At 43.9% G+C, this 60,948-nt stretch overlaps 4 non-coding genes and 1 pseudogene across 4 annotated transcripts; all 5 read right to left on the bottom strand.

Annotated features, from left to right (window-relative positions):
• Window positions 1-5,104: 5,104 nt before the first annotated feature.
• Window positions 5,105-5,307, bottom strand: LOC141150554 (U2 spliceosomal RNA; annotated as a pseudogene).
• A 10,549-nt stretch (window positions 5,308-15,856) lies between these two features.
• Window positions 15,857-16,052, bottom strand: LOC141150580 (U2 spliceosomal RNA). Its single transcript, XR_012246744.1, has one exon. It is a non-coding gene; the product is annotated as a U2 spliceosomal RNA (small nuclear RNA).
• A 6,456-nt stretch (window positions 16,053-22,508) lies between these two features.
• Window positions 22,509-22,702, bottom strand: LOC141150594 (U2 spliceosomal RNA). Its single transcript, XR_012246752.1, has one exon. It is a non-coding gene; the product is annotated as a U2 spliceosomal RNA (small nuclear RNA).
• A 12,342-nt stretch (window positions 22,703-35,044) lies between these two features.
• On the bottom strand, window positions 35,045-35,229 carry LOC141150584 (U2 spliceosomal RNA). The gene has a single exon (XR_012246746.1). It is a non-coding gene; the product is annotated as a U2 spliceosomal RNA (small nuclear RNA).
• Window positions 35,230-52,563: 17,334 nt separating this feature from the next.
• LOC141150737 (U2 spliceosomal RNA) lies at window positions 52,564-52,745 on the bottom strand. Its single transcript, XR_012246860.1, has one exon. It is a non-coding gene; the product is annotated as a U2 spliceosomal RNA (small nuclear RNA).
• Between the last annotated feature and the right edge of the window lie 8,203 nt (window positions 52,746-60,948).

Below are 60,948 nucleotides of genomic sequence, written 5' to 3'. Positions count from 1 at the left end.
TTAAAATACAGCTTTTGTTAAAATTTACTTTAAAACCAGATCCACCACAGAAGTATTCCACTTGCCGTAGTGTTTTCCGGATAGACAGGGCATCTTTACATGTTATGGCTACATCATCCATATATCCAGTAACTTTTGCTTCTAGCCCTCCCCCACCTGGCAATGGGACACCTCGGATTTGCTTGTCTCTCCTTAAGACACTGAGTAGGGGTTCAAGGGCACAAATAAATAACAAGGGGGACAGAGGGCAACCTTGTTTTACACCAGAATTTAAAAACACATCACTTGTCTTAAAACCATTTACTAAAACCTTACTAGTGCAACCATGATAAAATGCTTTGAGAGAGCATAAAAAACCTTCTGGTATACCCATTTTAGCTAAAACATTAAAAAGGAATTGGTGTGACACTCTATCAAATGCTTTTTCAAAGTCGAGAGACAGGACCACCAGCTTACTTCCCCTCGACTTTGTGTCATCTATTACATCTTTGATTAGATTCAAATTTTCCCAAACACTCCTTCCTGGTATGCCACACACTTGGTTTGGGTGGATTATGTTACCTATTACCTTTTTAAGTCTATTTGCACAAATTTTTGCCATTATTTTGTAATCACAATTTAGAAGGGTGATAGGTCTCCAATTTCTTAGTTGCGTTTTGTCTTCCTTTTTGTATATAAGGGAGACCTCACCTTTCTTCCAGGAGTTCGGTAGGGTTTTTGTATTAAAAACCTCGCTAAAAACATAAAATAAATCCTCCTGTAAAATATCATAAAAAACCTTATAAAATTCTATGGGTATACCATCAGGCCCCGGTACTTTACCAGACTTAAAGCTTCTTATGGTCTCAGATATCTCATCTTCAGTTAGACTCTGTAATAAAACATCTTGTGAGACAGGGTCTAAAACAGTTGTAATTTCATCCAAAGTACTTTTCATAAAATGGTCATCAACAGATTTTGTGTTAAAAAGCTCGGAATAAAATTCATGCACTTTAGCTAAAATACCCTCTATGTCTTGTTTACCTTCCATTGATTCAATAAAAACACGATTTTTCACCATACATTTAAAAAAATATCGTGAACAGGTTTCATTATTTTCAACATGTTGGACCTTTGCATGGAAAATTAACTCTTTACCTCTCTGTTCTAAGGTATGCTGAATTTCACTTTTTAAGTCACTAATTTCTTTATCTACTTCAATCTCATGGCTCTTCAATTTATATAAGGTCTCCAATCTAGTGTTGAGTTGCCAATAAAATTCTCTTTTCTCTCTAGCTTTCTGGACCCCAACCTTCATAAAAAAATCTCTTATGTTCTTTTTCATCTTTTCCCACCACCTACTTATAGGGATATGGGGGTCTCTTATTCTTTTAAAATGTAAATAAAATTCAGTAAAATCAGATAAAACTTGGGGGTCTTCTAAAAGGGAAATGTTTAACTTCCAGGTACCTTTTCCTTTTTTCTTAAAATCATTACACTTCACATAAAAGGATAAAAGTTTGTGATCAGAAAAAACATTAGATAAAAGCTCACATTTAAAAGGCAATACATTTTTAGAGCAGAAAATAAAATCAATCCTGGAGCTACAGTTCACGTTGCTCCAGGTTACCCATTCCTCTGCAGGCAAGTCTTTATTACACTCCTTAAAAACATCTGTTAAATTAAAATCTTGTATGACATTTTTTAACATAAAAGACGTTTTATCATAATTCCTACTTGTGGAGCTTGAGAACCTTTTTTCTCCACCTAAAATGCAATTAAAATCTCCTGATAAAATAAGAGGGACAGAATCATTAATAAATAAGGGTAACATATTCAACATATCAGCTCTTTCTTGCTTATCTGTGGCTCCATAAAAGTTTAAAAATTGCTATTTAAAACCATCAATAAAAGCTTTTACTAATAAAATTCTACCTGGTAAAGCCTCTTGAACAGAGTCAATAAAAACATTCCCTTTAAAAAGAATGGCGACCCCTGCTGACCTGGACCCGTTTGATCCTGACCATACTGAGGGTCCATGTGCCCAATCAGTCTCATATTCTGTATAATTTAAACTGTGTGGGATGCAGCATTCCTGTAAAAAGAAAACTGTAGCTGTTAGAGAGGATAAAAAATCAAAGAGAGCAACTCTTCTGGTCTTAGTTTTCAACCCTCTAGCGTTAAGAGAAAAACCGCTAATCCCTGCCATAAGAGAAAAAAAGGAAATTTAGCATTCTTTCAAACTCTTACCTCAGCTGGTTTATTTTTCTACTCCAGGAGATGAGGGATCATTGATCGTCAACAGAGAGCCCGTCACGGAGGACTCCTCATCTGTTAGTGTCCCAGACCGTAGACCTCCCAGGATATACTCTTGTTCCATTCTGTCCAACTCTGCTTGGTCGTATTGCCTGCCTCTTTGCTCACGAACCCCCATTTGGACCCCTATCGAGGCACCATCTGGGGGAATCGTATCGAGCACATGCGTCTCAGACGTTGACCACTTATTTTCATTAGTTTCCAGGATCACTGAGTCAGCCATCTCCATCTCCCCCTCCATTTCTGAAGGGGGTGGGACATTGGCAACCTCCTCACCCTGTAAAGGCACCGTTTGAGGTTTCCCACTTCCATCCGGGGGTTCCGGTGGGGGTACTTCCTCAGGTGCCCTATCCACTCCGTGCAACCTGCGTTTTTTTGGCCCAGACTGTTCGCGCCCTTGAGTATTCCCAGGAGGATTCGAAGGTGAGGATTGGCCTGTAGCACCCACCCTCGGTCCCTCCGCAGGGATTTCTGTTTGTGGGTTACCACGCCGTTCCCTCTTTTGCTTCGAGTTTCCAACAGTACACCATGGCTCACCATCCTCGGTCGGTATTTCCATACTCTCCCCCTCATTCTCCTCCGCGGGCTTGTCCGAACCAGCCGAGGGTTGGTCAGGGGGTGAGGGCTTTTCTGGTTCAGGGGGTGAAGGTCTCTCTGTTTGCCCAGCTTGAGCTCTCTTTGAGGTATTCCTAAAAGGACAATGAGAAAAAGCATGACCTCTGGAAACACAGTTGCTACAAAAAATTCCAGTTGTACAATTTTCAGTTTTATGGTCTTTGCTCCCACAGGCTACACAAGTAATGTCACAGTTAGAATGGCCGTATTTTTTGCATTTCCTACAGAATACTGGCATCCCATTAAAAAAGAGGTCACCATTCGTGTTTCCAATTCTAAAACGTGCTGGGGGAAGTCTTATGCCCCCCGGGCTTGAAGGGTCCTTAATACATGTCACCGTAAATTTCCACTTACACGCCCAAACTCCGCACTCATTCATAACTTTTCCATGGCTTACCACTTTGTTGAAATAATTGGATAAAAATGAAACAACATCGCTTTCTTTTGTATAAGGAGAGTAAATTTTAACAATTACAGTTTTTATCACATCTAATTCATGTTCGACAATTTTAACACCTTTAAAGATTGGCTTTCTCTGGTAAATTATATCAGGATCATTCATTTTACGGCAAAAATCTTGGTGGATACCTTTTTCAGTGAATGTGACATCATATACACCACGCTTCGGGTAGTCTTGGATTGCCAGGATCTCGGATTTCTGGATTGAAAAAAATTTGACAAGAAGATCATCCACAATAAAACGTAAACCTCTGTTATCTTTACCTCCCTCATGGAAGTAAAACCGCACCGTATGCCGTAACCGGGCATAGGTCGGAATTTCACCTGGATCTGAATCCATGGTGAAACAAGGATTTCCGCAACAGGAAAATGGGGATTTCCGCAACCAATAATGGGGGATTTCCGCAACTAAGGAGTCGCTGAACAATCCTAGGACTGTACAGCTGGGATCGCAACCCGTTGCCCAGGGACTAAGCCCACCTCCTTATAGCAGCAAGGGCCTAAGCCCCACTACAAGAGTGGGACCCGAACCCAAGGCCAAGAGGCGGGGTACCCCAGGCACCTTCCAACTACAACCAATGCCAGTAAAAACCAACACTAGATCGCAGCCAAAAGGCCGAGAAGCGATAACCAGAATTGGTTTCGGACTACGGTGCCACCCAAGGATCCTGAAAAGTCCATTTGTGGAGATGGGCACCTGGACTCCCGTTAAGAAGACATGTTGTCAACCTCTAGATCCCTTACATGCCTGCACTTTTCGGCTTGCTGCTGCTGCAATCCACGCGTTTTAGATCTGCATAACTCCACCTCTTTTAGCACAGCACCCTCACCCCCTGCTGTTCCCACCCGCCTCAACACCGTTGGAAGGGAGGAGAAACAATTCAGGCGGGGGGGGGGACGAGCAGCTGTCTACCCTTAGCAGGAGGGTTGCTGATTACTTACCTTTCCTGCTGCTGCTGCTGGCTGTCCAGCAGCAGACTGAAGGTGGCTGCTGCTGTGCGCAGGTATATAAAGGCTCAGAGCCTATTATGACACGCGCAGCCAGCGTTCCATTGCCACATTCCATCTACTGCAGGCAGGATACCTGGCTGGCTGAATGTCACTGAGAAGCTCACAGAGACCGCCATAAGCAACAGTTTAAAAGAATGCCACAGACTAATCAACCAAACTTTTTGGGTTGGGTTCTCTTTTATAGTCTGCAGGCATTAAATGAAAGAAGTCAGTGTTCCAGCAGAGGGAGACAACGTTTCAGAAAAGGCATTGTAGCAAACCAAAAAAGAAATTTTAAGCGCAGCAGAGTAACCAGCGCACATACCTGTTAGCTCAGGTGAGTTTAAAAGGCTGCTGTTGATAACAAGGGCATTTGCTAAATAGATGGTGTGTGTGCAACAATATACTGAAAGGTCAATTATATTGTGCAGCTTATCTCACCACCTGTAGATATTTAGGTGAAAGCTCCAAAATGCTTGCCTAATATGTCTGTTTATCCAAAAGGAAGTAAAGAGGGAGAGCTAGATAGATAGCATTGCATTACAGTACATGGCAATGCAATGCACAGTTGCTGAAGTTGAACCAAAATGAGCTTGTCATCTGGCTTCTGCAACTTTGAACATGAAAAATCCAATGAGGAGAAGAAAAGCAAAGCCAAAGAGTCCATCCCAAAATCCGACAAACAAGCAAAATGAACAAAAAACATTGAATTCAATTCTTTCTGATTTTAGAAACTGCATTAAAGAAGGGGTGCACCGGTCCTGGAGATACTGCAATACCAGGTCAATGCGTGGAGTGGACAGAGCAAGCTCTTTTTCCATCTCCCTGTTCTAAAAATCCATTTAATATATGGTCCCCAGATAGGGGACGTATCAGATATTAAACTGATAAGAACAGATTTTTTTTTTTTTTTTAAACCATTCAGTTTAGTTTTTTAGCAAACAGTATGAATTTCTCCAAAATTTGCTACTTAAAACTTCTCATCATCATGGTTCTATTTATTTAGCAGTAGTATAAGACGAAATATAATCACAAGGGAACATCCTTTACATAACACAAATGCAGAAACTTCAAGGAATCACAAAGAAAAAAATCACTGGTATTTGATAAGGTAATGCCACTTTTTAAATTTCCAAATCCCTTCGGCATCTGTGCCACCACCGCCTCTGCTGTCCAACTTATATATCAGGTATAGTCTTGAAAGAATAAGTCTAACACATTCATTCACTGATAAAGATTTCCTCTTGAAAAGTCCAAGGTTCCTTGCATCCCACAAACTCTCCATCACACAAGCCATTATCAACCATAAAATTCTATCTTTAGACCGACTACACGCACCAATTCCAAACATCGCCACACGCCAATCCACAATATTCACGCCTGCTAAACCCTTACACAATCCACCTACACACTTCCACACACTGTACGCGTACTCACAATCCCACATAACATGCCTCACAGTCTCACAACCACCACATCCCACTCTCGGACACACATCTGTTCTTATCAACTCTCTTTTCTTCTGCACTTCTCTCACAGGTAAAATATTATGTAAAGTCATCCACACCACATCCTTCTGTTTGTTTGACATCCCATACGTATCTAACTTCTTCCATGCATCTGAAACCTCATTCCCTCTCAGCCCAACAATATTACACTCTACCTCATTTGCACTCATTCTTTTCACCACATTCTTGGTCATTCTAAAATCATTCATTCCCACACTCAACAAATCATGCTTTCTCACAAATTTCTCAATCACCTCATACCAAACAGGACACTTAAAGGCCACAGGCACACTCGCATCTCTCTTCCTCCAGCATAACCCATACAACATCCATCCAGCAGAATAATTAGCCATAAAAGCACCTTTATTGCCTTTACCCAGCAAAATAACCACAGTCTTAATATAATTAAGACCTAAAAAAACTTCAATATTGGGAAAGGCCAGCCCACCATGCTGACAAGCCTTAAAAAGGCTCTCCCGCTTCAACTTCTCCATCTTACTACACCACAGGAATGTGAATACCAACTTCTCTATTCTCTTAATTTTCCTGTAAGGAGAAGGAAAAACAGTCGCCACATAAAGCAGGATAGGGAGAATCACTGCTTTGATAATTAATACCTTACCACGCAGAGTCAATTCTCTCAATCGCCAAAAATTCAATTTACGTTCAACCCGCATACTACACTCTTCCCAACTTTCATTCCCTTTTAAGTCATCATTAAATAATACGCCCAAAATCTTGATTGCACCCACTTCACACTTTACACCATCCATACGAATACTACTATCTCCAAAACATTTAAAACTACATTTATTCCAATTTACCCTAAAACCAGACGCACCAACAAAAAAATCCAAAAGCAATTTAATTCTACTCAAAGAAGCCATACTTTCACTCACAACCACAACATCATCCATATAACCTAACACTTTCACATGCTTACCACCACTACCAGGCACCAACAAACCTCTCATCATTTTATCCCGTCTAGTCAAACATAACAATGGTTCTATTACACATACAAATAAGACGGGGGACATAGGACACCCCTGCCTTACTCCTGACCTAATCTTCACTTTGTCACACAGCCACCCATTAACCAAGAACTCACTTGACACACAATCATACAATGATTTTACACAATTCACAAATTCTCTAGGAAACCCCATTCTTTCCAGTACTTTAAACAAAAACACATGCGAAACCCTGTCAAACGCCTTCTCAAATCAATAGCTAAAGTCATACATTTCTGCTTTCTATCCTTGCAATCCCCAATCATATCTCTCAACAATAACAAGTTATCACTCATACTTCTTCCAGGCACTGCACATACTTGGTCCTCCTCCACAACACTACCAATCACTTCACGCATACGATTTGCCAGTAACTTACTGTAGACCTTATAATCCGAATTCAGCAGTGTTATTGGTCTCCAGTTTTCCAAACGTTTCCTCTCACCCTTTTTATACACAAGCACAACCACTCCTTCTTTCATTGATTCACACAACCTAACATTCACCCACATATACTTACATACCTCAGTCAAATCTGTTCCCAAAACTTCCCATGCTTTCACATACAACTCTACAGGTATACCATCTTTCCCAGGAGTCTTACTCTTTTTAGCACTCCACACCACATTCTTCACTTCATCCAGAACTACATCCTCACACAACAGATCACGCTCCTCAGAATCAAGTTTTTTCTCCACACCATTCAGAACATATGACACAAACCCAGAGTCAATCCATTTCTCATCATACAACTTGCTATAAAACCTATTCACTTCTTTCAGCACATCCTCACCCATACAGTTGGTTCCACTTTCATTCACAACTTCATTCATATCAGTCTTCCTACCATTCATTTTTTTAAAAAAGAACCTCGTACACTTCTCATTTTTCTCCAGGTGCTCAATTTTAGTACGATATATAATTTCCTTTCCTTTCTCATCCAACACACGCTTCAATTCATTCTTAGCCTCAGTAAGTTGATCAGACATCTCCAAACCACTTGCAACACACTTTCTCAACCAGTCAATCCGTCTATTAAGGTCATTAAACCTATTCCTATATCTGGCAGCTTTTCTATAGCCCCACTTTTTGAAGAAAGTTTTAAATTGCACTTTCACCCAGTCCCACCAGTCAAGAACACACACAAAATCCTTCTTACGCATTCTCCATCTTTCATACTTTACATTAAACTCATTCATCACCTCATCATCCTCTAACAGCCTTGCATTCAACTTCCATACCCCACCGCCATACACTTGGTCACCATTCGCACAAAACACGCCTCTCAAACATTCATGGTCCAAAAAAGGTACCTTTTGTTGAGAAAAATCCAAACATACCATATTTTTAGAAAATAACATTAAATCAATTCTGGAATGAATCTCACCACGGTCAGCATGGTATGTCGGCGGTGGTGGCATGCCAAGAACAGCAACTGCTGCATCTAAAAAGGAAAAATCACAAATTAAATGGGCCAATTTCTTTCCTGTTATGTCACACTTTCCTTCTGTGACACAATTAACGTCCCCAGCAAAAATAGTGGGAGATTTCCCTGGAAGAAAAAAACTTAATTTTTCAAGAAGAGCAAGCCGCTCTTCCTTCCCTGTAGGGCAATATAAATTAATAATTCTGACCCGCCACCCTCTATAACTCAAAAATGCAATTAAACATCGACCCACCTCCACCACAATATAACTATCAATAGAGATTTCTTTATTCCCAACTAATATCCCCACCCCATCATTTTTATTATGATTAGACCCTGACCAGATATGCTGTCCGTAAGGCCAGTCTTTGTCACAAGGAGCATCCTGAATCCCACACTCCTGAAGGCAAAAAACATCAGCACCTAAATGTTTCAGGTAGTCCAGAACAGTTGTTCTTCTGATTTTAGATCTGATCTGCCTTACATTTAGGGACACTACATCCCAACCAGATTGGCAAGACATTAATTAATGAAAAGAAATACATGACTCAATGTTGATCACACCATACTCATCCATTATCATCAGACTGGGAAAGCACCCCAAAGGTGTTGATGCTCTCAGGGATGCCAAGGTAAGGAGCATCAGGGGAGAAGACATCCTGCGGGTAAATGCGGTCACTTGCAGGACTGTCGCACCCTCCGCTGGCAGGTGAGTACTCTCGTCTGGGTTTTTTATTGGCCAGTTCAGGAGTATCATCATCAACATAGTTAACATAGTTTGTAAAGCCGAATAAAGACTTGCGTCCATCAAGTTCGACCTGTTAGTTCTGTAATTGCTAAAGTTGATCCAGAGGAGGGCAAAAACCCCAAATGATTTGGCCAATCTTCACCTGAGGAAAAATTCCCTCCCGACTCTGAAACCAGCAGTCAGAATAAATCCCTGTATCAACCTACTATTTTATTTTATTTTTAAGTATATGCTGAAATCTGCCTGGTATCTAGAAATGCATCCAGTCCCCGCTTGAACTGGTGTAGTGAATCCGACATTACCGTCTCCTCACTCAGTGAATTCCATATTCTCACTGCTCTTACCGTAAAGAATCCCTTCCTATGCTGGTGCTGAAACCTTTTCTCTTCCAGTCTTAGTGAATGCCCTCTTGTTACCGTAATATCCCTCCTTTTGAACAAATCCCGGGCAAGATCTCTATACTGTCCCCTAACATATTTGTACACATTTATTATGTCCCCCCTCAACCTTCTCTTTTCCAGGCTGAATAGTCCTAGTTTTGACAACCTCTCTGGGTATTGCAGTCCCTCCATTCCCTTTATTAATTTTGTTGCCCTCCTTTGTACCTTTTCAAGCTCATTTATATCCTTTCTATATATTGGGGCCCATAACTGAGCACAGTATTCCAAGTGTGGTCTGACCAGTGCTTTGTACAGTGGAAGAACAATGTTCTCATCCTTTGCAGCTATACCTCTTCTGATACATCCCATTACCCTGTTTGCCCTTACAGCAGCGGCCTGACTTTGGGCACTCCAATTTAGTTTGCTATCAATCAAGATGCCCAAGTCCTTCTCCATCTCTGAATTCCCCAATGATTTCCCATTCAGTGAGTACTGGTGACTTCCATTTTTTCTTCCCATATGTATGACCTTACATTTCTCCTCGTTAAACCTCATTTGCCATTTAATGCTCCACCTACCCAGCTTATCCAAATTCCTCTGTAGGTCTGCACTGTCCTCTTTTGTATTAATTGTTTTACATAACTTTGTGTCATCTGCAAATATTGATATTTTACTATTTATCCCGTTGACTATGTCGTTAATAAAGATATTAAATAACATTGGGCCTAGTACAGACCCCTGTGGTACCCCACTAGTGACGCTTACCCAATCTGAGTATATTCCATTTATAACCACCCTCTGCCTTCTATCCTTTAGCCAGTTAGCTACCCACTTGCAGACATTTTCCCCCAGCCCCATCATTCTCATTTTGTATACCAACCTATTATGTGGCACGCTATCGAACGCTTTTGAGAAGTCGAGATACACGACATCCACTGGTTCCCCCTGATCTACTCGAGAGCTAACCTCCTCGTAGAAGTCAATCAGGTTTGTTTGGCAGGAGCGATTCCTCATGAATCCATGTTGGTTCGGGATTAAAAGATTATTAGCATCAAGATGCTCCGTAATTGCCTCTTTAATGAAGCTTTCAAAAATTTTGCCCACAACGGACGTCAGACTCACCGGCCGATAGTTTCCGGCGTCACTTTTCGCTCCCTTTTTGAATATTGGCACTACATTCGCCTGTCGCCAATCAAGTGGCACAGACCCAGTCTCAACAGAGTCCTTAAATATAAGATATAACGGTCTGTCTATCACATTACTTAGTTCCCTTAGTACCCGTGGGTGTATGCCATCAGGTCCTGGTGATTTGTTTATTTTAATGTTACTGAGGCGTTTCTGTACCCCAGCTTGGGTTAGATTTGTCATACTTAGTGGAGGATTAAGCTTGTCACTTCTCATTTCTCCTGTTAGTTCTATTTCCTTTGTGAAAGTTGTCGAAAAAAAATTATTTAATAGATTAGCTTTATCCTCATCTTTCTCTATGATTTTGCCTTCCTCACTTTTTATCGGTCCAATATTATCCGATTTAATCCTTTTACTATTTATATACGTAAAGAACAGTTTGGGATTTGATCTACTTTCCCTAGCAATACGTCTCTCTGTTTCCTCCTTCGTTATTTTTATTTGTTTTTTACAGGTTCTCGTTTTTTCCTTGTAACACATTAGTGCCTCCTTACTGTTTTCCTGTTTTAATCTCTTGAATGCCTCTTTTTTGCTATTTAGCGCCCCTTTTACGTTCTTGTTCAACCATATTGGTTTCCTCTTATTTCTGGCCCTTTTATTCCCATACGGTATATATCTCTCGCACTGAGTATTCAGAATTCTTTTGAAGGTTTACCATTTACTATTCGTATTCCTTTGATTAAGAACTTTGTCCCAGTCAATAAGTTGAAGGCTTTCTTTAAGCTGATCAAACTTCGCCCTCCTAAAGTTTAATGTTTTTGTTGTTCCCTTATTGATAACCCTACTGAAGGGCATTTTGAAGTCGATAATATTATGGTCGCTATTACCTAGGTGCCCCCCTATCTGTACCTCAGTTATTCTATCAGGCCTATTAGTCAGTATTAAGTCCAACACGGCCTTCCCTCTCGTTGGTTCCTGCACTAGTTGGGAGAGATAATTATCCTTAATATTTGTCAAGAACCTTTTTCCTTTCTGAGATCTACAGGTTTCTGTTTCCCAGTCAATATCCGGGTAGTTGAAATCCCCCATTACAATAACTTCATTATGTTTTGCTACTTTGTCTATTTGTCCTAATAGCAGATTCTCATTCTCCTCTGTTATATTTGGTGGCTTATAGCAGACCCCCAGTAATATTTTATTATTTTTAGTTCCCTCTATCTCTACCCACATGGACTACCCCCTCTTCTCCCTCTCCTATATCTTCCCTTAGTCTGGGTTTTAGACATGACTTTACATATAAGCAGACTCCTCCGCCTTTCCCCTGTTTCCGGTCCCTTCTAAATAAACTATAATCTAATAAATTTACCGCCCAGTCGTAGCTATCGTCTAGCCAAGTCTCTGTTATACCTACGATGTCATACCTCTCCTCCGATATAAGCGCCTGCAGCTCATCCGCCTTATTCGTCAGGCTTCTTGCGTTGGTCAGCATGCAAGATAAAACTTTGGGGTTATTTAGCATCCTATTCTTCTCTAACGATCTAACTGTACTATCCCCACCCCCCTCTCCACCCTCATTATATTCACTTCTCCCCTTCCCCCTTGCTTGCCTCACATCCCACCTCTTTCCTTGGTCCCCCCCGTCTCTAGTTTAAAAACTCCTCCAACCTATTAGCCATCTTCTTCCCCAGCACCGCTGCACCCTCCCCATTGAGGTGCAGCCCGTCCCTACGGTAGAGCCTGTAGCCGACCGCGAAGTCGGCCCAGTTCTCCATGAACCCAAACCCTTCTGCCTTGCACCAACTCTTTAGCCACTTATTCACCTCCCTAACTTCCCGTTGGCGCTCCTGTGTGGCTCGCGGGATTGGTAGTATTTCTGAGAAAACTACCTTGGAGGTCCTTGCCCTAAGCTTCCTACCTAGGTCCCTGAAATCATTTTTAAGGACCCTCCATCTACCACTCACTTTGTCATTGGTGCCGATGTGGACCATGACTGCTGGGTCTTCGCCAGCCCCACCCAGTAACCTGTCAACCCGATCCGCGATGTGCCGGACTCGAGCGCCAGGGAGGCAGCACACCGTTCGGCGATCCCGGTCTTTGTGACAGATTGCCCTGTCTGTCCCCCTAATAATAGAGTCACCCACTACCAGAACCTGTCTTGCCTGCCCTACACTTCCCCCCTCCCCCTCATTACTGGAGCATACACTCCCCCGGCGGTCAGAGGATCTGTCGTGCTCCAATAATGCCGGTTCTGAACCAGCCTTCCTATACTTCTTCCCTCTATCCCTCCTAACTGTTATCCAGCTCCCTGCCTGTTCAGCCTGCACTTCCCCTCTATGCTCCACCCCCAGTATTGACCCATTGAGTGTCTGCTCGGTGAGCAGCAAACTCCGTTCCATGTTGTCGATGCTCCTCAGTACCGCTATCTGAGCACTTAGATCCAGAATTTGGGCTTCCAAGTGCATGATATGCTCACATCTCTCGCAGCAGTATGGATCCTTGAGCGGTTGCTCACGGAATGCATACATTGCGCAAGATGTACACTGCACGGCTTCGGCCAAAATGGACGTCATTCTAAATATGGGGATACAGTCAGTATATATATACAAGTACAAAACACAATTATTTATATATAGGTGTATGGACGGGGATCAATTAGGGATGTGCAAGTGTATCAATTAGATATCGGCAGGGGATCAGTTAAGTATCAAGTATGGACGGGGGAATCAGATAAGTAGGTCAGGTGAATTAATTAAGTAAAAGGTAAAGTAAAGAAAGAATGAAATACAGTCAGCAATTCAGTCCTAAGTCCTCCCTTCCAAACTCCCTGAATCCAAAGTCACTGAAAAACAAGTCCCACACTTACTTTCGTTCGCACTTACGCTCCGGACACACGCAGCTCGTTCACACTCGCAAACTAAGAGATTTAAAGAGGTTTTTTTTTTTTTTTCTTCCTTTTCCATCATCAAAAGACCTCCCAGAAGTAAAGTCTCCTTGGCCACCATCCCTGGCCACCTCTTCGTCTGTAGCACCCCAGGACAATGCAGGGGTTCGAGCTAGAGACAAATCCATGTCACCCTCACCACATATTTCGGACTGATGAGGGAGGTCCACATCCAACTCGGAGATCTCCATACTTGGCCCAGCAGGGGCTGGAGGGTCCAACAGGGTCTGGGCCTCACCCACCAGATCTTCAACCTCAGGGGGCTCCGTCTCCTCATTGATCTCTGCAGTAGTCACCTGTGGGGTAACAGCAGGGACAGTAGGCTTACCTTTGGTCACTTCGGAGAAGGACCTAGGCTTGACTTTAGCCTTACAATCCCGAATCACATGTCCTTCCTCCCCGCAGGCATCACATACCACCGGGTTGGAACAATCCTTCGCCAGATGACCGTACTTGTTGCACTTTCTACAGTTTGGCAATTGCTTGCAGAAATCCTGGATATGCCCGAACATGTTGCATCTCCTGCAGAACAATGGCGCCTCGGGAAAAAACAGATATCCAGAGTCTCTTCCAATTGTAAAGTTCAGGGGAGGATAGTGAATACCTCCAGGACCATGAGGGTCTATCCCAAACCTCACAAAGTATTTATACTTCCCAGTCCACAGCCCTTCTCCATTTAAGATTTTATGGGAGAATTGCACAAAAATGCAGTGTCTTCTCAGGAATGCAGTGATATCATCCCGGGAGATAAAGGGGTTGTGCATGAATACTACCACCGGGATATCCCCCTTAGAGTAGAGTACAGTGAAGATAAGTCCATCCAGCTGAGGGTGCTCTGAAAGGACTTGAAGAGTTTTGAAAAGGTTTTGGCAAGCCGCCATAGAAGAAAGCACCAAGACGTACCTATGCTCCCTTCTGAACTCCTGCAAACAGATGATCTCCGACTTCTGGATCTTCAGGATTTCATAGAAAATGGCGTTGACCAGGTATGACAACGAGAAATGGTCCTTCTTCTCCTCAGAGACCTCGATACGGAAAGCATTCTTGACCCGGGGATCCCCGGTCTCAGCAAAGCGAAGCTTGACACCCATGGTCGCTTCAGGAATCGCCTTCTCGTTTCCTCCTCACTCTCCCCCTATAGCAGCATCCAGCTTAAGCCACCGAAGTGGCGATGCTGGAAGGCCGAGGGCTAGTACACAAGGAACCTCTTGTCCAAACACTAGGTCTGAGCCAAAAGGCCGAGAAGCGATAACCAGAATTGGTTTCTGACTACGGTGCCACCCAAGGATCCTGAAAAGTCCATTTGTGGAGATGGGCTCCTGGACTCCCGTTAAGAAGACATGTTGTCAACCTCTAGATCCCTTACATGCCTGCACTTTTCGGCTTGCTGCTGCTGCAATCCACGCGTTTTAGATCTGCATAACTCCACCTCTTTAAACACAGCACCCTCACCCCTGCTGTTCCCACCCGCCTCAACACCGTTGGAAGGGAGGAGAACCAATTAAGGGGGGGGGGGGGACGAGCAGCTGTCTACCCTTAGCAGGAGGGTTGCTGATTACTTACCTTTCCTGCTGCTGCTGCTGGCTGTCCAGCAGCAGACTGAAGGTGGCTGCTGCTGTGCGCAGGTATATAAAGGCTCAGAGCCTATTATGACACGCGCAGCCAGCGTTCCATTGCCACATTCCATCTACTGCAGGCAGGATACCTGGCTGGCTGAATGTCACTGAGAAGCTCACAGAGACCACCATAAGCAACAGTTTAAAAGAATGCCACAGACTAATCAACCAAACTTTTTGGGTTGGGTTCTCTTTTATAGTCTGCAGGCATTAAATGAAAGAAGTCAGTGTTCCAGCAGAGGGAGACAACGTTTCAGAAAAGGCATTGTAGCAAACCAAAAAAGAAATTTTAAGCGCAGCAGAGTAACCAGCGCACATACCTGTTAGCTCAGGTGAGTTTAAAAGGCTGCTGTTGATAACATGGGCATTTGCTAAATAGATGGTGTGTGTGCAACAATATAATGAAAGGTCAATTATATTGTGCAGCTTATCTCACCACCTGTAGTTATTTAGGTGAAAGCTCCAAAATGCTTGCCTAATATGTCTGTTTATCCAAAAGGAAGTAAAGAGGGAGAGCTAGATAGATAGCATTGCATTACATTACATGGCAATGCAATGCACAGTTGCTGAAGTTGAACCAAAATGAGCTTGTCATCTGGCTTCTGCAACTTTTAACATGAAAAATCCAATGAGGAGAAGAAAAGCAAAGCCAAAGAGTCCATCCCAAAATCCGACAAACAAGCAAAATGAACAAAAAGCATTGAATTCAATTCTTTCTGATTTTAGAAACTGCATTAAAGAAGGGGTGCACCGGTCCTGGAGATACTGCAATACCAGGTCAATGCGTGGAGTGGACAGAGCAAGCTCTTTTTCCATCTCCCTGTTCTAAAAATCCATTTAATATATGGTCCCCAGATAGGGGACGTATCAGATATTAAACTGATAAGAACAGATTTTTTTTTTTTTTTTTTAATTTGGCTATCCCCTCACAGGGATAAAACCAGTTTTATTTAAAAATTACACAGATGTACAGAAATAAAAGCAACATTTTACATCATTACAAATTTTTATACATTGTCTCGAAACATACGAGACTTAAAAACATAAATTATTCAAATAGGATAAAAATTTGCATATATTCAAATTAATAAAATGTTACAAAAATTCAAAATGTGTTCCATACATTGACATCCCATTTTAGGGAGATATTTGGATTATTTTTTTTATCTAATAAAAAATATACATACATTTCACTTAAACAAAAACTAAAAACATCATTTAAAGACAATTCATCATGATTAAAAATTAAAATATTTCGGGCTTTCCAGAGAGCTATTTTGGCACAATTTATTGTCTTCCATGCCATAATTTTTTGGTCTTTTGTTGGGCATTCCATAAGTCCATAAAGTATTGTGGCGTAGTTAAAGTCTTTGAGGTCTGCCACTTTTTCCATCAGAGGGAGCAATTTTCTCCAGAACGCTTTTGCAAAAGGACAAGTCCATAGTAGATGTTTCACTGATTCCTCCTCTTGACATCCGCTTCTTGGGCAAATGGCAGACCTCACGAGTCCTTTTCTATGTTGGAATGCCCGGCACGGAAGACATTGGTGTGCGCAGCTCCAAGCCAAATCTTTCTGTATATTAAAAGATATTTTGCATTAATGACTTTCCATATATTCAATATTTGTTCATCATCATAGCGCTCAATGTTACATAACTCTTCATTTTTACAAAGACTTTTAATTAATTTCTTACTATTTTGTAGATCTCCCGCTTCTTTACCCCCTAAATTAAAATGAATCACTATTTTTTCTAAAATTAAATAATGCGTTGGCAGTTTAAAAGCATATGGAGATGATAAAACCGTTTCAAACCACCCAAACTTTCTCATAAAAAAAACAGTGTTATAACGCATAAAAAAGGACCAATAGTGATTTTTAAAAAGGGCATTAAAACAGAAGCAAAAAAATGTAATTTAAAGGAATCTACTAAAATCTGGAAAGTCTTTCCCACCTTTGAGCTTTGGTTTTGTTACAATTTCTCTTTTTAATTTCTCCATCTTAGAACTCCAGAAAAAAGTAAAACATGCTTTAGTGATCTTTTTTAAAATATTTACAGGGGGAGGGAAAACCAAACTCAAATACAATAAAAGAGGCAAAATGACCATTTTTATAATTAATACTTTACCCTCCATCGTTAATTTTCTCATATTCCACATACATATTTTCGTATTCACTTTCTGAGCTACCGCCTCCCAGTTATTTAGACCATTATTGGATTCACAGAAAGAAATACCTAAAATATTAATAGATTCAGTTATTGGAATAAAAACATTGTGTAAAATCATCTCCCCAATATTTAAAATACTACTCTTATTAAAATTAACCTTAAAACCAGAAGCTGTACAAAAGGATTGGATCTGTTTGAGTGAGTTTTGTAGTGATGGTGCATCTCGGCAAAGGACCGCCACATCGTCCATGTAACCCACCACTTTTGCTTCTGTTCCTTTGCTTCCAGGTAGAGGGATACCACATATTTGTCTATCTCTACGGATTGCACATAAAAGTGGCTCAAGAGCACAAATAAAAAGTAGTGGGGACAGGGGGCACCCCTGTTTTACCCCTGATTTTAAAAAAACATCTTGTGTCTTAAAACCATTTACTAAAATCTTACTTGTGCAGTCCTTATAAAACGCTTTAAGAGATAATAAAAACCTTTCTGGTATGCCCATTTTTTCTAAAACCTTAAAAAGATAAAAATGAGAAATCTGATCAAAAGCTTTTTCGAAGTCAATTGATAAAATTGCCATCTTCCCTTTTCTGTTTTTAATGTCTTCAATACAGTCTTTAACAAGGTTTAGATTGTCCCAGATACTGCGCTCAGGCACACCACATACTTGGTTTGAGTGGATTATTTTTCCTATAATTTTTTTAAGGCGGTTTGCACAAATTTTTGCCATTATTTTATAGTCACAGTTTAGTAGGGTTATAGGTCTCCAGTTTTTTAAGTCTGTCTTATCACCTTTCTTATATAATAATGAGACCTCCCCTTTTTTCCAGGATTTTAATAAAACCTTATCATTAAAAACTTCAGTAAAAACATAAAACAGATCCTCTTTTAAAATATCATCAAATTTTACATAAAACTCTATAGGAATACCGTCTGATCCAGGGACTTTTCCAATTTTAAAACTTTTTATGGTTTGTAAAATTTCTTCTTCTGTTATGTTTTGTGATAAAAACTCTTGGGAGGCGGTATCTAAAACAGATGTTATTTCTTCTAGGGAATTTTTCATTATATTTTCATCTATTGTTTTATCATTAAAAAGATTAAAATAGTAACCATGTACCTGTTCCAAAATTTTTCCCATATTTTTCTCTCCATCTATATCTTCAATTACTGTTTTTTTTTCTCTAATTTTTTTAAACAAATATCTAGAACATTTTTCGTCTTCCTCCACGTGTTTTATTCTGGAGCGGAAAATGAGCTCTTTCCCTTTTTGTTCTAGTGATTTTGTTATTTCTTCTTTCAGTATTTTAATATCTTTTTCTACTTCTAGACCATTTTCTCTAAGTTTATATAAGGTCTGTAACCGGGTATTTAAATTATTATATAATTCTAGCTTTTCTTTTGCTTTATATATGCTTTTCTTAATAAAAAAATCTTTTATTTTTTTTTTCATTTTATCCCACCAGGCACTTATAGGGACATTTACATCTTTCTTCCTCCTGCAGTTTTTATAAAATTCAATAAAATCTGATAAAATCTTAGAATCATTTAAAAGGGATACATTCATTTTCCAAGTTTTTTTCCCACATTTTTTATTAGCATTAATTTTTACACTAAAAGATAAAAATTTATGATCTGAGAAGATATTATCGTGGGTTTCACATTTATCAGGTAAAATTTGTTCTGAACCGAATATAAAATCTATTCTTGAACTGCAATTTAAATTGCTCCAGGTAAAGCCGGCCTCTACTGAACTAGTCTTGTTGCATTCTTTATAAATATCAACAAGTCTAAAATCACTTAAAATATTACTTAACATACCGGAAGTTTTGTCATAGTTTCTACTTACGGCTGTAGAGCGCCGACTTTCACCCTTTAAAATACAATTAAAATCACCTGCCAAGATAAAAGGTTCAGAGGTATTAATAAATAATGGTAAAATCTCTAACATGTCAGCTCTTTCATTTTTATCTGGGGACCCATAAAAATTTAAAAATTGCCATTTTACACCATTAATAAAAGCTTTAACTAATAACATGCGACCTGGTAAAATCTCTTGGATAAAATCAATTTGAACGTTTCCCTTAAAAAGTATAGCTATCCCTGCTGATCCGGTAACATTTGACCCGGACCACACTGATGGGCCACATTTCCAATCCTCTTTGTATTTTTTGTAGGATACTGTGTGCGGGATATTGCATTCCTGTAAAAAGAAGACGGAAGCCGTAAGACAAGTTAAAAAATTAAATAATGTTACTCTTCTGGTTTTTGATTTTAGACCCCTCACATTGAGGGAAATGCCCTTAAGTTCTGCCATTGGAGGAAAGTAAAAAAATTATATAAAACAGAAATACGGAACTTACTTCCTATCCGCTGAACCAGCCAGACCACTTACGCTCGAGCTACTTCCCTCGTCCGAATTTATCGTAAGTAAGGACTCCATGGAGGAGGAACTTGACTCACCAAGACAATGACCCAACGCTACATGTGAGTAGCTTGGGAGACAACTAAGAGGAACAGCACCCTGGGTCTCCATGGGCTGGCCATTCAGATCCTTATCAGGTGGGTCCCCAGGTGGCTCCCCTGCACCCAGGGGAGGCCGACACACAGGGGAAGGTTGTGCACAAGGCAATGTACCCGAGCTCACGGAGCTGGCAAGGCCCGGCCCGGCTCCCCACCGGGGTCAGCAGGGTCCGGGACCTTTGGGGGACCAACGTCCACCGCCCCACCAGGAGATGTGTCCATCTGATCCCCATCAGCCGCTCCATTCGAACCATCTTTCTTCCCTCTTTTCTTTTTATGGGGACCCACCGTAGTCCAGTTAGCCTCAGACTCAGGCCCAGGAAACCCAGTTTTTGCCTCAGGCTCAGTGTCAACCTTCTGCCGGTCTCTTTTGGTTTTACCGATCATGCCCTTTTGTTCCTTTTCTGCCTTTCTTTTAGCCTCCCTGTTGTCTTGGTGCCAACTTTTCCTCACTGCTTGGGAGTTACCCTTCATTACCTCTGAGCTTTCCTCATCACTCGAATCGCCCTCTTTGCTCGCTGAGGCTCCAGGTTGTTGTTCCTCCTCCTGAGGGGTGGTCTGACCTGTTGGTTCATTTTCGGATGTCCTGGCCTTTTCCTTCCGTCTCTGTTCGGCCTCCCAGAACCTATGTGGGCATGAAAAATAAAAATGACCAGGTTTTTGGCAGAAATTACATTTTTTATCATGAGGACATTCTTTGGTGTCATGTTCTGTACTAGCACAGTTTCTACAGGTTGCCTCACAGTCATCCTTAAAATGGCCATATTTTCCACAGTTTCTACAAAAGGGTGGCATACCAGAAAAAAAGAAATCTCCATTTGAGGAACCTATTTTAAAATGTGCAGGAGGGAGTTTCACACCGCCTGGGAAATTAGGGTCTCTTTCACATGTTACTAGAAATTTCCATTTGGACATCCATATGTGAAACTCATTAAGTACTTTCCCTATACATTTTACACTTTTAAAGTACATTGCAAGAAAACATGTTAGTTCCACTGAAGTAACGAAAGGAGAAAATACTTTAAGGATTACCATTTTTACCTCATCCAGGACGTGCTCGATAACTTGTATTCCTTTTAGAATAGGATTGTTTTTTGCCTTTCTGGCTCTTACCAGGACATCCTGAAAAATGCCTTCCCCGGTGAAGGTGATGTCATAATCGCCACGCCTCGGATAATCCTGGATAGAGAGAATCTCGTTCTTCTGCACATGAAAGAGCCCTTAAAGCACGTCCTGGACTACGTTCCTTTCATCACTTCCGCCCTCTGTGAAATGAATACGGATAGTGTTTTTAAGCCTCGCATAGTGAGGCACGAGGTTGGGGTCAACCTCCATGGTAGCGCAACAAGAAAAAGCAAATCGCAAACCGCTTGCAATCTGCGCCTTTCAGAGTTCTGTAAACAAAAACACCTGAGAGGCTGGGGGGGATCGCAACCCGTTACCCTGGGACTAAGCCCTCTCCCAATAGCAGCAGGCAGGGGAGCCCACCGAAGTGGGTCACCCTGCAAGGCCGAGGAGAGGGGTACCCGAGTACCTTCTGGACCACAGTCGCCTGTACAAGACACTTGACCGCAGCCAAAAGGCCGAGAAGCGATAACCAGAATTGGTTTCGGACTACGGTGCCACCCAAGGATCCTGAAAAGTCCATTTGTGGAGATGGGCACCTGGACTCCCGTTAAGAAGACATGTTGTCAACCTCTAGATCCCTTACATGCCTGCACTTTTCGGCTTGCTGCTGCTGCAATCCACGCGTTTTAGATCTGCATAACTCCACCTCTTTTAGCACAGCACCCTCACCCCCTGCTGTTCCCACCCGCCTCAACACTGTTGGAAGGGAGGAGAACCAATTAAGGCGGGGGGGGGGGAACGAGCAGCTGCCTACCCTTAGCAGGAGGGCTGCTGATTACTTACCTTTCCTGCTGCTGCTGGATGTCCAGCAGCAGACTGAAGGTGGCTGCTGCTCTGCGCAGGTATATAAAGGCTCAGAGCCTATTATGACACGCGCAGCCTGCGTTCCATTGCCACATTCCATCTACTGCAGGCAGGATACCTGGCTGGCTGAATGTCACTGAGAAGCTCACAGAGACCGCCATAAGCAACAGTTTAAAAGAATGCCACAGACTAATCAACCAAACTTTTTGGGTTGGGTTCTCTTTTATAGTCTGCAGGCATTAAATGAAAGAAGTCAGTGTTCCAGCAGAGGGAGACAACGTTTCAGAAAAGTCATTGTAGCAAACCAAAAAAGAAATTTTAAGCGCAGCAGAGTAACCAGCGCACATACCTGTTAGCTCAGGTGAGTTTAAAAGGGTGCTGTTGATAACATGGGCATTTGCTAAATAGATGGTGTGTGTGCAACAATATACTGAAAGGTCAATTATATTGTGCAGCTTATCTCACCACCTGTAGTTATTTAGGTGAAAGCTCCAAAATGCTTGCCTAATATGTCTGTTTATCCAAAAGGAAGTAAAGAGGGAGAGCTAGATAGATAGCATTGCATTACAGTACATGGCAATGCAATGCACAGTTGCTGAAGTTGAACCAAAATGAGCTTGTCATCTGGCTTCTGCAACTTTTAACATGAAAAATCCAATGAGGAGAAGAAAAGCAAAGCCAAAGAGTCCATCCAAAAATCCGACAAACAAGCAAAATGAACAAAAAGCATTGAATTCAATTCTTTCTGATTTTAGAAACTGCATTAAAGAAGGGGTGCACCGGTCCTGGAGATACTGCAATACCAGGTCAATGCGTGGAGTGGACAGAGCAAGCTCTTTTTCCATCTCCCTGTTCTAAAAATCCATTTAATATATGGTCCCCAGATAGGGGACGTATCAGATATTAAACTGATAAGAACAGATTTTTTTTTTTTTTTGACTTGGAATGTACCCAAACATAGGTACACCCGTTTATTGGATAAAACTTAATTACAATACATTAGATATGAACATAAAATCATTACATTTTAAAATGCATTCGTACATAAATTGATTTCAGTTTAATAAGGCAGTAAAATTACATTAAAATACAGACAATGTGTTTAGATTGCTGTGTTCCATTCTTTTACCAGCCATTGTTTTGATAAAATTACATTTCTCTTTTTATCCAATAAATAATACATATACATTTCACTAAAAGCCAACTCTAAAACATCTTTCACAGATAAAACATCGTGTTTAAAAAGAAGGATGTTCCTGGCCTTCCATAGAGCTTCTTTGATGGTACTGATTGTCTTCCATGCGATGATCCTCTTGCTGGCGTTGGGGCACTCCACACGACCAAATAAGACAGTTTCAAAAGTAAGATCCTTAATGTTTGTCATTTTTTGAAGCAAAGGAAATATTGTAGTCCATGTTTGTCGTGCAAAGTGACAAGTCCATAAAACATGTAAAACAGTCTCATCTCCGAGGCATCTTTGTCTTGGACATCTGGCAGTTCTCACGAGTCCTCTTCGGTGTTGGAATGCCCGACATGGAAGACAATCATGCACACATCTCCAGGCCAGGTCCTTCTGGGAATTAAAAAGATAGGGTTCATTAATAATAAATGTACTGACATATGGAAAGTTATCATTAAAATTCCCAATCTGTACAATTAATTCCTTTTGTTTGAAACCATTTGAAATCATCTTGCTATCTCTTAAGTAGTGTTGAGCCACCCCCGTAGTGTTCGGGTTCGGTTCGGTTCGTCGAACACCGGGATGTTCGAGGAACTGTTCGTCGAACTGTTCGTCGAACACCTTAGAACACCGTCGAACACCGTTAAAACCAATGGCAGGCAAACAAAAACACATAGAAACACATAGAAAACACCTGCAAAGGTGTCCAAAAGCTGACAAACTGCTCAGAAGACACTCTCTTTAAAAAAGCCGGCCGGCAAATTCAGCAGCGGCATACACCGGTACCCGACAATTTAGACAAGAAGGAATAGAGCATCACACATAGATTAGATAGATAGAAACATGTCAGTCACACATATAAGAAGCACAGTGACAGTGTTGGTTACTGCACTTGTCATTTAGTGTAAAGGATTTATTAAAAAAAATATTAGCGTTTTCATGCACCGTCTCTTTAAAAAAGCCGGCCGGCAATTCAGCATCTGTACCCGACAATTTAGAACAGAAAGAATAGAGCTTCACACATAGATTAGATAGATAGAAACATGTCAGTCACATATATAATAAGTACAGTGATAGTGTTGCTTACTGTACTTGTCATTTAGTGTAAAGGATTTATTTAAAAAAATAATAGTGTTTTCATGCACTGTCTCTTTAAAAAAGCCGGCCGGCAATTCAGCAGCGGTACCCGACAATTTAGAACAGAAAGATAGAGCATCACACATAGATTAGATAGATAGAAACATGTCAGTCACATATATATGAAGTACAGTGATAGTGATGGTTACTGTACTTGTCATTTAGTATTAAAATAAAGGATTTATTATTAAAAAAATTGGCGTGGGGTTCCCCTTAATTTTAGGCTCTAGCGGAGGTTAAGCAGACGGCTGGGGCAGATGTTTGAAGCCTGGGAAGGGGGTAATACCCACGGAGCTTCCCAGGCTACTAATATCAGCCCCCAGCTGAATACATAGCCTTTACTAGCTATTAAAATGGGGGACCCCCCCCAAAAAAATGACGTGGGGTCCCCCCTAATTTAATAGCTAGCAAAGGCTAGGCAGACAGCTGGGGGCTGATATTAATAGCCCAGGAAGGGAGCCATGAATATTGGCCCCCTCCCAGGCTAGAAACACCAGCCGTCAGCCGCCCCAGAAATGGCGCATTCATAGGATGCGCCAATTCTGGCACTTAGCCTCGCTCTTCCACGCTGCCCTGGTGCGGTGGCAGGGGGTAATAGGGTTGGGGTTGATGTCAGCTTATAATGCCAGCTGACATCAAGCCCAGGTTAGTAATGGAGAGGCGTCTATAAGACACCCCCATTACTAACCCCATAGTCAAAGTTAAAAAAAACACAAACACCCAGAATAAAGTCCTTTAATTGAAATAAAGACACAATCCTTTATTGTTCTAAATTAAACCATACTTACCATCACGCCCATTCCAGCTGAAGCCAACGATCTCCTGCAATAAAAGAAAAATAATAAAGCAACCTCATCCTTACCTTTCCATGGTTCCCACGACAGCTTCAGCTCTGCTACATCGAGATGACAGGCTGGACCTCAGCAGAACGCTGCAATCCAGCCTGTCATCCCGCAGACACTGAGAAGCGCAGGCTTGCTTGCGCTGCTCAGCGTCTCTCTGTGACGACATCCAGATGAGCCGAGTTCATGTCCAATGAACTCGGCTCACCTCATGCACGTCACTGACAGCGTGGGAAAATTCTCACGCTGAAGCGCTGATTGCAGGAGAATTTTCCCACGCTGTCAGTGACGTGCAGGAGGTGAGCTGAGTTCATTGGACATGAGCTCACCTCATGCACATCACTGACAGCGTGGGAGAATTCTCCTGCACTCAGCACTTCAGCGTGAGAATTTTCCCACGCTGTCAGTGACGTGCATGAGGTGAGCCGAGTTCATTGGACATGACCTCGGCTCATCTGGATGCCGTCACAGCGAGACAGTGAGGAGCGCAAGCATGCCTGCGCTTCTCAGTGTCTGCGGGATGACAGACTGGATGGCAGCGTTCTGCTGCGGTCCAGCCAGTCATCTCGATGTAGCAGAGCTGAAGCTGTCGTGGGAACCATGGAAAGGTAAGGATGAGGTTGGTTTATTATTTTTCTTTTATTGCAGGAGATCGTTGGCTTCAGCTGGAATGGGTGTGATGGTAAGTATGGTTTAATTTAGAACAATAAAGATTTGTGTCTTTATTTCAATTAAAGGACTTTATTCTGGGTGTTGTGTTTTTTTTAAATACTTTACTAGAAATTCATGGCGGTCATGTCTAATACTGGCGTGACCCCATGAATTTTGGGCTTGGGGCCAGCTGATAATACCAAGCTGGCCCTAACCCCTTTATTACCCAGTGAGCCACCGCACCAGGGCCCTGGATGAGTTGGGTACAGCGCCAGAAGATGGCGCTTCTATGAACGCGCCATTTTCTGGGGTGGCTGCGGACTGCAATTTGTAGCGGGGGGGGGGGCCCAGAAAGCTTGGGCCTCCCTGCGCTGCAGATTCCAGCCCCCAGCTGCCTAGTTGTACCTGGCTGGACACAAAAATAGGGCGAAGCCCCACGTACTTTTTTTTTAATTATTTCATGAAATTCATGAAATAATTAAGAAAAAAAGGGCTTCCCTATATTGTTGTGTCCGGCCAGGTACAAATAGGCAGCTGGTGGATGGGGGCAACCCGTTCCTGCCTGCTGTACCTGGCTGGACACAAATATAGTGCGAAGCCCCACTTCAATTTTTTTTAATTATTTCATGAAATTCATGAAATAATTAAGAAAAAAAGGGCTTCCCTATATTGTTGTGTCCGGCCAGGTACAAATAGGCAGCTGGTGGATGGGGGCAGCCCGTTCCTGCCTGCTGTACCTGGCTGGACACAAATATAGTGCGAAGCCCCACTTCAATTTTTTTTAATTATTTCATGAAATTCATGAAATAATTAAGAAAAAAAGGGCTTCCCTATATTGTTGTGTCCGGCCAGGTACAAATAGGCAGCTGGTGGATGGGGGCAGCCCATTCCTGCCTGCTGTACCTGGCTGGACACAAATATAGTGCGAAGCCCCACTTCAATTTTTTTAAATTATTTCAGGAAATTCATGAAATAATTTAAAAAAAATTGACGTGGGGCTTCGCACTATATTTGTGTCCAGCCAGGTACAGCAGGCAGGAACGGGCTGCCCCCAACCACCAGCTGCCTATTTGTACCTGCCCGGACACAACAATATAGGGAAGCCCTTTTTTTCTTAATTATTTCATGAAATAATTTAAAGAAAATTGACGTGGGGCTTCGCCCTGTTTTTGTGTCCAGCCAGGTACAACTAGGCAGCTGGGGGCTGGAATCCGCAGCGCAGGGAGGCCCAAGCTTTCTGGGCCACCCCCGCTGCAAATTGCAGTCCGCAGCCACCCCGGAAAATGGCGCGTTCATAGAAGCGCCATCTTCTGGCGCTGTACCCAACTCATCCAGGGCCCTGATGCGGTGGCTCACTGGGTAATAAAGGGGTTAGGGCCAGCTTGGCATTATCATCTGGCCCTAAGCCCGAAATTCATGGGGTCACGCCAATATTAGACATGACCACCATGAATTTCTAGTAAAGTATTTAAAAAAAACACAACACCCAGAAAAAAGTCCTTTAATTGAAATAAACACACAATTCTTTATTGTTCTAAATTAAACCATACTTACCATCACGCCCATTCCAGCTGAAGCCAACGATCTCCTGAAATAAAAGAAAAATAATAAAGCAACATCATCCTTACCTTTCCATGGTTCCCATGACAGCTTCAGCTCTGCTACATCGAGATGACAGGCTGGACCGCAGCAGAACGCTGCCATCCAGCCTGTCATCCCGCAGACACTGAGAAGCGCAGGCTTGCTTGCGCTCCACAGTGTCTCTCTGTGAGGGCATCCAAATGAGCCGAGTTAATGTCCAATGAACTCGGCTCACCTCATGCACGTCACTGACAGCGTGGGAAAATTCTCCTGCACTCAGCGCTTCAGCGTGGGAGAATTCTCACACTGAAGCGCTGAGTGCAGGAGAATTCTCCCACGCTGTCAGTGACGTGCAGGAGGTGAGCTGAGTTCATTGGACATGAGCTCACCTTATGCACGTCACTGACAGCGTGGGAGAATTCTCCTGCACTCACCGCTTCAGCGTGAGAATTTTCCCACGCTGTCAGTGACGTGCATGAGGTGAGCCGAGTTCATTGGACATGAACTCGGCTCATCTGGATGTCGTCACAGAGAGACGCTGAGCAGCGCAAGCAAGCCTGCGCTTCTCAGTGTCTGCGGGATGAGAGGCTGGATGGCAGCGTTCTGCTGCGGTCCAGCCTGTCATCTCGATGTAGCAGAGCTGAAGCTGTCGTGGGAACCATGGAAAGGTAAGGATGAGGTTGCTTTATTATTTTTCTTTTATTGCAGGAGATAGTTGGCTTCAGCTGGAATGGGCGTGACGGTAAGTATGGTTTAATTTAGAACAATAAAGGATTGTGTCTTTATTTCAATTAAAGGACTTTATTCTGGGTGTTTGTGTTTTTTTTAACTTTGACTATGGGGTTAGTAATGGGGGTGTCTTATAGACGCCTCTCCATTACTAACCTGGGCTTGATGTCAGCTGGCATTATAAGCTGACATCAACCCCAACCCTATTACCCCCTGCCACCGCACCAGGGCAGCGTGGAAGAGCGAGGCTAAGTGCCAGAATTGGCGCATCCTATGAATGCGCCATTTCTGGGGCGGCTGACGGCTGGTGTTTCTAGCCTGGGAGGGGGCCAATATTCATGGCTCCCTTCCTGGGCTATTAATATCAGCCCCCAGCTGTCTGCCTAGCCTTTGCTAGCTATTAAATTAGGGGGGACCCCACGTCATTTTTTTGGGGGGGTCCCCCATTTTAATAGCTAGTAAAGGCTATGTATTCAGCTGGGGGCTGATATTAGTAGCCTGGGAAGCTCCGTGGGTATTACCCCCTTCCCAGGCTTCAAACATCTGCCCCAGCCGTCTGCTTAACCTCTGCTAGAGCCTAAAATTAAGGGGAACCCCACGCCAATTTTTTTAATAATAAATCCTTTATTTTAATACTAAATGACAAGTACAGTAACCAACACTATCACTGTACTTCATATATATGTGACTGACATGTTTCTATCTATCTAATCTATGTGTGAAGCTCTATTCTGTCTGTTATAAATTGTCGGGTACCGCTGCTGAATTGCCGGCCGGCTTTTTTAAAGAGACGGTGCATGAAAACACTATTATTTTTTTTGATAAATCCTTTACGCTAAATGACAAGTACAGTAAGCAACACTGTCACTGTACTTCGTATATATGTGGCTGACATGTTTCTATCTATCTAATCTATGTTTGAAGCTCTATTCTGTCTGTTATAAATTGTCGGGTACCGCTGCTGAATTGCCGGCCGGCTTTTTTAAAGAGACGGTGCACGAAAACACTAATATTTTTTTTGATAAATCCTTTACGCTAAATGACAAGTACAGTAAGCAGCACTTTCACTGTACTTCGTATATATGTGGCTGACATGTTTATATCTATCTAATCTATGTGTGAAGCTCTATTCTTTCGGTTCTAAATTGTCGGGTACAGGTGTATGCCGCTGCTGAATTGCCGGCTTTTCATGTTTCACTGTTGGCACTGTTCCCATCGATTTGGGCAATCACTGTAATTCCACAACCACCATGGCTGTGGCATTACAGTGAGTGGCAGACAATCCCTGCATGATTGGTGCTCTAAATAGCGCCAGACATGCAGGACACGCTTTTGGTGCACGAACAGTTATCGAACATAACCTCGAACAGCCGAATTTTTTGCAAATCGTTCGGGTTCGTGGAACAACTCGAACACCGCCCAAAACAGCTCGAATTTGAGATTGGCGAACAGTTCTAGTCGAATACCGCTCATCTCTACTCTTAAGTCTTCTGCACTTTTCCCTTTTAAGTCATACGTGTTTACAATAGTTCCTAAAATCTTATAGCTTTCTGGTGTATTAAGAGCATATGGGGAACCTAAAACTGTTTCAAACCATCCATGACGTTTCATAAAATAACCTGTGTTAAAACGGATAAAATATGACCAATAACTATTTTTCGACAGTGCATTAAAACATAAAACAAAAAATCTTATTAAAACAAAAGCTCTAAAATCGAGGAAATCTTTACCGCCTTTCTCTTTAGGCTTGACCACTAACTCTCTTCTCAATTTCTCCATCTTGGAGCTCCAGAAAAAAGTGAAACAAGCTTTGATTATTTTCGTAAAGGTATGTGTGGGGGGGGGGGGGGACACCAAACTTAAGTACAATAACAAAGGCATAATTACCATTTTTATAACTAGTACCTTCCCTTCCATTGTTAATTTCCTCAACCTCCACATACATAGTTTTTGATGTACCTTTTGTGCCACAAGATCCCAGCTTTCTTTACCTTTGTTTGTTTCGTTAAAAATCACACCTAGAATCTTTACAGAGTCACATTCAGGAACCGGTACATCATTTAAAATCATATTCCCCACATTTAAAATACAGCTTTTGTTAAAATTTACTTTAAAACCAGATCCACCACAGAAGTATTCCACTTGCCGTAGTGTTTTCCGGATAGACAGGGCATCTTTACATGTTATGGCTACATCATCCATATATCCAGTAACTTTTGCTTCTAGCCCTCCCCCACCTGGCAATGGGACACCTCGGATTTGCTTGTCTCTCCTTAAGACACTGAGTAGGGGTTCAAGGGCACAAATAAATAACAAGGGGCACAGATGGCAACCTTGTTTTACACCAGAATTTAAAAACACATCACTTGTCTTAAAACCATTTACTAAAACCTTACTAGTGCAACCATGATAAAATGCTTTGAGAGAGTATAAAAAACCTTCTGGTATACCCATTTTAGCTAAAACATTAAAAAGGAATTGGTGTGACACTCTATCAAATGCTTTTTCAAAGTCGAGAGACAGGACCACCAGCTTACTTCCCCTCGACTTTGTGTCATCTATTACATCTTTGATTAGATTCAAATTTTCCCAAACACTCCTTCCTGGTATGCCACACACTTGGTTTGGGTGGATTATGTTACCTATTACCTTTTTAAGTCTATTTGCACAAATTTTTGCCATTATTTTGTAATCACAATTTAAAAGGGTGATAGGTCTCCAATTTCTTAGTTGCGTTTTGTCTTCCTTTTTGTATATAAGGGAGACCTCACCTTTCTTCCAGGAGTTCGGTAGGGTTTTTGTATTAAAAACCTCGCTAAAAACATAAAATAAATCCTCCTGTAAAATATCTTAAAAAACCTTATAAAATTCTATGGGTATACCATCAGGCCCCGGTACTTTACCAGACTTAAAGCTTCTTATGGTCTCAGATATCTCATCTTCAGTTAGACTCTGTAATAAAACATCTTGTGAGACAGGGTCTAAAACAGTTGTAATTTCATCCAAAGTACTTTTCATAAAATGGTCATCAACAGATTTTGTGTTAAAAAGCTCGGAATAAAATTCATGCACTTTAGCTAAAATACCCTCTATGTCTTGTTTACCTTCCATTGATTCAATAAAAACACGATTTTTCACCATACATTTAAAAAAATATCGTGAACAGGTTTCATTATTTTCAACATGTTGGACCTTTGCATGGAAAATTAACTCTTTACCTCTCTGTTCTAAGGTATGCTGAATTTCACTTTTTAAGTCACTAATTTCTTTATCTACTTCAATCTCACGGCTCTTCAATTTATATAAGGTCTCCAATCTAGTGTTGAGTTGCCAATAAAATTCTCTTTTCTCTCTAGCTTTCTGGACCCCAACCTTCATAAAAAAATCTCTTATGTTCTTTTTCATCTTTTCCCACCACCTACTTATAGGGATATGGGGGTCTCTTATTCTTTAAAATGTAAATAAAATTCAGTAAAATCAGATAAAACTTGGGGGTCTTCTAAAAGGGAAATGTTTAACTTCCAGGTACCTTTTCCTTTTTTCTTAAAATCATTACATTTCACATAAAAGGATAAAAGTTTGTGATCAGAAAAAACATTAGATAAAAGCTCACATTTAAAAGGCAATACATTTTTAGAGCAGAAAATAAAATCAATCCAGGAGCTACAGTTCACGTTGCTCCAGGTTACCCATTCCTCTGCAGGCAAGTCTTTATTACACTCCTTAAAAACATCTGTTAAATTAAAATCTTGTATGACATTTTTTAACATAAAAGACGTTTTATCATAATTCCTACTTGTGGAGCTTGAGAACCTTTTTTCTCCACCTAAAATGCAATTAAAATCTCCTGATAAAATAAGAGGGACAGAATCATTAATAAATAAGGGTAACACATTCAACATATCAGCTCTTTCTTGCTTATCTGTGGCTCCATAAAAGTTTAAAAATTGCCATTTAAAACCATCAATAAAAGCTTTTACTAATAAAATTCTACCTGGTAAAACCTCTTGAACAGAGTCAATAAAAACATTCCCTTTAAAAAGAATGGCGACCCCTGCTGACCTGGACCCGTTTGATCCTGACCATACTGAGGGTCCATGTGCCCAATCAGTCTCATATTCTGTATAATTTAAACTGTGTGGGATGCAGCATTCCTGTAAAAAGAAAACTGTAGCTGTTAGAGAGGATAAAAAATCAAAGAGAGCAACTCTTCTGGTCTTAGTTTTCAACCCTCTAGCATTAAGAGAAAAACCGCTAATCCCTGCCATAAGAGAAAAAAAGGAATTTTAGCATTCTTTCAAACTCTTACCTCAGCTGCTTTATATTTCTACTCCAGGAGATGAGGGATCATTGATCGTCAACAGAGAGCCCGTCACGGAGGACTCCTCATCTGTTAGTGTCCCAGACCGTAGACCTCCCAGGATATACTCTTGTTCCATTCTGTCCAACTCTGCTTGGTCGTATTGCCTGCCTCTTTGCTCACGAACCCCCATTTGGACCCCTATCGAGGCACCATCTGGGGGAATCGTATCGAGCACATGCGTCTCAGACGTTGACCACTTATTTTCAGGAGTTTCCAGGATCACTGAGTCAGCCATCTCCATCTCCCCCTCCATTTCTGAAGGGGGTGGGACATTGGCAACCTCCTCACCCTGTAAAGGCACCGTTTGAGGTTTCCCACTTCCATCCGGGGGTTCCGGTGGGGGTACTTCCTCAGGTGCCCTATCCACTCCGTGCAACCTGCGTTTTTTTGGCCCAGACTGTTCGCGCCCTTGAGTATTCCCAGGAGGATTCGAAGGTGAGGATTGGCCTGTAGCACCCACCCTCGGTCCCTCCGCAGGGATTTCTGTTTGTGGGTTACCACGCCGTTCCCTCTTTTGCTTCGAGTTTCCAACAGTACACCATGGCTCACCATCCTCGGTCGGTATTTCCATACTCTCCCCCTCATTCTCCTCCGCGGGCTTGTCCGAACCAGCCGAGGGTTGGTCAGGGGGTGAGGGCTTTTCTGGTTCAGGGGGTGAAGGTCTCTCTGTTTGCCCAGCTTGAGCTCTCTTTGAGGTATTCCTAAAAGGACAATGAGAAAAAGCATGACCTCTGGAAACACAGTTGCTACAAAAAATTCCAGTTGTACAATTTTCAGTTTTATGGTCTTTGCTCCCACAGGCTACACAAGTAATGTCACAGTTAGAATGGCCGTATTTTTTGCATTTCCTACAGAATACTGGCATCCCATTAAAAAAGAGGTCACCATTCGTGTTTCCAATTCTAAAACGTGCTGGGGGAAGTCTTATGCCCCCCGGGCTTGAAGGGTCCTTAATACATGTCACCGTAAATTTCCACTTACACGCCCAAACTCCGCACTCATTCATAACTTTTCCATGGCTTACCACTTTGCTGAAATAATTGGATAAAAATGAAATAACATCGCTTTCTTTTGTATAAGGAGAGTAAATTTTAACAATTACAGTTTTTATCACATCTAATTCATGTTCGACAATTTTAACACCTTTAAAGATTGGCTTTCTCTGGTAAATTATATCAGGATCATTCATTTTACGGCAAAAATCTCGGTGGATACCTTTTTCAGTGAATGTGACATCATATACACCACGCTTCGGGTAGTCTTGGATTGCCAGGATCTCGGATTTCTGGATTGAAAAAAATTTCACAAGAAGATCATCCATAATAAAACGTAAACCTCTGTTATCTTTACCTCCCTCATGGATGTAAAACCGCACCGTATGCCGTAACCGGGCATAGGTCGGAATTTCACCTGGATCTGAATCCATGGTGAAACAAGGATTTACGCAACAGGAAAACGGGGATTTCCGCAACCAATAATGGGGGATTTCCGCAACTAAGGAGTCGCTGAACAATCCTAGGACTGTACAGCTGGGATCGCAACCCGTTGCCCAGGGACTAAGCCCATCTCCTTATAGCAGCAAGGGCCTAAGCCCCACTACAAGAGTGGGACCCGAACTCAAGGCCAAGAGGCGGGGTACCCCAGGCACCTTCCAACTACAACCAATGCCAGTAAAACCAACACTAGATCGCAGCCAAAAGGCCGAGAAGCGATAACCAGAATTGGTTTCGGACTACGGTGCCACCCAAGGATCCTGAAAAGTCCATTTGTGGAGATGGGCACCTGGACTCCCGTTAAGAAGACATGTTGTCAACCTCTAGATCCCTTACATGCCTGCACTTTTCGGCTTGCTGCTGCTGCAATCCACGCGTTTTAGATCTGCATAACTCCACCTTTTTTAGCACAGCACCCTCACCCCCTGCTGTTCCCACCCGCCTCAACACCGTTGGAAGGGAGGAGAACCAATTAAGGCGGGGGGGGTGGAACGAGCAGCTGTCTACCCTTAGCAGGAGGGTTGCTGATTACTTACCTTTCCTGCTGCTGCTGCTGGCTGTCCAGCAGCAGACTGAAGGTGGCTGCTGCTGTGCGCAGGTATATAAAGGCTCAGAGCCTATTATGACATGCGCAGCCAGCGTTCCATTGCCACATTCCATCTACTGCAGGCAGGATACCTGGCTGGCTGAATGTCACTGAGAAGCTCACAGAGACCGCCATAAGCAACAGTTTAAAAGAATGCCACAGACTAATCAACCAAACTTTTTGGTTTGGGTTCTCTTTTATAGTCTGCAGGCATTAAATGAAAGAAGTCAGTGTTCCAGCAGAGGCAGACAACGTTTCAGAAAAGGCATTGTAGCAAACCAAAAAAGAAATTTTAAGCGCAGCAGAGTAACCAGCGCACATACCTGTTTGCTCAGGTGAGTTTAAAAGGCTGCTGTTGATAACATGGGCATTTGCTAAATAGATGGTGTGTGTGCAACAATATACTGAAAGGTCAATTATATTGTGCAGCTTATCTCACCACCTGTAGTTATTTAGGTGAAAGCTCCAAAATGCTTGCCTAATATGTCTGTTTATCCAAAAGGAAGTAAAGAGGGAGAGCTAGATAGATAGCATTGCATTACAGTACATGGCAATGCAATGCACAGTTGCTGAAGTTGAACCAAAATGAGCTTGTCATCTGGCTTCTGCAACTTTTAACATGAAAAATCCAATGAGGAGAAGAAAAGCAAAGCCAAAGAGTCCATCCCAAAATCCGACAAACAAGCAAAATGAACAAAAAGCATTGAATTCAATTCTTTCTGATTTTAGAAACTGCATTAAAGAAGGGGTGCACCGGTCCTGGAGATACTGCAATACCAGGTCAATGCGTGGAGTGGGCAGAGCAAGCTCTTTTTCCATCTCCCTGTTCTAAAAATCCATTTAATATATGGTCCCCAGATAGGGGACGTATCAGATATTAAACTGATAAGAACAGATTTTTTTTTTTTTTTTTTTTTTTTTAAACCATTCAGGTTAGTTTTATAGCAAATCAGTAGGATATACCAAAACTGTTGCAAAAAAACTTCTCATCAACATGGCCATATTTATTAAGCATAAAGTAACCTAATATTACAGAAAGAAGAACATCTTATTAATATAAACCAAAAGATCACTGAAATTTTACAATATGCCTCCACTTTTTAAATTTCCATATTCCCTCGGCATCTGTTCCACCACCGCTACTACTATCCATCTTGTAAATCAAAAGTAGCCTAGAAAGAATAATCCTAATACATTCATTTACTGTAATTGATTTCCTTTTAAATACACAAAGATTCCTCACATCCCACAAACTTTCTAACACACAAGCCATAATTAACCACAAAACTCTCTCCTTTACACGTCCACTTGCACCAATACCAAACATAACCACACGCCAATCCACAAAAGTCACTCCTGCCAAACTCCTACACAACCCCCCTACACATTTCCACACGTCTTGCGCAAAATCACAATTCCACATCAGATGCATAACCGTCTCACAACCATTACATCCATCTCTTGGACAAACATCCGACCTAATCAAACCTCTCTTCTTTTGAACGTCTCTCACTGGAAGAATATTATGAAATGCCATCCACACTACATTCTTCTGTTTGTTGGACATCCCATACATACCCAACTTTCTCCAAGCATCCGCAACCTCATTCCCTCTCAAACCAACAATATTAGACTCGACCTCATTTGCACACAATAGTGTTGAGCCACCCCCGTAGTGTTCGAGTTCGGTTCGGTTCGTCGAACACCCGTGTGTTCGCCGAACTGTTCGTCGAACACCTTCGAACACCGTTAAAACCAATGGCAGGCAAACAAAAACACATAGAAACACATAGAAAACACCTTCAAAGGTGTCCAAAAGCTGACAAACTGCTCAGAAGACATAACTAACACATGGAAAAGTGACAAGTACATATAGTCATGCGAAAATAAAAGAGGTGGAGGAGTAAAAGGAGGGGGAGACACAGATATAGGCATGTCATGCCCTTCTAAAATCCAAAAAGTGAGAAGCCGACACGGCCAGTCCGCTCCTGCCCGTGCCACCTCCGTGTCGCCGGGTTTGTGCCAGAGCCGCGGTGAACCCTGATGGCCAGCCCCCCTCTCCCAATACTGGTGCCTGTCCGCTGGTGGGTCGAGCGAGCCCCCCTGTGGTGGAGGCAGCTCTAAGCTTTTTAATTTAAATTGTCTCTCTAATTTGAATGAATACACTTTAAATCCATTTACAAGGATCTATTGGAGGGCAAGTCTCATGCCAGCAGCCGCGTAATTCCAGCTCCAGTAGCGTCCACTAAAGCTGCTGCAGTTAAAAAGCTTTTATAAGGATCGAGCTCGGCTGTCCACCGCAAGGCATCCTACTGCCAGTCCCAGCCCCTATGCCTTGGGGTGCCTCCTGATGCTCTTCACTGAGTATCCCGTGGTCCCGAAGCATTTCCTTTGAAAAAATGAAGTGTCCAAACTACAGGTGGTGTAGCTTGCTTAACAGCCGGGATAATCCGCTGACTAGCAGACCCTGCTACTAGGCACAAAGTATTTCCTGGGCTAGATGCAGTTAAAAATTTGTAATTAGATACTCTCGTTGGATGCTGAGAAAGCATTCCATAGAGTCTCCTGGCACGCCATATATGATTCTCTTAAAAAGCTTGGGGTAGGGGTCTAGGGGACCCTTTTATAGCCAAAATCACGGCCCTGTATCGCAATACGTCACCTAGGCTGAAGATAAATGGAACTGTAGCACCCTGAGGGCTCGGTTGCTACAGAGGTATTGCACCTCACCCAGAGGTGTGATATCTCACTCTCAGGTAAGGATGTAGTGTGGATCAGGACCCGACACCTGCATGCATTACACCACATTGCCGTGGGGCAGGGCGACCAATATGCCCCTGAGATGGGCACGACAGTCCCTGTCCCTGGCTGGAGTGGGGGGAGGGAACACTGAGGAAGGGGAACCCTGTAGTGCAGGAGCAGGGAGGAAGCAGTTCCTGGGTGCATTGAGAAGGGAGTATAAAAGGTGGGCACCATCTTAGTTCAGTGCAGAGAAGTCTGAGCAGAAGTGGCAGGGAGCAGGGGCTCTGCATGAGCTCTGCTCCGGAGGCGGGCCTAGTAACAGAGGCCCAGGCTTGGAAGAGGGAGAAGGAAGGAAGAGGAACGGAGAAGGCTCCAGGAACGAGGAACGAAGGGATCTCAGGGGTGCTGACGGGCGATTCGCCACCGCACGCCAGAATCCACCTGCGTGGAGGGGTCAGGCCAAAGGGGGAGACCGGTCCCCGAAACTAGTGGAGGCAGGAAACGACCCTCAGCTAGAAACAGGAGGCTGTGACATTTTATGTGGCGCAGCCCCTCGCTACACCCGCTAGGAAGGCACCACATAAGGTCAGGGAAACTGGCGCCAAGTTTACCAAGAGGAGGCCCGAGGCAGCCGGACAGAAGGGTTGGTAAGAAAGGCCAGACAAAGGACACACAAAGGGGGTCCTGTGAAGCGCTCCAAAGTTATCTGGGAGTTGTCTGAGCCCCTCACCTGGTGAGCACAGTACGACGTGGGCAGCCGTTACCTGCAGACGTGGTCTGGATAATAAGAACTGTGAGTAAAGGCCCTGGACTGCATCACTGACTCCGTGTCATTACTGCTGCTGCCCTGCACCATCACCCCCATCCTCCGCATACACTGCCCTGAGGCTATACTCCTCCCGTGGGGAGTTATGCTACGCTCTGCTGCACCCACAACACCAGCCTCAGCGGTCTGCCCTGGAGCGGCGGTTCACTCTGACCGCAATCCACGGGTGGCGTAGTCGGACATTTAAACATCAAAACCACATAAATAGTTCCGCCACTGGTTTGACCGCCCTGAGCCACGGAACCGGGTTGCCGCCACGGAGACTACAACCACCAGCATCCACCAAAAAGGGTCCGGCTCCGGGTGTCCCAAGGCCCAGGGGGCGCGTCAGAACATTTTCATCACCTTTCACAATCACCAATGGGACAAGGCAGGGATGTTCTCTGTCCCCTCTCTTATACATCCTAGTGACGGAGCACCTGCTCTCATCAATTCGCCATAACCCCAATATTAGGTGGATTGAGGTGGGAGGCACCGAGTACAAGTGCTCTCTATTTGCTGATGATGTCCTAGTATATATCACTCAATCACATATATCCATCCATGCTGTTATGGCTGAAATAGATCACTTTGTTACATGGTCAAATTTTAAAATCAATGCAGCGAAGTCTGAGGCCCTCGATGTCTCCCTCCCCAAATCCATATAGGATTCCATCCAGTCCAACTTTCCCTTTGCCTGGCCCTCACAGGGTATCAAATACTTAGGAATTCCTATTCATAGAGACCTCTCCCATCTATGTTATCTTAATTTTGGGCCCTTTATTGAACAACTCCATACAGACCACGGTTGGCAAGTTAGAACTGTAAGATTCACTACGTGAACCACTGGTGTTTTGTGGAAAAGCACATGTACACTGTGTTCCAAATTATTATGCAAAAAGTGTTTAGGAGTGATAAGGGAAGAATTTGTTTGTTTGTCAGTTAAACTCATTGATGGTGATGTGTGTCAGGGCTCTTTATATCACTGTAAGCAATTGCAGACACCAGTGCTAATTAGTTTGGCAGGTGTGTCCAATGAAAGGCAAGACTACTTAAGAAGGCTCTCTCACATTATTCAGCAGCCTACATTTTCTGCCAAAATGGGAAAGTAAAAGGATGTGTCGGCTGCTGAGAAGCAACAAATTGTGGAGTGTTTAGGTCAAGGCATGACTACAATCAACATTGTGCGATGATCAGGATGAAGTGTCTTGGCAATCAAGAAGTATGTAGCTGATTCACAGTACACACGTGTGCGTGCTGATAAGGGCAAATTGAGGACTCTTTCCTACAGGCAATTACGTCAGGTTGAAAGAGCAGCGGCAAAAAAGCCTTGTCATAGCAGCAGACAAGTTTTTGAAGCTGCTTGTGCCTCCAACGTCCCCCGAACAACAAGATGCAGGGTCCTTCAGAGGTTTGCAGCTGTGCATACGCCATCCTGTCGACCTCCTCTATCCACTTCACACAAGCAGAAACGGCTCCAGTGGGCCAAACATTACATGAAGACTGATTTCAAAACTGTTTTGTTCACGGATGAGTGCCGTGCAGCGCTCGATGGTCCAGATGGATGGAGTGGAGGATGGCTGGTTGATGGACACCCCACGCAAACACGGCTACAGCGCCAACAAGGAGGAGGTGGAGTAATGTTTTGGGCTGGAATCATGGGGAGAGAGATTGTCGGCCCCTTTAGGATCCCTGAAGGCGCTAAAGATGAACTCCATAATGTATGTGGATTTTCTCAAACAGCACTTCCTGCCATGGTTCAAGAAGAAGAACCGTGTATTTCACAGCAAGATCATTTTTCTGCATGATAATGCACCATCTCATGCTGCACATAAAACATCTGCATCTCTGGCTGATATGGGCATAAAAGGGGACAAACTTATGGTGTGACCCCCATGCTCCCCTGACCTCTACCCCATTCAGAACCTTTGGAGCATCATTAAAAGGAGTGTCTATGATGGCGGGAGGCAGTTCACATCTAAGCAACAGCTCTGGGAGGGTATTCTGTCCTCATGCAAAACAATTGAAGCAGAAACCATCCAAAACCTGACAAATTCAATGGACGAGAGAGTTCAGAAGCTCCTTTCGAACAAGGGGTCCTATGTGAAAATGTAACATCACCTAGAATAAAGTTTTGAGTTGAAAACTGATTGATTTCAGTTTCTAACAACCTGCTAATGCTTATAATTTCAAAAATGACCATTTTTTTGGTCTTTATTAAAATGAAAAGGTTGATCGAAAAGTTTGGGGGATCTAAGAGTGTGGCAACCCAGTAGTCATGATTACTTCGAATTCTGACAATATGAGGGTCATGCTGCAGGTAGTGCAGCAAGAAGGCACTTATGTGTCTTGCGCATCTCGGAGCCCCAAAATTATTTTCCGGGCTAGATGCAGCTAAAAATTATTTTTAATTTTAAATCTGGTGGAGCTTATTATAGATGGCCTAATAGGATCAGTGCTGCACACTGCTACAAAGCCCAAATTATTTTCCAGTCAAGATACAGATAAACATGATTAGTAATTTGAAAGCTTAAAACGGTTGGTAGGGTGATTTTAAACAATCATCAAGCTTTTACTCTCCCCAGGATGACACAGGGGTAAAAAGTCGTTTCGGATCCATGATTTGTTCATCTTTATGAACGTGAGTCTGTCTACATTATCAGTGGAGAGCCGCGTGCGCTTATCTGTCAGCACACCACCAGCAGCGCTGAACACACGTTCAGACAGAACGCTGGCTGCGGGGCATGACAAGATCTCCAAGGCATAAGTGGCTAGCTCCGGCCATTTATCCAGATTGGAAGCCCAAAAAGAGCAAGGGTCCAGTGACACAGTCGTGGCTTCAATGTTTACTTGGAGATACTCCTGTACCATCGTCTCTAGGCGTTGACTATGTGTCAGACTTCTTGTCTCCTGTGGCCTTGCAAAGGATGGGCTAAAAAAGTGGTGAAATGATTCCGCAAAATTGATGTTACCACCAGATACTGTGGTTCTGTTACGGTTTGAGTGCTGAACACTTGACGGTCCCACGGTTGGCAAGTTGGAACTGTGAGATTCACTACGTGCACCACTGGTATTTTGTGGAAAAGCACATGTAAGATTCTGCAACAGTCTCTGCTGATACTCCTGCATGCGTGCATCCCTTTCTATGGCAGGAATAATTTCTGCAAATTTACTTTTGTACCGGGGATCTAACAGTGTGGCAACCCAGTAGTCAGGATTATTTCTAATTCTCACAATTCGAGGGTCATGTTGCAGGTAGTGCAGCAAGAAGGCACTCATGTGTGTTGCGCATCCAGGAGCACCAAGTCCCTGTTGTGTTGGTGGCGAGGTAACAATCATGCTTCCTTCCTCTGTCCTCTCCCCCCAACCTCGCACAACAGAAATGTGATCAAGGTCTCCCTCATCTGATGAGTCTTCCATCAGTTCGTCCTCCACTTCTTCCTGGGCTCCTGCACCTTCCTCACTAGTTTGGCTGCTACCATGCGCCCTGGTAAAACCATCTCCCCCACCCTCACATGCCTGCCGCCTTGGTGCTGCCGACCGTCTGGACCTTGCAGATGTTAGCCCTTCCGCATACAACTCCTCCTCCTCTACTTCCTCCACCTCCTCTTGTGCCACCACCTGACTCCGAATTCTGTTTAACATGTGCTCCAGCATGTAAATCACCGGAATAGTCATGCTGATAATGGCATCGTCAGCACTAAACATCTTCGTCGCCATTTCAAAACTGTGCAGAAGGGTGCATAGGTCCCTGATCTGAGACCACTCCTCCAGCGTGATTTGCCCCACCTCTGAATCTCGTTGGCCAAGGCTATACGTCAGAACGTATTGCACCAGGGCTTGTCGGTGCTGCCACAGTCGCTGCAACATGTGCAGAGTTGAATTCCACCGGGTAGGCACATCGCATTTTAGCCGGTGAAGTGGCAGGCCCAACGACTTCTGTAGAGATGTAAGTCGCTGAGCTGCGGGATGCGAACGGCGGAAGTGAGCACACAGCGACCGTGCCCTCTGCAGAAGGCCATCTAGTCTGGGATAGTGGGCTAAAAATTGCTGGACAACCAGGTTCAACACGTGAGCCATACAAGGCACGTGTGTGACATTGCCCCGGCGAAGGGCCGCACCCAGGTTTGCAGCATTGTCGCACACGGCCTTCCCTGGTTTCAGGTCCACTGGAGACAGCCATTCATGAAATTGGTTCTCCAGAGCTGACCACAACTCCTCAGCTGTGTGACTCACATTTCCCAGACATTTCAATGTAAAAACCGCCTGATGACGTTGAGCCCTACTGCCAGCATAGTAAGGAGGTGTGCAGGATCCCTTCTGCGCAGTTAGAAAGCTTGTGGCATGACCAGACAGGCTTTGGGTGCAGGTGGAAGACCGAGAGGAGGTTGAGGAGGCAGAAGCAGTGGAGGAACTTTGACATAAAGAGGATTGACGCACAACTCGTGGGGACGGCAAGACTTGGACAGCAGCCCCTTGTCCTGCTGTCACCATAGTTACCCAGTGCCCAGTCAGCGACATGTAACGCCCCTGTCCATGCCTACTCGTCCAAGTGTCTGTGATGAAATGCACCCTGTCACACACAGAGTTTCTCAAAGAAGCGGTGATGTTGTGTGCGACATGCTGGTGGAGCGCAGGCACACCTTTCTTTGAGAAGTAGTGCCGACTGGGCATCTGGTACTGGGGCACTGCGACGGACATAAGGTCTCGAAAATCCTCTGTGTCCACCAGGCGGAAAGGCAGCATTTCTGTAGCCAAGAGCTTGCAGATGGTGAAATTCAACCTCTTAGCTTTCTCATGGCTAGGAGGAAATGGTCTTTTACTTGTCCACATCTGAGGGACCGAGGGCTGGCTATTGTGCTTAGACGGGGTTGATAAGGGTGTCCCCGGCAAACTGCCGGTCTGTGAGGAAGATGCAGGCGGACATGTTAGGTTGCCTTGATCCAAAGGTAGTGCTATCGATGTCGGACAGCGCTCAACACCAGCTGCTGTTACCACCTCCAAAGAAAATGATGACCTGCCAATCACGCTGGCTGTTGCGGGTAAAGAGGTGGCAGGTCTGCGCCCCAAAACAGGTGTGACTGCTGTCCCCCCAGTCACAGAGGATGAAGAGGCCGCGGATGCACAAGATATGGCAGACGGTGGTTGGCCCGGCAGGCTAGGCCACATTGTAGCACACTGAGCTTCCCACTGCAACTTATGCTTCATGTCCATGTGCCGGTTCATGCATGAAGTACTCAAACTATGTATTTTTTGGCCTCTACTTAGCTTTTGCTGACAAATGTTACAGATAACACGAGTTGGGTCATCTTTATCGATCTGAAAAAATGCCCAGGCTATGCAAGGCTTAGCACCCATGCGACCTGAAGAGCCACCACGACTTGTGGTGAGAGGCAGAGTTGTGTTTGAGGATGCAGTTGTTGACGTGCTTCCAGTACTACGTCTCTGTCCAGGAAGGCGCAACCTGACCTCGTCGTCACTAGCATCTTCCTCCACCTCCTCTGCTGACCTCATCTCTTGGCTGACTGTGGGTTGACAGTAAGTGGGATCTCCAACCTCATCATCATCACCCTGTGTGTTATCACACCCGTCGTCCTCAGAGCCAACCTGTTCCTGCCCTGACAAAAAACTAAAGTTGTCGCTCCAATCAGGTATTTGAGTCTTATGATCTTCTTCCTCATTGTCTCCACCAACAGGAGTTACAGTTTGGGAATAAGGGTCTACATTATGGTCAGAACCTTCTGCGTCTGGTCCTGTATCCGACTCATAAAGATTCTGGGCATCAGTGCAGATCATTTCCTCGTCTGGATTCACAGAAGCGCTGGAGTCGACCTCTGATTCCCAGGCTATAGTATGAGTAAACAGCTCTGCAGACTCAACCATCTGTTCTACCTCATACTCAGACGGGCAGCTGGAGATTTGGGAGCTGTGAGGAAGCAAGTGCGATTTGGGTGACACCTTTGAGGACTGGAGTATTTGTGATGTTGAAGTTGATGTGGAGGAGAGCCCACTTAAAGGAGCACTTGATATCCGTTGAAGCACCTGCTGTTTTTGTGCCTCATCTGGAATTTGTAGCGATTGGCGTGGCCGTAAGAAAGGGATCTTATCACATTGTCCGCTAAAAGAAGTAGACATTTTAGTTTGGCTGGAAGATGGTCTTTCTTCTGCAGATGTTACTGTTGCTTTAACACCTACCCCACGGACACAACCTTTTTTCCCCTTCCCAACACGCCTATTCCCCTTTCCACCAGCAGCAGGCCTTTTTCCACTCATTTTGGTGGTTAACTAATTCACAACTCTGGAGTTGTTTGCACAAAAAAACAATGGATGGTAACCGAGCAGAGCTGAGTGGCCAAACTGTGGTATTAGGCCAAAACTATTGGCTGGGTTAGATGCAGAAAAAAATATATTCAGTTTGCAACCTGATGGAGGTCAGTATAGATGGACTAATAGAGAAAGTCCGACACACTGCTACAAGGCCAAATATTTTTTCAGAGGTAGATGCAGAAAAAAATTATATTCAATTTGCAACCTGATGGAGGTCTGTATAGATGGATTAATAGAACAAGACCCACACACAGCTAGAAGCCCAATATTTTTTCAGAGGTAGATGCAGAAAAAAATATATTCAGTTTGCAACCTGATGGAGGTCAGTATAGATGGACTAATACAACAAGTCCCACACACAGCTAGAAGCCCAATATTTTTTCAGAGGTAGATGCAGAAAAAAATATATTCAGTTTGCAACCTGATGGAGGTCAGTATAGATGGACTAATACAACAAGTCCCACACACAGCTAGAAGCCCAAATATTTTTTCAGAGGTACTGTAGATGTAGATAAAAATTATTTTTAATTTGCAACCTGATGGAGGTCAGTATAGATGGACTAATAGAGAAAGTCCGACACACTGCTAGAAGGCCAAATATTTTTTCAGAGCTAGATGCAGAAAAAAATGATATTCAGTTTGCAACCTGATGGAGGTCAGTATAGATGGATTAATAGAACAAGACCCACACACAGCTAGAAGCCCAATATTTTTTCAGAGGTAGATGCAGAAAAAAATATATTCAGTTTGCAACCTGATGGAGGTCAGTATAGATGGACTAATACAAGTCCCACACACAGCTAGAAGCCCAAATATTTTTTCAGAGGTACTGTAGATGCACATAAAAATTAGTTTTAATTTGCAACCTGATGGAGGTCAGTATAGATGGACTAATACAACAAGTCCCACACACAGCTAGAAGCCCAAATATTTTTTCAGAGGTACTGTAGATGCAGATACAAATTATTTTTAATTTGCAACCTGATGGAGGTCAGTATAGATGGACTAATACAACAAGTCCCACACACAGCTAGAAGCCCAAATATTTTTTCAGAGGTACTGTAGATGCAGATAAAAATTATTTTTAATTTGCAACCTGATGGAGGTCAGTATAGATGGACTAATAGAGAAAGTCCGACACACTGCTAGAAGGCCAAATATTTTTTCAGAGCTAGATGCAGAAAAAAATTATATTCAGTTTGCAACCTGATGGAGGTCAGTATAGATGGATTAATAGAACAAGACCCACACACAGCTAGAAGCCCAATATTTTTTCAGAGGTAGATGCAGAAAAAAATATATTCAGTTTGCAACCTGATGGAGGTCAGTATAGATGGACTAATACAACAAGTCCCACACACAGCTAGAAGCCCAAATATTTTTTCAGAGGTACTGTAGATGCAGATACAAATTATTTTTAATTTGCAACCTGATGGAGGTCAGTATAGATGGACTAATACAACAAGTCCCACACACAGCTAGAAGCCCAAATATTTTTTCAGAGGTAGATGCAGAAAAAAATATATTCAGTTTGCAACCTGATGGAGGTCAGTATAGATGGACTAATACAACAAGTCTCACACACAGCTAGAAGCCCAAATATTTTTTCAGAGGTACTGTAGATGCAGATAAAAATTATTTTTAATTTGCAACCTGATGGAGGTCAGTATAGATGGACTAATACAACAAGTCCCACACACAGCTAGAAGCCCAAATATTTTTTCAGAGGTACTGTAGATGCAGATACAAATTATTTTTAATTTGCAACCTGATGGAGGTCAGTATAGATGGACTAATAGAGAAAGTCCGACACACTGCTAGAAGGCCAAATATTTTTTCAGAGCTAGATGCAGAAAAAAATTATATTCAGTTTGCAACCTGATGGAGGTCAGTATAGATGGATTAATAGAACAAGACCCACACACAGCTAGAAGCCCAAATATTTTTTCAGAGGTAGATGCAGAAAAAAATATATTCAGTTTGCAACCTGATGGAGGTCAGTATAGATGGACTAATACAACAAGTCCCACACACAGCTAGAAGCCCAAATATTTTTTCAGAGGTACTGTAGATGCAGATAAAAATTAGTTTTAATTTGCAACCTGATGGAGGTCAGTATAGATGGACTAATAGAATGATGCTATGCCCAAAAGATTTTACTTCACTAGGTGCAGTAAAAAAATTGGTATTCTATACACAGGTGGTATATCTTGCAGCACAGATAGGCTACTCCACTGACTAACACACTCTGCATTAGGCCAAAAAGGATTAGCTTTGCTAGATTCAGCCAAATGCTGTGAAAAAAACTTGCACAGCACTGGCACAGACCTGCCTGGCAAAAACTGATAGGAACTGATGTAACCTAGTCCTGAAAAGGACTCCAATTACAATTAGTCTTTACTCCCACAACCTATCTATTTAAGAGCACAGACCTCCCTGATAAAAGTCGTAGGAAATGCTGTAACCTAGTCCTTAAAAGGACTGCAATCACAACTATTCCCTACTCCCAAGCTATCTGTATATTTGTGCGAAAATTGGCTTGAAATTAACAAGGTATAGCGCACACAGCAACAGCGGTGCCGTCTAACACGCAGCTGCAGCAGTGAGAAAATGGTGGCGACGGGGAAAATGGCTTGGTCTTATAGGGCAAGGACATGTGACATACACTGCCAATGACACATACCCTTGCTTGTGTGAAAAAAAGCACTTCGCTCCGTGTGTGCGCTGCTGATAGGCTGACAGATTGCACCTCCCCACTGCAAATGCGGGAAAGAGAAAAAAAAATGGAGATCTTCATTGTTCCTGCAGAGATCCATCCCCTGCCCCTCCCCCCACCCCGCTGTACACTCAAACTGCGTATTAACATTAATTTTCATCATTACTGAGAAAAAATCCAGTTATGATTTTGGTGCACGAACAGTTATCGAACATAACCTCGAACAGCCGAATTTTTATCAAATTGTTCGTGTTCGCCGAACGGCTCGAACACCGCCCAAAACAGCTCGAATTTGAGATTGGCGAACAGTTCGAGTAGAACAACGCTCATCTCTAGCACACAATTTCCTATACACCCTCTTAGTCATTCTAAACTCATCCACCGGCACACTCAGCAAATCATACTTCTTGACAAACTTCTCAATCACCTCATACCACACCGGACACTTAAAAGACACAGGCACTCTCGCATCCCTCTTTCTCCAACCTAACCCATACAACATCCATCCTGCAGAATAACTTGCCATACATGCACCCTTATTACCTTTACCCAACAATACCACAATCGTCTTAATATAATGGAGCCCTAAAAAAACCTCAACATTAGGAAATCCCAAACCACCATGCTGGCAGGCCTTATAAAAGCTTTCCCTCTTCAGCTTCTCCATCTTGCTGCACCAGAAAAAAGAAAAAATCATTTTCTCAACTCTCTTCACTTTCCTAAAAGGGGATGGAAAAATTATGGCCACAAAAAGCAGAATGGGTGAGATCACTGCTTTGATAACTAGAACTTTGCCCCGCAAAGAAAGATCTCTCATTCTCCAAAAATTCAATTTTCGCTCAACACGCATACCACACTCGTCCCAACTCTCATTTCCTTTCAGATCATCATTGAAAAATACCCCTAAAATCTTAATTGCACTCTCCTCATACTTAACACCTTCCATACGAATACTGTCATCTCCAAAGCATTTGAAACTACACTTAGTCCAGTTAACTCTAAAACCTGATGCACCACAGAAAAAATCCAAAAGCAACCTCACCCTACTCATTGAAGCCATACTTACCACCACTCTCAGGCACTAACAATCCTCTCATCATTTTCTCACGTCTCACTAAACACAGCAAAGGCTCAATCACACATACAAACAAGACAGGGGACATAGGGCACCCCTGTCTTACACCAGACCTAATCATCACTTTGTCAGACAACCATCCATTCACTAAAAACTCACTTGACACATAATCATATAAAGACTTAACTCCATTCAGAAAAACCCTAGGGAAACCCATCCTCTCCAATACTTTAAACAGAAACACATGCGAAACTCTATCAAAAGCCTTTTCGAAATCAATTGCTAACACCATACACTTCTGCTTTCTAGTCTTACAATCCCCAAGCATATCCCTTAACAATAACAAATTATCACTTATACTCCGACCAGGCACGGCACACACTTGGTCATCCTCCACAACCCTACCAATCACCTCACGCATACGATTTGCTAACAATTTACTGTAGACCTTATAATCAGCGTTAAGCAATGATATGGATCTCCAGTTCTCCAAACGCTTTTTCTCACCCTTCTTAAACACAAGAACCACTATACCCTCTTTCATACTGTCACACAAAACACCATTCATCCACATATACCTACAAACCTCAGTCAAGTCCTTACCCAAAAACTCCCAAGCTTTCACATACAGCTCCACAGGCAACCCATCCTTCCCAGGCGTCTTATTCTTTTTAGCACTCATAACAACATTCCTCACCTCATCCAAAATAACATCCTCACACAAAGCATCACATTCATCCGAACCAAGTCTCTTCTCCATACCACTCAAAACATGCGACACAAGTCCAGGATCAATCCATTTCTCATCGTACAACTTACTATAGAAGCCATTCACCTCATTCAACACATTCTTCCCAACCACACTAGATCCATCTTCACCTACCACTTCACTCAAATCCAACTTCCTTCCATTCATTTTTTTAAAAAAGTACCTGGTGCACTTTTCATTCTTTTCCAAATGCTCTAACTTGGTACGGTAAATAATCTCTTTACCTTTTTCATCCAGAAGACATTTTAACTCATTTTTAGCAACCTCAAGCTGATCAGACATATCCATTCCTTTCCTAACACACCCACGCAACCAATCAATCCGTCTACTTAAGTCATTAAATCTATTACGATATCTGGCAGCTTTTTTGTAGCCCCATTTTTTAAAGAAAGTTTTTAACTGTAATTTCACCCAATCCCACCATTCAAGCACACTACCAAAATCACGCTTACGCCACCTCCAACTTGCATACCTTTTCTCCAACTCACTCATCACCTCCTCATCCTCCAACAACCTCGTATTCAATTTCCAAACCCCACCCCCAAACACCATGTCCCCATTCGCACTAAAAACTCCACGCAAACACTCATGATCAGAAAAAGGTACCTTATGTTGAACATAACTTGAACAAACCATATTTTTGGAAAATAACATCCTATCTATCCTCGATGAAATATTACCACGGTCAGCATAATATGTAGGCGGTGGTGGAATGCCATACTCAAGTATTGCAGGGTCTAAGAAAGAAAAATCAGAAATAAGTTGAGATAACTTTTTTCCCGTAATGTCCACATTACCTTCTGTGACACAATTACAGTCACCAACAAAAACTGTAGGAATTTTTCCAGGGAGAAAAAAACTCAATTTCTCAAGAAGAGCAAGCCGCTCCTCTTTTTTAGTAGGACAATATAAATTAATCATTCTAACCTTCCACCCCCTATAACTCAAAAAAACAATAATGCAGCGACCCACCTCCACAACCGTGTAACTATCAATAGTAATATTCTTATTACCAACTAAAATCCCCACACCATCATTTTTGTTAAAGCTGGACCCCGACCAAACATACTGGCCATAAGGCCAGTCCTTATCCCCTGGAGATTCAGTAATGCCACACTCTTGTAGACAATAGACCTCTGCACTCAAACCCTTTAGATAATCCAGAACTGTTGTTCTTCGGGTAACAGATCTAATTTGCCTAACATTAAGGGACACAATGTCCCATCCAGAATGATGCGGCATAACTAAAGGGGATCACACATAACCTGAAAAAAAAAGAAAGAAAACATCAACTCAACCTTCATCAAGCAAAGCAAAGCTATTACCATCTGGCTGAATGCCAAATGTAACAATGTCAGGAGAAAATACATCTGACGGGTAAGCACGAGAGTCCACCGGGCTATCACACACGGCAGCAATGGATGAACACTCAGTCCTTGGCTTCTTCTTGACCACATCAGGATCCTCCTCATCAGAGAAACGGACAGCAGACAAGTCCCCTTGGCCACCGCCCCCGATCTCCTCTGAAGCAGTATTGCACCAAGATATGACAGGAGAATTGGACAAGTCCATTTCCCCCTCACCACGGACACCAAACTGGGGAGGGAAAGGTGACATCACCTCTGGAATCACCATGTCAAAGCCTCCTGACGCAGGAGGCTGAAGCTGGGCATCTTCAAATATATCGTCCATCTGAGTGCCATCCTCTTCCTCTTGGGGAGCAGTTGCCTCCCCGACATCCGGAAGGGGACCCTTGTGGGACCCTAGTAGAAGTCGAAGGAACAGCAGGCCCCTCCGCGACCACTTGAGCAAAAGACTTAGGAGTGGTTCTAGCTTGACACTGCCTAAGAACATGCCCCTCCTCACCACAAGCATCACACTTTACCTGGTTCTTGCAGTCTTTCGCCATATGACCAGACGTGTTACACCTCCTGCAGGTTGGCGGATACCTGCAGGACTCCTGGACATGACCATACTTGTTACATCTTCTGCAGAAAAAAGGAGCATCAGGAAAGTACAAGAAACCAGTGTCTCTCCCAATAGAGAAACTCATAGGAGGATAATGTATGCCCCCTGGCCCCTCGGGGTCTGTAGCAAAACGAACAAAGTACTTGTATTTGCCAGTCCACAAGCCTTCTTCATTCGAGATCTTGTGGGAAAAATGCACATAAGTACAATGCCTCCTCAAGAATACAGTAATGTCCTCCTGGGGGATAAAGGGATTGTGCATAAACACAACAACAGGAACATCCCCCTTTGAATAGAGGACAGTAAAAGTGAGTCCATCTAGGAGGGAGTTCTCAGTATGGCCTTTCAAGGTTCTATAAAGATTTTGGCAAGCAGCCATAGTAGAAAGAACCAGCACATACCTTCCATGAATTCTAAATTCCTGCAGGCAAAGAATGTCCGACTTCTTAATCTTCAATGCTTCATAGAAGATGGCATTCACCAGGTAGGACATGGAAAAATGTCCCTTCTTCTCCTCGGAAATCTCAATGCGAAATCCATTCTTGACCCGGGGGTCCCAGGTCCCAGCAAATTTCAGCTTGACTCCCATAGTCAGCCACGGAAATCGCCTTCCCGTTTCCTCCTCACTCTCCCCCTATAGCAGCATCCAGCTTAAGCCACCGGAGTGGCGATGCTGGAAGGCCGAGGGCTAGCACTCAAGGAACCTGATGTCCAGACACTTGATCTGAGCCAAAAGGCCGAGAAGCGATAACCAGAATTGGTTTCGGACTACGGTGCCACCCAAGGATCCTGAAAAGTCCATTTGTGGAGATGGGCTCCTGGACTCCCGTTAAGAAGACATGTTGTCAACCTCTAGATCCCTTACATGCCTGCACTTTTCGGCTTGCTGCTGCTGCAATCCACGCATTTTAGATCTGCATAACTACACCTCTTTAAACACAGCACCCTCACCCCCTGCTGTTCCCACCCGCCTCAACACCGTTGGAAGGGAGGAGAACCAATTAAGGCGGGGGGGGGGGGGAACGAGCAGCTGTCTACCCTTAGCAGGAGGGTTGCTGATTACTTACCTTTCCTGCTGCTGCTGCTGGCTGTCCAGCAGCAGACTGAAGGTGGCTGCTGCTGTGCGAAGGTATGTAAAGGCTCAGAGCCTATTATGACACGCACAGCCAGCGTTCCATTGCCACATTCCATCTACTGCAGGCAGGATACCTGGATGGCTGAATGTCACTGAGAAGCTCACAGAGACCGCCATAAGCTACAGTTTAAAAGAATGCCACAGACTAATCAACCAAACTTTTTGGGTTGGGTTCTCTTTTATAGTCTGCAGGCATTAAATGAAAGAAGTCAGTGTTCCAGCAGAGGGAGACATCGTTTCAGAAAAGGCATTGTAGCAAACCAAAAAAGAAATTTTAAGCGCAGCAGAGTAACCAGCGCACATACCTGTTAGCTCAGGTGAGTTTAAAAGGCTGCTGTTGATAACATGGGCATTTGCTAAATAGATGGTGTGTGTGCAACAATATACTGACAGGTCAATTATATTGTGCAGCTTATCTCACCACCTGTAGTTATTTAGGTGAAAGCTCCAAAATGCTTGCCTAATATGTCTGTTTATCCAAAAGGAAGTAAAGAGGAAGAGATAGATAGATAGCATTGCATTACAGTACATGGCAATGCAATGCACAGTTGCTGAAGTTGAACCAAAATGAGCTTGTCATCTGGCTTCTGCAACTTTTAACATGAAAAATCCAATGAGGAGAAGAAAAGCAAAGCCAAAGAGTCCATCCAAAAATCCGACAAACAAGCAAAATGAACAAAAAGCATTGAATTCAATTCTTTCTGATTTTAGAAACTGCATTAAAGAAGGGGTGCACCAGTCCTGGAGATACTGCAATACCAGGTCAATGCGTGGAGTGGACAGAGCAAGCTCTTTTTCCATCTCCCTGTTCTAAAAATCCATTTAATATATGGTCCCCAGATAGGGGACGTATCAGATATTAAACTGATAAGAACAGATTTTTTTTTTTTTTTTTCGAAAGCCCGAATTCGTGTACAAAACCCGAGTGCGCTTAAAAAAGTGACAAGTGCCACAAAAAAAGTGCACTAGGATGCTGGTCTTCTTGAAACCCTCTCCAAAAGGAGAAGGGTCCCCCAAACCATTCCCCGTCCCTCCGAGCCAGAAGGCCACAGCGACGAACAGGGACAAATAGCCACCTCCAGCCGGAGCCAGAGGCGACCCAATCTTACCCCCAGCACCTGCCCGAGTTCTCACCCGTGCAAGGCACTGGGAGCCAAAGACTGTGCTCCCCTCCCGGAAGAGGGGAGCCAACAACGCTCTCCTCCCGAAAGAGGAGAGCCAGGGGGGTTCAGGGGGGAGCGGAACCTGATGGCCACACTCTCCCCCCCTAGACCTGCCAAGAGAGGAACCCGTAAGGGAACCGCATCCCGACAAAATCCTAGTAAGGACGTGGACACACGTGAAAAAGTGGACACACAGTGACAAAAAAATTAAATAAATAGTGAAGGTTTCACAGTATAATACTGCCCGGACCTTCGACCGGGAATTGAAAAATTCCCCATCCTAAGGCCAGAAGGCCCGGAATAAGGGTGTGTGTGAAGAAAGAAATATTGAAGTGCTAGTGCAAATGTGCCATAAACTCAAGTGGGGTTCCCAATCCCAGTGAGTTAAGGCACCCCAGGGTCACCACTCCTGGGGCACTTCACACTTCGGGCTTTCGATCTTCCCCGGCCCAATGGCGTCGATCCTGGGGGGCCATGCTTTCCACCAGATGACTATATTAGCCACCTGGCGTACTAACAAGCGCCTAAACCCCAGTGTGCATAATGTATCAATCTACTAGGGCGGCCAACATCCAAAACCGCCTTATTAAACTGATAAGAACAGATTTTTTTTTTTTTTTTTTTTTTTTTTTTTCTTTACCAAATCAGATAGGCCGGAGCATAAGCTCAATCAAATCGACTTACAAAAGCCTTTCATTGACACTTAGCCTTTCATCACACTTGGTATATAATCAAAATTAAAACCAAACCTTATCATCAGGTACATTATACACTACTAATTAAACTTTACTAAAAACCTCCACTTTTTAAACTTCCAGATCCCTTCAGCATCTATAATACTTCCACGTTCCTGAACCCAGAGGTATATTACATACATACGTGACAGAATCAATCTCAAACATTCATTAACTGATATTTTCTTCCTTTTAAAAACTAACAAATTCCTCGCATCCCACAAACTTTCAATTACACACACCACCAACAACCATAAAATCCTATCCTTAATTCTACTACATGCACCCATCCCAAACATAGCAAGTTTCCAATTAACATACTTTACACCCACCAATTCCTTACAAAGTCCCCCTATACCCTTCCATACATCATATGCAAAATCACAATCCCATACCATATGTCTAACATGCTCTCTCAAACCACATCCATCCCTCGGGCATACCTCAGATTTAACTAAATCCCTCTTCTTTTGCACATCCCTAACAGGCAAAATGTCATGCAATATCATCCAAGCGATATCTCTCTGTCTGTTAGTCACACCATCTATACTTAATTTTCTCCACATCTCGGTTACTTCCTCCCCTCTCAACTAGTGTTGAGCCACCCCCGTAGTGTTCGAGTTCGGTTCGGTTCGTCGAACACCCGTGTGTTCGCCGAACTGTTCGTCGAACTGTTCGTCGAACACCTTCGAACACCGTTAAAACCAATGGCAGGCAAACAAAAACACATAGAAACACATAGAAAACACCTTCAAAGGTGTCCAAAAGCTGACAAACTGCTCAGAAGACACAACTAATACATGGAAAAGTGACAAGTACATATAGTCATGCGAAAAGAAAAGAGGTGGAGGAGTAAAAGGAGGGGGAGACACAGATATAGGCATGTCATGCCCTTCTAAAATCCAAAAAGTGAGAAGCCGAGACGGCCAGTCCGCTCCTGCCCGTGCCACCTCCGTGTCGCCGGGTTTGTGCCAGAGCCGCGGTGAACCCTGGCGGCCAGCCCCCCTCTCCCAATACTGGTGCCTGTCCGCTGGTGGGTTGAGAGAGCCCCCCTGTGGTGGAGGCAGCTCTAAGCTTTTTAATTTAAATTGTCCCTCTAATTTGAATGAATACACTTTAAATCCATTTACAAGGATCTATTGGAGGGCAAGTCTCATGCCAGCAGCCGCGTAATTCCAGCTCCAGTAGCGTCCACTAAAGCTGCTGCAGTTAAAAAGCTTTTATAAGGATCGAGCTCGGCTGTCCACCGCAAGGCATCCTAGTGCCAGTCCCAGCCCCTATGCCTTGGGGTGCCTCCTGATGCTCTTCACTAAGTATCCCGTGGTCCTGAAGCTTTTCCTTTGAAAAAATTAAGTGTCCAAACTACAGGTGGTGTAGCTTGCTTAACAGCCGGGATAATCCGCTGACTAGCAGACACTGCTACTAGGCACAAAGTATTTCCTGGGCTAGATGCAGTTAAAAATTTGTAAGTAGATACTCTCGTTGGATGCTGAGAAAGCATTCCATAGAGTCTCCTGGCACGCCATATATGATTCTCTTAAAAAGCTTGGGGTAGGGGTCTAGGGGACCCTTTTATAGCCAAAATCACGGCCCTGTATCACAATACGTCACCTAGGCTGAAGATAAATGGAACTGTAGCACCGAGGGCTCGGTTGCTACAGACGTATTGCACCTCACCCAGAGGTGTGATATCTCACTCTCAGATAAGGATGGAGTGTGGATCAGGACCCGACACCTGCATGCATTACACCACATTGCCGTGGGGCAGGGCGACCAATATGCCCCTGAGATGGGCACGACAGTCCCTGTCCCTGGCTGGAGTGGGGGGAGGGAACACTGAGGAAGGGGAACCCTGCAGTGCAGGAGCAGGGAGGAAGCAGTTCCTGGGTGCATTGAGAAGGAAGTATAAAAGGTGGGCACCATCTTAGTTCAGTGCAGAGAAGTCTGAGCAGAAGTGGCAGGGAGCAGGGGCTCTGCATGAGCTCTGCTCCGGAGGCGGGCCTAGTAACAGAGGCCCAGGCCTGCAAGAGGGAGAAGGAAGGAAGAGGAGCGGAGAAGGCTCCAGGAACGAGGAATGAAGGGATCCCAGGGGTGCGGACGGGCGAGTCGCCACCGCACGCCCGAATCCACCTGCGTGGAGGGGTCAGGCCAAAGGGGGAGACCGGTCCCCGAACTAGTGGAGGCAGGAAACGACCCTCAGCTAGAAACCGGAGGCTCTGACATTTTATGTGGCGCAGCCCCTTGCTCCACCCGCTAGGAAGGCACCACATAGGGTCAGGGAAACTGGCGCCAAGTTTACCAAGAGGAGGCCCGAGGCAGCCGGACAGAAGTGTTGGTAAGAAAGGCCAGACAAAGGACACACAAAGGGGGTCCTGTGAAGCGCTCCAAAGTTATCTGGGAGTTGTCTGAGCCCCTCACCTGGTGAGCACAGTACGACGTGGGCAGCCGTTACCTGCAGACGTGGTCTGGATAATAAGAACTGTGAGTAAAGGCCCTGAACTGCATCACTGACTCCGTGTCGTTACTGTTGCTGCCCTGCACCATCACCCCCATCCTCCGCATACACTGCCCTGAGGCTATACTCCTCCCGTGGGGAGTTATGCTACGCTCTGCTGCACCCACAACACCAGCCTTAGCGGTCTGCCCTGTAGCGGCGGTTCACTCTGACCGCAATCCACGGGTGGCGTAGTCGGACATTTAAACATCAAAACCACATAAATAGTTCCGCCACTGGTTTGACCGCCCTGAGCCACGGAACCGGATCGCCGCCACGAAGACTACAACCACCAGCATCCACCAAAAAGTGTCCGGCTCCGGGTGTCCCAAGGCCCAGGGGGTGCGTCAGAACATTTTCATCACCTTTCACAATCACCAATGGGACAAGGCAGGGATGTCCTCTGTCCCCTCTTTTATACATCCTAGTGACGGAGCACCTGCTCTCATCAATTCGCCATAACCCCAATATTAGGTGGATTGAGGTGGGAGGCACCGAGTACAAGTGCTCTCTATTTGCTGATGATGTCCTAGTATATATCACTCAATCACATATATCCATCCCTGCTGTTATGGCTGAAATAGATCACTTTGTTACATGGTAAAATTTTAAAATCAATGCAGCGAAGTCTGAGGCCCTCGATGTCTCCCTCCCTAAATCCATATAGGATTCCATCCAGTCCAACTTTCCCTTTGCCTGGCCCTCACAGGGTATCAAATACTTAGGAATTCCTATTCATAGAGACCTCTCCCATCTATGTTATCTTAATTTTGGGCCCTTTATTGAACAATTCCATACAGACCACGGTTGGCAAGTTAGAACTGTAAGATTCACTACGTGAACCACTGGTGTTTTGTGGAAAAGCACATGTACACCGCGTTCCAAATTATTATGCAAAAAGTGTTTAGGAGTGATAAGGGAAGAATTTGTTTGTTTTTCAGTTAAACTCATTGATGGTGATGTGTGTCAGGGCTCTTTATATCACTGTAAGCAATTGCAGACACCTGTGCTAATTAGTTTGGCAGGTGTGTCCAATGAAAGGCAAGACTACTTAAGAAGGCTCTCTCACATTATTAAGCAGCCTACATTTTCTGCCAAAATGGGAAAGAAAAAGGATGTGTCGGCTGCTGAGAAGCAACAAATTGTGGAGTGTTTAGGTCAAGGCATGACTACAATCAACATTGTGCGATGATCAGGATGAAGTGTCTTGGCAATCAAGAAGTATGTAGCTGATTCACAGTACACACGTGTGCGTGCTGATAAGGGCAAATTGAGGACTCTTTCCTACAGGCAATTACGTCAGGTTGAAACAGCAGCGGCAAAAAAGCCTTGTCATAGCAGCAGACAAGTTTTTGAAGCTGCTTGTGCCTCCAACGTCCCCCGAACAACAAGATGCAGGGTCCTTCAGAGGTTTGCAGCTGTGCATATGCCATCCTGTCGACCTCCTCTATCCACTTCACACAAGCAGAAACGGCTCCAGTGGGCCAAACATTACATGAAGACTGATTTCAAAACTGTTTTGTTCACGGATGAGTGCCGTGCAGCGCTCGATGGTCCAGATGAATGGAGTGGAGGATGGCTGGTTGATGGACACCCCACGCAAACACGGCTACAGCGCCAACAAGGAGGAGGTGGAGTAATGTTTTGGGCTGGAATCATGGGGAGAGAGATTGTCGGCCCCTTTAGGATCACTGAAGGCGCTAAAGATGAACTCCATAATGTATGTGGATTTTCTCAAACAGCACTTCCTGCCATGGTTCAAGAAGAAGAACCGTGTATTTCACAGCAAGATCATTTTTCTGCATGATAATGCACCATCTCATGCTGCACATAAAACATCTGCATCTCTGGCTGATATGGGCATAAAAGGGGACAAACTTATGGTGTGACCCCCATGCTCCCCTGACCTCTACCCCATTCAGAACCTTTGGAGCATCATTAAAAGGAGTGTCTATGATGGCGGGAGGCAGTTCACATCTAATCAACAGCTCTGGGAGGGTATTCTGTCCTCATGCAAAACAATTGAAGCAGAAACCATCCAAAACCTGACAAATTCAATGGACGAGAGAGTTCAGAAGCTCCTTTCGAACAAGGGGTCCTATGTGAAAATGTAACATCACCTAGAATAAAGTTTTGAGTTGAAAACTGTTTGATTTCAGTTTCTAACAACCTGCTAATGCTTATAATTTCAAAAATGACCATTTTTTTGGTCTTTATTAAAATGAAAAGGTTGATCGAAAAGTTTGGGGGATCTAAGAGTGTGGCAACCCAGTAGTCATGATTACTTCGAATTCTGACAATATGAGGGTCATGCTGCAGGTAGTGCAGCAAGAAGGCACTTATGTGTCTTGCGCATCTCGCAGCCCCAAAATTATTTTCCGGGCTAGATGCAGCTAAAAATTATTTTTAATTTTAAATCTGGTGAAGCTTATTATAGATGGCCTAATAGGATCAGTGCTGCACACTGCTACAAAGCCCAAATTATTTTCCAGTCAAGATACAGATAAACATGATTAGTAATTTGAAAGCTTAAAACGGTTGGTAGGGTGATTTTAACCAATCATCAAGCTTTTACTCTCCCCAGGATGACACAGGGGTAGAAAAGTCGTTTCGGATCCATGATTTGTTCATCTTTATGAACGTGAGTCTGTCTACATTATCAGTGGAGAGCCGCGTGCGCTTATCTGTCAGCACACCACCAGCAGCGCTGAACACACGTTCAGACAGAACGCTGGCTGCGGGGCATGACAAGATCTCCAAGGCGTAAGTGGCTAGCTCCGGCCATTTATCCAGATTGGAAGCCCAAAAAGAGCAAGGGTCCAGTGACACAGTCGTGGCTTCAATGTTTACTTGGAGATACTCCTGTACCATCGTCTCTAGGCGTTGACTATGTGTCAGACTTCTTGTCTCCTGTGGCCTTGCAAAGGATGGGCTAAAAAAGTGGTGAAATGATTCCGCAAAATTGATGTTACCAGCAGATACTGTGGTTCTGTTACGGTTTGAGTGCTGAACTCTTGACGGTCCCACGGTTGGCAAGTTGGAACTGTGAGATTCACTACGTGCACCACTGGTATTTTGTGGAAAAGCACATGTAAGATTCTGCAACAGTCTCTGCTGATACTCCTGCATGCGTGCATCCCTTTCTATGGCAGGAATAATTTCTGCAAATTTACTTTTGTACCGGGGATCTAACAGTGTGGCAACCCAGTAGTCAGGATTATTTCTAATTCTCACAATTCGAGGGTCATGTTGCAGGTAGTGCAGCAAGAAGGCACTCATGTGTGTTGCGCATCCAGGAGCACCAAGTCCCTGTTGTGTTGGTGGCGAGGTAACAATCATGCTTCCTTCCTCTGTCCTCTCCCCCCAACCTCGCACAACAGAAATGTGATCAAGGTCTCCCTCATCTGATGAGTCTTCCATCAGTTCGTCCTCCACTTCTTCCTGGGCTCCTGCACCTTCCTCACTAGTTTGGCTGCTACCATGCGCCCTGGTAAAACCATCTCCCCCACCCTCACATGCCTGCCGCCTTGGTGCTGCCGACCGTCTGGACCTTGCAGATGTTAGCCCTTCCGCATACAACTCCTCCTCCTCTACTTCCTCCACCTCCTCTTGTGCCACCACCTGACTCCGAATTCTGTTTAACATGTGCTCCAGCATGTAAGTCACCGGAATAGTCATGCTGATAATGGCATCGTCAGCACTAAACATCTTCGTCGCCATTTCAAAACTGTGCAGAAGGGTGCATAGGTTCCTGATCTGAGACCACTCCTCCAGCGTGATTTGCCCCACCTCTGAATCTCGTTGGCCCAGGCTATACGTCAGAACGTATTGCACCAGGGCTTGTCGGTGCTGCCACAGTCGCTGCAACATGTGCAGAGTTGAATTCCACCGGGTAGGCACATCGCATTTTAGCCGGTGAAGTGGCAGGCCCAACGACTTCTGTAGAGATGTAAGTCGCTGAGCTGCGGGATGCGAACGGCGGAAGTGAGCACACAGCGACCGTGCCCTCTGCAGAAGGCCATCTAGTCTGGGATAGTGGGCTAAAAATTGCTGGACAACCAGGTTCAACACGTGAGCCATACAAGGCACGTGTGTGACATTGCCCCGGCGAAGGGCCGCACCCAGGTTTGCAGCATTGTCGCACACGGCCTTCCCTGGTTTCAGGTCCAGTGGAGACAACCATTCATGAAATTGGTTCTCCAGAGCTGACCACAACTCCTCAGCTGTGTGACTCACATTTCCCAGACATTTCAATGTAAAAACCGCCTGATGACGTTGAGCCCTACTGCCAGCATAGTAAGGAGGTGTGCAGGATCCCTTCTGCGCAGTTAGAAAGCTTGTGGCATGACCAGACAGGCTTTGGGTGCAGGTGGAAGACCGAGAGGAGGTTGAGGAGGCAGAAGCAGTGGAGGAACTTTGACATAAAGAGGATTGACGCACAACTCGTGGGGACGGCAAGACTTGGACAGCAGCCCCTTGTCCTGCTGTCACCATAGTTACCCAGTGCCCAGTCAGCGACATGTAACGCCCCTGTCCATGCCTACTCATCCAAGTGTCTGTGGTGAAATGCACCCTGTCACACACAGAGTTTCTCAAAGAAGCGGTGATGTTGTGTGCGACATGCTGGTGGAGCGCAGGCACACCTTTCTTTGAGAAGTAGTGCCGACTGGGCATCTGGTACTGGGGCACTGCGACGGACATAAGGTCTCGAAAATCCTC

This window comes from Phyllobates terribilis, unplaced genomic scaffold (assembly GCF_046119375.1).
Source record: "Phyllobates terribilis strain yellow unplaced genomic scaffold, ASM4611937v1 Scaffold_5__5_contigs__length_657084704, whole genome shotgun sequence".
Taxonomy (NCBI): Eukaryota; Metazoa; Chordata; class Amphibia; order Anura; family Dendrobatidae; genus Phyllobates; species Phyllobates terribilis.
Note: the sequence above shows the minus strand (reverse complement) of the source record. Positions and strands in the feature narration are given on the sequence as shown.